Below are 71,218 nucleotides of genomic sequence, written 5' to 3'. Positions count from 1 at the left end.
CTCGAGGGCACTTTTTCTACCTAACACATCAGGAAGTGAGAAACCTTCTAAATTTCTGTCATCACACGCCCAGACCTCGGAATTGGGAGATACTGAACTAGTGCTTGGAGTGGCTGGAAGTGATTCCAGTTGCTTAGACAGCCAGTGTGGCTTCCACTTCACTTAGTTTTCACTTAAAATTAAGACAAAGCTTTCCCCCTAGAGCTGCATGCAAGCTCCCCGGAGGCACAGTGTGGAGTAGTGGACAGCACTCTCAGACAGCAATTCCAGCCTCACTTTTGACCTCTTCTTTGACTGTCTCCTCATTTGTCTGAGGAAGGTCCAACATGAAAAGGTCACTCCCTGGAGTTTCAGGGACTGGGAGTTCTCTGTTCTGCAACCAGCCAGACTGAGTTCAGTCCTGGGGGGAGCCTGGCCTTCTAGGAATGAGAGCATGATTAGGTGCCGCTTTTCACCCTCCCGAAACCCTGACCCTGAAGCCCTGGGACAGATCACTTACAGCTAAGGTTATGGTGCCCAGCTAAGGTTTCACCAAAAAGAGGGGAATGAAGAAGGTCTTCAATGTACAGTATAGATCAGGTATAGGACATGGAACTTATTCCTGTGCACAAAAGGAAGGCTGATCACAAGACAAACACTAGAGCCCATTCGCCAAAACTGAAAACAGGATTCAGTTACAACTTAGAATGACTGTTACAACTTGCTGGCAGACTGATACTGAAATCTCAACAGTGCATGGCATTTCACCCTGGCTCTGAACTGTACAGACAACTCTGGGCACAGGTTTGCTGGTAAAAGGGGCCAGGCTGGGACCACTACTCTTGCTGGTGGGTGTCTTCCACTAAGAGCCTTGAGGTTGCTGGAGACCCCCGCTCCTGTTGCTGTTGGGATCTAGGACCTCAGGATCTCTCAAATTCACAAGGTCACCTCCACGCCTGTACTCATCTGTGTCAGGAGATATATGTGTTCCCCTGAGACCAGGAAAGAAGAAATACAAGGCTGGAAGAGGCAGCCAGGGGTCCAAGCTTGTTTAGTTCAATCCTGTACTAGCTGTCCCATGGGGGAGACCACCAGGATGCTGGGGGTGGGGGAGAGGGGTCAACCCTGCTACAGCCCTCAATGGAAGTCTTCTGGGCACCTGATGCCCTTGGATAATTGGAGAGAGTATCAGTCAGAATCTGTCTCTTAGCTGCCCCTGCCCTGCCCCCTGCCCCTGCTCCAAAGCATTTGGGGCCAGATATTTCTAAGACTTTTCCTAATATTCAAAGTCGGCGACTCTGTTGGGGGAAGTTTGCCAAAAAATAATGAGACTGATTCAAAACTGAAATAAACACGCTTTTGGATGAGTGTTGCCCCATGCCGGGAGTCCCCTTGGGAAGTTATTACTGCAACAACGCTGGGATTGTTCCAGTGACTCCCCTCAGGGTCTGCTTTTCAGAGCCACTCCATAAGCTGGGCAAGAAGCCTTTCCTCAGAGTCACATGGGATTATCTTCCCCCAAAGTTAGTGTCCCCCAGCCCTATCACTCCCCTTATTCATGGCCCCAGTTTCTGTCCTGTGACAAAGGACCTGATGTGCCAGCACTGGACAAGGGAAGGCACATCCTCCAGCCTCCGGCCAATGTTAGGCAAACAGCTGTATGAATAGACACACAGGATGGTCATTAAAAAATCCATCAAACCTGGTCTCATTCATTTGTTTCTGTGTATTCTTCTATGATGTTTTTATGGAGGGGAATGATATTTGCTTTAGTTCACATCACTATTATCTCTGCATAACCTCTGGCCTGTTTGAGATTGAGACAAAATTCAAGTTCCCAGCACCAGTTAGGGCAAGGAAGTGTCATGGCACGTTCTAGGGTCTGTTACAGGACTGAGCCTGGACACAGAACTTGCTGTCAAATCCCACCTCGGAGGCTTCTTAGCTAGGAGACCTTGGGCCAGTCACTCCCTCTCTGTCTCAGTCTTCTTATCTGTTAAGTGGGGATAACAGCATGAGCTGCCCCACCCTCCCAATGAGATTATCTTTGTAAAATGCTCTCTGAATCTTCAAATTCTCTGTCAGTGACGGCTATTATGGACAAGTCTTCTTTCTCTTGCTGCTTGCTGCAATGTAATACAAAGGGGGACTTTGGGGAAAGGTCTTTCTTCTCACTGGCTCCCTCACTGGGCGTGCGGGTGCAGCTATGGGTTCCTCCAGAGCCCATGGTCCCCTGGGATTTCTCTGCTCTTCCCAGCTTGGTGCTCCTCATTCTCTCTCCTCTTTGCCAGTTGCCCCCTGGGGGCTGCTGATTTTTTCTGGCACCACAGCTGGAAATCTCTCATGTACTAGTAGCTCCATGGTGGACCATGTCCCTTTACCAATCTGAACAGTCTTGGGAAACAAACACCCCTAGTGAACAGATGAAATGTGGTCTCCCCAGAGCACTGTATCAGTGCCCAAAGGGGAACATCTTTACAGTGAGTCAGTTGTATGATTGTAACACAAGGACATGGGCTGCTGGAGAGAATCGTCCACAAAAAATGTCCTCTTCCCTCACCCCTGGACCCCTCTTCTCCTGATTAGCTAGTATTATGTGAGCTGTGTTTCTTTACCCCTCCACCATGCCATATCTGTAGAGCTTCTAAGTCCTGGAAGAGTCTTTGAACATTGGTGGTCCTGCTTGCCTCCGTGCCATGACCAGAGACCAGAGGAAGACAAGCTCAGTGGGGAGTCAGGGAGACCTGAGGCCTCTGGCCTCACTCTCTGAGTGCTCCTGGGCCAGTCATGAGTCTCTGAGCAATGAAGGCACCCCATCTCCCTCCCAGGGCTGTCTGGGGCTTGCATGAGGCAGCACATGCAGACAGCTCTGTAGCTGTCCAGCTGGAGCAGCCAGGACTCAGGGTCTTAGACTTTCATAAGCTGTTACCGATCACACTGGTGCCCCTGACTCAGAGAGCACTTGAACCTTCCTTTGCAAATGAATCAGACTTGCAACTGACGTTGCACCTGAAGACCCAGCCCTGGGCATGAGCAGGGCCACAGAGAGGTCCTGGGCTCGTGCTGCCTGTGATCTCACATGAGTCTAGCTCAGAGAAAGGTGCTTGGCCTGCTCTGGCCCCAGCCCAGTCCCAGTTGGCATCAGTTCCAAAGTGACCTGAGAGGCTGGGAAGGTCTTTGCATAATTTTGGACGATCCATCCCTCAGACCCTCCCATGGGAGGCTGGGGGTCCTGGGCTTTAGCACCTTTCTTGAACAGGCCACCTCTGAAACAGACAGACTCGGGCACCTCCTTCTAGAGCACCTTTTGGTGGTGTCCTGGGTGGTCTGGGAAAGCCTAGGGATGCTTGACCCTTGGGTTTTGTTGCCTACATTTATAATAGAATAAAATGCCAAATTTCAGGTGAGTGACAGACAGACATCATTTGGTCCCCACCCCAATGAATTCACAGGCCCCTGAAGCCTCTGAAGAGGCTCGTGGGCACCAGGGTATGACTCCCTGATGCCAAGGCTTGCTTTGGTCCCGTCGTGCCTATCCTTTCTTTAAGCTCTCCTTGCTCTCACATTTTCATTGTGTGTTTTCTAGCATGGAGAAACCTTTTTCTCCGATAGGTGGTGCTGTTTTTCAGGGTTGGCTCATGCGCACGCTTCCTACTTTGAAATGCCAGAAGTGGTGGTGCAGACTCTGAAGTCAGAGCCCTGTAACGGGCCAGTGGAAATTTCTCCTCCTCAAACTTTCTTTAGCTGCTTCAAGATCTAATTAACACACATCCACTACACAAATACACTCACACATATACACACATGCATACATCCTCACATACTCTCATATATATTTCCACATACACGTACTCTTTCATACACATCCACACATACACTCACACACATCCGTACACATGCTCATACACACTCACAAATACACACATACTCACACACATCCACACACACATCCACACTCACACACATGCTGACACACACTCATATACTCTTACACATACACTCACAATACATTCACACACATTCTCACACACACACACACACACACACACACACACACAGAGTCACCAACACCAACACTCCTGGGAGCCTGGGAAAGTAGGTCATACTTCTCAGGCGGAAGCTGCTCCCTCCCTCCCTTCCTCTTCCCCACCCCCCCCCATCCCCTGCTCCACTCCCCCCCTCCCCATCCCCTCGGCTGCGGGGGCAGCAGCAGCAAACATTTCCCACATCTCCTGCAGTCTCTGAGTGCAGAAATGTCAGCAAAAGTCTGGAATTGAAATTGGTGAGTTAATTTCTTGGCCTGTCTGACTAAAGCTCAGGAAATTAAATGAAGGCAGGAGATTTAAAATGCTTCTTTCTACAGCTAGGCTGCTCGAGTCTGAGCTCCCAAGTAAAATTCCAGAAAGGCTCCTCTCCTTTTATTAACTGCAGAGTAAATCGCTTCCACATCCCTCTCCTCCTCATCTTGCCCTGGAATCAGCAGCAGACGCCGGGGAGATAACAAAGACCCCAGCAGCCCGGGGTTGGGGACATTCAGGGTGTGCTCTGGAGTAGGGGAAAAGGAGGTAGCCCCCAACGCCGCTCCCCCAAAGCACCACCCTCCCCCCAAGCTTGACCTTCTCTTCATGACCTCAGTGCTGTCCCTTTGGGTCACGGCCAGAGGGAGACAGGTGATGCTTCCAACCATCCTCTTCCCTAGATGGGCCTCGTCTGAACCACATTGCCTCAGTCCTGGGTCCTGCCTTTTAGAAAGGACATGCTCTGGAGAGTGTCCTTGGAGGACCACCCACACAGCAGTATCTGGAGGTCACTGCCATTGTGACCACAGAGAAGGGGAAGGCTAGCAAAGCCCTTTACATTTGTCATCCCATTTGAGCCTCACAACATCCCCTGACAGGGAGCTGCTATCATGTTCTCCATTTTACAGAGGAGGAAACTGAGGCAGGCAGTGCAGTGACTGGGTCAGGGTCGCCCAGCAGTAGAGGTCAAAGATGGGGCTTTTTGACTCAGGTCTGGTTCTCCGTTCCCTGTAGAGCCTCCAAGACCAGCTCTTTGGGGATCAGTGCATGGAACTGGGCATTTTTAGTCTGGAAACAAGAAAGGTCAGGAAGCCAGGAGGGACTCAATGGTTTCTGAAGGGCTGTCATGGCAGAAGGGATTTGCCTGGTCCTGCTCAGGCTAGGGTGAGGGAAAGGTGAGTAATCCTAATGGGAGCTGACCCAGGCTGACAAAGCTCCAACAAAATGCTTTCCCTACAGGACTTCATTGGAACCCTGGGGTGCTTGTGAGGGCAAAAGGGGGTTCAGAAGGGGGGAAGAGCTTCTGATGTGGGCACTTGCCTGCTACGGCCAGTCTTGGAGAACCACCTGGGACCCCAAATCGGCAGATGCCCTGCTCAACACCCCGCAGCTGGTCAGAGGTTGGACTGGGAGAAGAGGGTGGTAGACCACTTATTAAGGCTGGAAAGGCAATGGGATTCCTGCCCAGGTACAGGCTAGCCCAGTCCCAAGGAGTGCCAGCATCTTGGGGGCAGGGACTGGCTTTGCCTTTCTTTGGATCCCCAGGTTTAGTGAAAAGCTTGGTACACAGTAGGTGCTTAAGAGGCACAGGTTGATTGATTGACGTGTGTACTGTTCCTGTCCCTCCCCCATTAAAATGGAAGCCCCTTGAAGGCAGGTGCTGATTCACTATTGCGTTTGTTTCCCTAATGCTCAGTACAGTCCCTGGCATATAGTAAGGGCTTCATAAACGTTTGTTGATTGATTGACTGATTAATGACATTTGAGTTCCTTCCAACTCTATGAATTTTCTGTTTACAAGCTCATTAGCTAGTCTTCAGACAGGGACCCTCCTTGAATGTGGACAGTGTATGGCCATTGTAGATACTGTAGACCAGGTTGACCCAACAGAGCTTAGGTAGCCTTCTCCTGGTTTCATGAGCTGTTGTGGCCCTGCCCACCATGAAGAGGTACCTCACAGTGCTGAGCTCTGCTGACCCCAAGCTGCTCCCCATCACAAAGGATCTGTTATAGACCACAGTCCTGCTAGTGTCTCCCAAGGCTCCAAGACCTGGACCATCACAGCCCCTGAGGAACCAAGGACAAGCATTACCCAGAGGCAATAGGGAGACCCATGGAACATGGGGGCACTGCAGTGGACCACCAAGGAGAGAATACCAAAGAAGCACACGTATGATGACTGGTGGATGCCCGAAGGCAGGGCTCTGGTATTTGGGGACCACATGGGAACACAGACCAGAGTCCCAGAGGATGGCCTGGGGAACTGAACCTTTAAGCCTGTAGGAATTTAGTGCTGTCTCCCTGCTTCCCAGCCTCCCTCCCCCCAAGATTTTCCTTCTTTAAGGGTCTTTGAGGGTAGGTGGAGCTCTTCCTGGGGACTCAGTCCAGTTGGAGGAATGGTCTGAAGATCAGCTGCAAAGAGAGTAGTGACAACAACTGACTGTCCCTATATCTCTGGGGAAGGGGCAGGGTCTGGTGAGACCCTGTCTCTGTTCGGAGAGTAGTCTGTTTCCCTCCCTTCCTCTCTCTCTCTCTCTCTCTCTCTCTCTCTCTCTCTCTCTCTCTCTCTCTCTCTCTCTCTCTCTCTCTCCTCCCTCTCTCTCTCTCACACACACACACACAGCTAGAGCCAATCTCTTCCTCCTTCCTCCCTCCCTCCCCCCTTTCTGATTCTCTGATCTCTCTGTCTCTGTGTGTCTGTGTGTGTGTCTCTCTCTCACACACACACCCTCCCAATAAGTGAGTCCAGGTTCCAAAGACAGGAGCAAACTATGGTTTAGGCTGGAGGGGAAGAGAGAGCCAACAGGATTTCAGCCCTTCACCAAAGAAACACTCAATGGTGGATACTGAAAAGCAGTCCAATTCCCTGAGTCCCAAGGTCACTTTTTAGCTTTTCCTTCATGAGTCACCCCCAAAGTCTTGGCTTTGAGGTCTTGGGTCACTTTCCTGTCCCCCAACTTTGCTCTCTCTCCCCAGCCTTCCTGAAATGCCTTTTCTCTTACACTTTGCCCTCCCTTGTCCCCATTCCTCTGAGTTCACGTCTGCTTCATCCTGAGCCTCCTGCAGCTAACATGACAAAGAACCTCCCCCTTACCCCTCCCCTCCAGTCAGAGGATTCTGTAAGCTCAGTTCCTGGCCATGCTGCATCTGAAGTCTTATCACAGAGCCCATGATGGCCCTCAGACCCACCCAAATCCAAGAACCAGGTTTTTAATGGATGTTGCTGTGCCAGGCACACAAACACTACATAATGTTAAATGTAAACATGGAAATCATGTGGGAGTGTGAAGAAGTCAGACTGCCCCCATCCCAGCTAAGATCAGCAGAGGGAATTAGCTCCAACCTGAAGGGAGACCCCCAAGTATCATGAAGTGACAAAGAAAATTGATGCAGAGGGAAGGGCAAAGGGGGCTTCCTGTTATCTCATGATTCTCCAAGCTGAAGTCACTTAGCTTTGAGTCCCCTCCTTCTAGGGTTGTGGTGAGGTCATAGAGCAGCGCTTTAAAAACTAGAAAGTACTGTGGAAATGCTGTCCCAGAGAGTCCAAGTGACTTGCCCAAGTGACAGCTAGGGGGTATCTGAAGTGGGATTGGAACTTTGGTCTTCCTGACTCCCAGTTCAGGGTTCTAGCCACTAAGTCCCAAAGAGCTGATTGTCCCAACTCCCTCCTGCTGGCAGATGGAGACCCCAGCAGGGTTCAGGGGCATTCTTGGGGGAATTGGTGGCATCTGTCTGAAGTTTTGGCTCAGATGTGCACTTCTACACACAATTGGCAGTAGATAGCAATTAATTAGTCAGACTTAGTTTTTTGAAATGGGTATTTACTAAGTCACTATAGTTGGCCCCCAAGTCCAGAGATCTCACCAACACTCAGTGTCTGGGGAAACCGGCTTTAAATTTAGCCAGCATATGCGACAATTGGAAGCCCTGCACTTGGTTGATTAAGGGAGTCATGTGCTTGAAAATGGCAGAAGTGTGCACAATGGAATGGAGGCACGAGAGACCAATTAGGGGGCTGTTAAATGATCTAGATGAAAGAGGACAACATCCTGGATGAAAGTAGGAGCAGAGGAGGAGAGGAGAGAGTAGACATTGTGAAGATAGGAGCATCAGGACCTGGCAGATGATTGGATATGTGGGGGAAAGGCAAGGTTATGAAGCAGGCAGCCTGGGAGGACAGCCATACCTGACTTTGGAAGAGAGGAGCATTTTGTTGAAAGAGATCAAGTTCAACTTTAGACCTCTGGAATTTAAGATGAATTGTCCAAAGGATAATGACCAATGTGGGACTGAGGCTTGGGGGAGAGCTGAGGCTGGATATATAGGTCTGGGAGTCTGGGCAAAGAGATGGAGCTGATGAGATTACCAAGGGAAAAAGCATAAAGGGAAAAAAGCCCACATTGAGGGGGAGCAAGATGAAGGATGAGCCAGCTAAAGAGACTGAGGAGTGGTCAGACCTGAGGTAAAGGAGCAGAGGGCAGGGGAAGGAAAACCCAAGGAGGAGAGAGTGCTTAGGATACAAGAAGGGCCAGCAGAGAGACCAAGAAGGATGGAGACTGAGGACCAGGCATCTGATGGCATGGCAGAGATCAGTGACTTGGGAGAAGGGATTTCAGCTGAATGATGAGGCCGTTGATAAAATCACATCTCTAGAGGGCCAAGTGTGGAGCCTTGGTCCTCTCTCCTAGAAGGGAGGACATTAAACTGGGAATGAATTCTCTTTGGGTCTAGCCTTTCAGTCAGTTCTAAACCTCCTCATCCATCCTATTGATGATCCCATCTTTTCTATCCCATCTTTTCATCTAGATCATTTCTACCAGAATAGAGGGAGAAGACTAAATTCTCTGAAATATTTCACTGGAATCTAGACAAATTGCAGCAAAATTCTCTAAGACACTGCCCACGTGAGCCCACCTGAATGGAAGTCTCTGTGATTTTGTTGACACAGGGAATTCTTCATATGGAACCACCCTCCCCCTACACAAGTCACAGATTGCAGCCCACCTCCCTCCCACTTAGTAGAGAAGGTCTAAGAGGTTAAGAGACTTGGGTGGGTTTCCACAATAAAGTCTCAATTAGGATGTGAGCTCAAGCATAGCTTGTACCAGAATGAGCAGCCACACACTACTCTCTGAACGCAAAGACTCTACCTGACAAATTGTCTGATGGAACCTGGAGGGACTCACTGGCTGAAGGGTTCAGCCTCAAAGCCAAGGACAGCGATGTAGTGGGACATACCTCCCCTCCTGGCCTCAGACCACCCTCTTCTGCATTTGTGCTGTGCAAAGCTGACAGATTTCATTTCCTAGTCCTTTGGCTGTGGCCAGAAATAGTCAAGGTCACAGACTTACCAGGAACAGAAGGATAAAGGGTCTCCTTATCCCACCAACTGGTACCCTCCATCATAGATACAGAGCTGGGCTAGGGTGAGAGGCCTTTTAGTAATATGATTTTCCTTCTTCCTCATTCCTTCCCCCTTTCTTCCTTCCTTTGTTCCCTCCTTCCTTCCTTCCCTCCCTCCCATCCTTCCTTCGTTCCTTCCTTCCTATCCTCATGCCTTTAACCTTTCCATAGGAGCATCACAGGAGACCTTGGCTAGGAGTCCAGAGGGCTAGATTTGAGGGCCAGGTCTGTTTCTAGCTGTGTGTCATGTGACCTTGGGTGAGTCACTTCCCCTCCTCTGGTTCTCATACAAAGGTTGGATGAGATTCTCTCTGGGTTCTTCTTTGCTCTAACAATTCATGAGTCTATAAAGTCTATCTCCCCCTATTCTCACAGGGGGAGATGATCACATTAGTGGAGGGAGTACCCTGATCTGTGTGGAGAAAGGCATCCACCACCAGGGTATCAGGCAGTGTTCTGGGACCTACCCTGTGGATGCCTTTGCTCTCAGAAGACAGGCTTCTCATTCCCTTTCTCCCCCCTCCCACGGACTTTGCCACTTTGTTTATTCAAACCCATATTTTTTAGTAAACCTCAAAGAATTGCTCAGTGATGGTTCATTCAGGTCAAAGCTGTCAACTTCTAATGTTCTCGAACTTGGCAAAAAAAAAAATCTTTCCTGCAGGAGAACAGTGCCCATGTGCATATAGTTGGTGTGTCTAAGGACCCCAAGGATCACTGATTTCAGAAGGCTCATGGGAAACAGTCACTGTTGATTTCAGAACAGGCACAAACCCACCCAGCCTTGAGAAAACCCAGTGGCTACAGAAACTTGGATTTCCAAACAGGTACATTAGGAGAGGGACTGTTAGCTTGACATTGGGATTCTTAGAGTTATGGGAGTATTTGATGACCCCCAACATATCAGTGAATCTGAGATGGCATTGTGATGGCATCTGCACTATCCAGCCCCTTTCCGTGCCCAGAATCCCGTTCAGCCTCCCTGGAAGCCCAGGTTCCTGGGAGTCTTTGGGACAGGAGCAGCAGGCAGGTATCCCACTCACTGGCCATCCCTACCTCCACGATTTCCTTCCATGATCTCCCCAATGCTGTTTTTGGAGCATGTATTGGTATGTTTGCCAGTGTACTGGTGATCTCACCAGAGTGTGTAGATTCTCTAGAATCACAGAATCTTGGAAATGAAAATACCCATGGTGTCAGAATGGGGAAGATTAGACTTCAAATTCAACCGCTGGCACTTACTGGCTAGGTAACAATAGGCAAGTCTTTCATCTCTGCCAGCCTCAGTTTCCTCAACTGTAAAATGAAGGCACTAATCCACACTTACCTTTCCAGATTATTGTAAAGATCAAATGAGATAATATTTGTAAAACACTTAGGCGCCTTACATACAGTAAGCATACAGTAGGTGCTTAATAAATGCTTGCTCTCTTCCCTTCCCCCTTCCAACTCCTTATTTGGACAGGAGTCCCCTCAGGGTCCACCTGATGATAGAATGGCTGCAATCTCTCTTCTACTTGACAGTCTTCCAGACACCAGGTGAGGGAGATGGGAGCCTGCTGAGATCGAGTACTGTCTGGTCTCCCTGAGAGGCTGGTGGTACTGAAGACACCTGGGAGCATTCCCATCCCTGCATCCTTTCCCGAATCCAACCCCTTTGCTGTCTTCCTGCTGTGTAGTCCTAGTTCTGGTCACCATCTGTGCTCAATGCCTCATCTTTGCAAGCTGGCTGGTGCCCCGAGAGAAGAGCCTGGTCTCCTCCTGCTTGTCCTGACCTGGGCCACCCACAGGGCCATCCATGGGGCTCCCTTTCATTCGTGTTTGGGCAGTCTCTTTCACAGAGCCCATTGTTGGGGTCTGGATGGGATGTGTCTGTAGTCATACTGTGTGTGTTAATCTGTGTATAAATATTCTTGTTCTCTCCCCATTAGCAGATCAGCACCTTGGAGACATCATCTTCTTTGACCTTTATCCCCAGGGCCAAACTCAGGACTTGGTACTTTGAGGGGGCTTAATAAAGCCTCCATGATTGTTCAAGTGACTGCAAAGAGCAGCCTCCAGAAGATCCTGACCTATGAAGGGGATCCCTCTTCCATGTGAAAGAGAAAGTAGGTGTGAAGATCTGCAGTTATTGAGACTCTTTTTCTCAGTCCCCCTTTTTTGGGGAGCATGCTATGAGCTAGGATTTTTTTTATTCCTTTGATATTTCCCTACCCTGAGATATCCTATAAAATGACCCATCAATTGTTCATCATGGATTTGGAGTTGGAAGTCCAAGCCCCTATGTAGTAGAGAAGGAACTATGGTCCAGAGTTGAAGTGACTTGTCTAAGGCCATCCAGGACTTTAAAGGCAGAGACAGGTTTCAAACCCAGGCTCTTAGATTCCAAACTAGGCCCACTTCCGCTGCCTTCTTATCACCTCACCTGCATCACAGTCTGGCCCCTCAGCTTTTCCCACCCTGGTCATCTCCAGTGGCATTTCAGCTCCCTCCTGGGGCAGTCTGGTAATAGAGACCAAATCTGATGTTCCCCTGTTATTTAGGGTAGAAACAGCCTGTTACAGAAATGTGATGGATCTGTTCCTTTTCTCACCCATTTGTTCCCCTCCTGACAGTTTCATCTGAGAATCAAGCTGAGATAATGTGGCTTAGTTGCATATCATACAAGGATTTTTGCAGGATTGTTTCATCTGTAGTATTTTTTACTGCTTATAATCATCTATCATCTTCCTCTATAATAATAAAGAAACATCTTATTAACTTCTAGAAAAGGAATTTCCTGAAAAGGTGCACAGGAAGAGTTGGTACCAAACATTCCCCCAGACTGTGAGCACAGTCTCTCCTTTCACACACAAGGTGCCCCTGGGAAAGTGGACTCCAGCCTAGAATAATTGTGGGACAAGAGCACCTCACACTCCTAACCCTAGAAATCCTTTTTCTCCATTTTTGGAATGTTCATAGCCCACAGCTGCACATCTTTCCATCATAAAAGTCACAGTTCCTGAAGGTGCTACTATTTTCAGGGGGGTGTCTGTGCACATCTGTCTGCAGACTCTTCTATTGCCACTGGCCACTCCCATTCTGGTGGATCCTGCTGTTAGTTAGCTGGTAGGATTTCTCATGGAACCTCTCGATGTCCCATACTTGGAAGGTTCCTTGTACACTTCCATCTTAATAATACTTGTTTTTCTAAGATGTAGAAGGAATAATTACAAAGAGATGGTGGCTATGTGTTTATAGATGCCATGGTAGTAGATAGGGTAACTCCCTTGCCACTCACCCAGCTCTCAGAGGAATCTTGAAGTAATTCTGCCTCTTTGCAGGCACACAATAAAGAAAGCAACTTGCTTTTATTGCATATACGCTCAGTTTTAACTCAGCAACCCTTGAGTCATCAGCTCTTCTGGCCTTGCAGCTAACTAGGAGACTTTATCACCACACAGTACCAACCCCGGTGCCAGCATGACTGTCCTCAAGTTTCCACACAGTTACATGGACTGAAAACCAGTGGAGAAATATCTGTTCATGCTCTAAGGCCTGACTACTCATCTACAGGCTAGGTTCACACTCTCATGCCTTCTAGGCCATTAACTATTTTCTGTCCTCAGTCAATAGGTGAGGGTCCATTTTGAACTCAGTGTTCATTTCTCTGATCCAGAAAGCTCTCTGAGGTCTGGGGAGGTTTCACCTTTGTCCTTTCAAGTGCCTTCCACTTGTATTCAAACATCTCTGTCAAGTCTAAGCAGCATAGATTTTACACTGTGTCACATTGACAGGTAGAAATCACAATTACCCTCCAATGTAGAGTTAGATTCAACACAGAACATTTTACAAAGCTCAGCAAAGCTTACTACTTGCCTAGTACTTAGACAACTCCTTCTGTGATGCTTGCAAAGGTCTTTCTCAACCTGAAAGCAATCAATAAAAGAAAAAAAAATAGAAAAGAAAACCAATCCTCCCTTCTCAGAGGGAAAAACTGACTTCTCTAAAGCTTCCAGAACATGTGGTCTCTTCCCATGAGGTTAAGGACTTGGGGTCAACACATCTTTCAGGCGAGAAAACAAATTTATTTGGCTTGGTGTTTGTAAAGCAAAAGGGATTTATTGGCATGGGGGTGGATAGGGTACTCACCCTCTCTTTCTTCCTTTGGGAGGCTCCTCTGCTCTGGATACAGTCAGGTATAAAGTATCACAACAAACCAGCATTTAGTTTCTACCTCCCTCTTTCACCAATGCCCCTTCCACTTCTGTTCTGGATCTATCTCTGTAACAGCAACCATAGTGGCATACCCAGGATGGCTGCTAGCACAGGTTCTTAGATCTGTTTTACTAGGGAAGATAGCTGTTTAAGGGGTCGATAATCTTTTTTAATTACGTTCACTAGTTTAGGGGAAAAGTTAGCTCCCTGAACTTCAGAGAAAATATGAACAGAGAAAATACAGAGAAAATATAAGCAGAGAAATAAAGACCACCAGACAGGGCTCTGACTGCCTGAATCAAAGCAATATTGTTATACACTTTACATACATCCCTGGATTGAGAGCGTCTTTACATTTGAACAGTGGGGGATGGGGGAGGCATCTGAACATATGGCCACTCAGAGTCTCCACCAGGGAATCACAAGATCCTTTTCATAAATGAGCTCCCAAAACAAAACCTCACCTCAGAGTATATATACACTTCTCAGAGCCAGAATGCAGCACAACTCTCATGACTCAGCGCCTAATTAGAAATTAGCAAAAGGTACAAAAGCCTTCCTATAAGCAAGCTTTCCCTAAGCAAGCTTCCCTTAATGGGCTCCACATGAGACTTATTAATGGCAGGGAAGATCTTAAATCCCATTAACATTACAATCTCACAAACTGGGTTTAATTCTGGAAAATTTCTCTGCGTCCCTGCAACAACATTGGGCACCCCAAATCACTCCAAAGGATCCCTATCAAGGCCCAGAGAAATCCAAACCCATCTAACAACAGGACAAACAGGTTCAGTTCAAAAAGAAAGAAGACAGAGTCAGGTAAACCCCAAACTTGTGTGTGTTGTGTGGCTCCCAAAGGGTTAAGCCCTTGTAGCTGATTACTCTGCTGGCAGAAAACCCTATGCTATGGGCCTGTAGTCCAAAAATTCTCTCACAGTAAGGAAAGCAATCTAAGTCTTCTTAAAAGAATGAATCACCTTTAGGAGCAATCAGAATGTGCTCTAGGTTAAATGCCAGCCACCTGCAATCCGGTAATGCAAAATTCACACTACTCATTTTGGCTGAAATGTGTGAGAAATTGTTGGGTAATCTTGACCAAATGGGTGCAATAATACGACAAATGTGGAAACCTAAGCCTTCATACAAACATAAGGGATCTCAAAGGAACTGATCTGGCGTGTGAAGGAAATGCACCAGTGAACCACTGTCCAATGGCAATGTGAAAACAAAGAGAACAAAATGCTGATTTTTTTCTCAACCATGTCCCTGCAAATTAGGGCAGCTAGGAATGGGAGTTCCAGGTGGAGAGTCTCTCTGGGTTGTCACAGAGACTATTCTGAGAACACCCTGATCAATCCCAGATAAAGCTCCCAAGTGGAGTCCTCCTCTCCAGAGACATGTCCCCAAATCTTTGTAATGTTTTACAAAGAAGTTGGCATGCTGAGCTGACCTTACTGTCTTGGTTGCTGGTTGAGGCAGTTTCTGGGTCATTTGGCTTCCTCACTGTGGCAACTGTCTTTCATCACCTGATGTTTTGCAAGAAGTGGTGATAATCACGGTCTATCAAGATCTTTGCCTTTTTCCATTTCTCATTTTCTATCATTGATGGTTTGATCAGGTTGACATATGAGGCTTGGCTGAAGGAAGTGACAAAGCTGACCTGAAGCAGAACAGGCTGCTTAGAAGGTGGTGGGTTCCCCTCCATCCTCCAGAGTCTTCAAGCAGAGGCTGGATAATCGTTTGCTGGTGTGATCTGGTGGGATTCCTTTGTGTATGAGTTGGACCAGATGGGCACTGATATCCCACCCAACTCTCAAATTCTGTCATTTGGTGAAGCTCTTGTCACTGCATTGTCATCCCAGCTTTGCCATTATTCCAATTTGATGTCCGTTTTGACCTTTGCTTTAATTAGTGGGAAGTCTTAGAGAGATGATTCTGTGATGATTCTTATATTAGTAACCTGATACTTGTTACTATATAGTCAGACTCGGTTTCTCTGATGTGTAGCACCTTCTTTCCAACTCTCTCCTTAAAGAAAATATTTGTCTTCTATTCTGTATAGTAGATTAAATGCAGAGCTTTTGAGTGATCTACAAGTGGTCTCGTCTGTTTTTTATACTTGAAACATTTTTCCAACAGACTTTCTGGTCATCCTCCCTGTGCCCAGGTCACCAAATATCAGAGAATAATCAGAGAATCAGAGTTGAATTGGAGGATCTTGAGGTCTTTGTAGGATTGATTTGCCTCCTCATCTTCAGTGTTGAAGCAGAGGCTGCAATGAGCTTCATGGTGGTCAGTTTCTTTAAGGTCATCCTTTAAGGGTATAGCAAGAACTGGCCAAGGATTCATGAAGCCATGTGGTGTCTTGTATTTGGGCTCCCAATAAAAGCAACTTTGCCAAGTTGAACTACCTCTCCAAGAGGGACCTGGAAGCCATGTGTCTATTTAGATGGAATTTCTTGATATCTTCAAGTTGTTACTTTAGAGTTAAAATTGATATTGCTCAGTTCATCCAAGAGTGTTTTAATTCTTTGGTTGTGGAACAAAGAGCTTCTGCTATATTAGAAGAACAACAATTAAACTAATGTTGTTAAATGGTACAACATTATATGGGGAAGTGGTAAATGGAATCCAGGTGCCATAACTAAACTAAGAGTGGTCATGTTAGGAAGGGTGGTCCTGGAAGCCTCACCACTGCCATAGCAGTCTTTTGGGTGTCAGCAAGCTGGGGTCATGAGGTCTACTACTAACAGAACTGAACCTATGTAGAATCACCTCAGGGAATCTTCCACTAGGTGCTTTTGCTCCAAAAGGTTGATGATTCTTCTCTGAAGCAACAGCGGTCCCGACCTTGCTTTGGTGGATGGCAGCTTGAACATATAGTGAAGTGGTGGTGGCCTCAGGTCAGTGAGCTTCCAAGCCTCAACAAGGGAAGATATAGGATCATTGGCTGGGGAATTCCTGGACTATGCCAGGGAGCCTCAGGAGCGGAGCGGGCAAACAACGAGCCTCAGTCAGACGCAGGTACCTGGAGACAGAAAGTAAATAGCCCTTAAGCCTGAGTTCTCCCTCTCTTTGGACCATTGAAGGAGGGTAGAATACACATCCCACACCACATACACACACACACACACACACACACACACACCACACAGAGCACATACACACAGAGAACACACATACTACACATCACACACTGAGCACACTCCCCCTCCCCCACTCCTATTGAGTACAGAAATACAGTTAACCCAGCAGGAAGCAGGAGGAAATGAGGAGAGGAGAGAGCACAATGACTGTGGGAGACTGCACTCATTTGTGCTCGGGGGCTGAGTGATTTTGAATGGGAAGTGATAATTCCATTATCTGATTTTCCCCTGTCATTTCCTTTGCTGTTTCCTCTCAGTTATAGCCATTGCCAGAGGGCTTATGGCTGTGGCTGGACTTGATGGAGGCTTGAGCTCTGTGTGGCTTTTCCACATAACTAAGTAACCGATGAGAATTCCAGAGAGAAAGGGACACACAGAGTATATGTCATAAAGACGAGGCAGAGTTGAACAAGCAGTGGACAGAGTCTGGAAAACTGAGTTGGAACCTGACTCTGTGGGACCCTGGACTAATCACTTAATGTCCCTGAGGTTCAGTTTCTCATTGTAAAATAGACATAATAACGTTCCTTCCTTCCAGAGTGGAAAAAAGTTTGAAAGGTGCTTCGGGGGCTTAAAGCCCAGTGTCGGTCAGCTGTTATGATGGTCATTTTTTTGGGTGACTCTTTCTTTAGAAAAGTTGTCCCCATCAGTGAGAGAAGCACAGAAGCACCATGACCTTTCTGGGGACTTGGTTAACTCCAGACAAGATGTCTCTCTTCTGCTGAGGCAATTCCCTGACCTGGGCCAGCCTCCATGCTCTCTCTCATCTACTAGACAATTAGAGTGGGAACTTGCTTTCCATCTTGCTCTCTCCCTCAACTTTTCAGCAGAATGGAGAGCTTAAGAATAGCAGTCTTCCATCAATGCCTGTCAGTGCCTGCCTGCCTTTCTCAGAAGCAGCCTTGACTGACATTTGGTAGGGAAACCTTCCTCAGGGCTAGCAGGGATTGAGCAGGGATTTGCTCGTCTGGTGGGGCATCACAGAAGGGGAGCTCCCTTGCCAAGAGCTGAAGGTCATGAGATTCTCTGGCTGCCCTGAGCATCTTCTCACAGGTCCTTTAAAGTACAAGGAATTGGCAGATGCCTTGAAAATGATGTCTCCTCTTGAGGAGGCTGGTGGCTCAGAGCAAAGGTGGCCAGTCTGAACACACTCTGAACACCTGCCTGGAGGTGGCCTCGGTTTGTGGGCCTGAGATCCCCTGCTGCTCTCAATGGATGCCTGACTTTATGTCTTGGTTCCTGTGAGTAGCCCCCCATGGAATCTCAGCCAGGCCAGGAGGGTGGGTGGGTGGGGGTCTGCATGCCCTTGGGCCTGATGGCTCAGTGGCTGACCATCGTATAAAGGGGCCACACCCTCTTCTGCATCCTGAGGGCCATCATCTTCTGAAAGAGGTCACACTAGATGCAGTTTTGAGCTTAGTCTGGGCTAAGGATCACCTGGGCCTGGACAAAGAGCCAGAGGCTGTGGAGATGAGCTGTAGGATGGAGGCCTTGGGTGTTCAGGTCCCTTCCTGGACAGCCTGGGTGTCCAGGGCCCAGGAGATGTTTTCTACAGCTGACCACACATGTGATGGACAAGGCCTAGAATAACAAGGCATCTCACAGGGGCTGCTGCCTGTTGATACTGGGCTGCTACCAGGGAGGTGACTTTGGAGAGCCCACCATGGCCAGATTGAGGGAGGCAGCTGGCCCCTCATGCCAGGGGCTCCCCAGGTTGTCATCTTTACAGGGTTAGATGATTTGTTCTTCTAATTGTGCTCCATCACCCGGCTTTGGCACAGAAGACAGAAATGAGTTCCAATCCTGCCTTTGAGGCTGACTTGCTGTGGGACCCTAAGTAAATCCTTTCATGTCTCTGAGCTGCAGTTTCCTAACCTGTAAAATGGGGTCTAGACTCAATGTCCTTTTAGGTCCCATCCACCTTTAATACATACATTGCGGGGAATCAGCCACCTCCTGAAGCAGCCCATTCCTCTCTTGGAAAGCCCAAAGGGTTAGGAAATTGTTCCTGAGGCTGAGCCTAACTTGACCTTGGCATGGTCCCTCCTTCAGGGGGCAACCACTCCAGGCCTGTTCGCATGTTGTCTTCCTCATTAGTCTGTGAGGTCCTCCAGGGAGGGCACTGTCTTTGCCTCTTTTGTATCCTCTGCAGTTGGCATAGGGTCTGCCACATGGAAGGCACTTACCTCGGGATACTCTCTCTTTCTATGTCTTTAAACAGTGGCCCTCAAAAAAGAGCTCAAGGCACCGGATGGGGTTGGAGGAGGCAGAGTGCTCCCTCCCCACAGGGTCTGCCTCACTCACTTTCTAGTTGGTATCGATGGGTAGGCCAATGGGACTTTCCCTTCCTGGGCCCTGGGGTGCCACCTGGGACAGGTCTTGTTCCAAAGCTTGTTCCCTGGTTTGCCTTCTGGCTCTCCCCCCTTTCTCCATCCCAACTCCTACCTACCCACCTTCTGCCTCCTGTCTCCCCTTGCCCCTCTCTTGCTGCTAGCTCCCTTCTTTTCTTCCCCTTCCTTTCATTTTCTCCTCCAGCTCTTTCCTCTCTGACACCTTACCGTGGTCTCTTGGTCCTGTTCCTTTACTTTCCCTCCCTCCACTGCCTCTACTACCTCTTCCATCACCTTCCTGGAGCCTTTTCTCTCTCCCACTGCAGATGAGGGAAACTGTCCTGCTGTGCCTCCCAGGGTGGTTCAGGAGCAGGCCATGCCCAAAGTACAGAAGCCAGGGCAGACTTTGGGCAGCTGCCAGGGCCACTGGGCTCTGTGCCCTTCCTTTCCTCAACTACAAGAAGATTTTGCCTTCTGGGGTTCCCATAAATCCTGAATTTCCTCCCTGGAAAGGATCCCCCGAATAGTTCCTTCAACTCATCCCCCCAAAGACTCATTACTGAGAACCTTTCTACCCAGGGCCAGGCCGGCCCAGACAGGCCCAGCTCAGCCTGGTCCAGCCCACTTTTGTTGCCAGGGCCAAGAAGGTTTTCCTTACATCCAGCCTAAGCGCTACTCCCTCCCCCTCTCCCAAATAGACATTTGGCTGCAGAAACTAAAGGAGAAGGTCCAGGAGGAGGCCAAGGACTGGCGGCGCCTCGGGGCCGTTCTCCGGGGATTGAGGGGGATCGGGCCTTGTGCTTCTGGGGTCACTCATCTGGACAACCCCAGGAAGGGTCCCCAGAGCTTTGTCCTTGTCATTCTCCAGGACCCAGCCCAGCGCTCCCTCGCTAGCCGCCGGCCCGCCCGGTCACTCCATCCCCGCAGCCGGCCGGTCGGGGCGCAGGAACCGGGCGAGCTCTCCCTCCTAAGCCCTTCCTTCCACACAGTGATGGGCGAAGTGGGGAGACAGGCAGGAGGAGCGGGGCGCCAGCACCCTCTGCCCACTTCTGTTCCTCCCCCAGGCTGCAGCCTCTTGTCGCGGAGCAGAGCGAAAGTGAAAGGGAAACTGCGTTCGGGCGGGCGAGGGAGAGCTGCCTGCGGAGAGGGCCGCAGCAGGGGGCCGCGGGCCGGACACGGACGGACGAGAGGCCGATGCGCAGACCCAGAGGGCTAAGGACCGATCGGCCACACTGCTAGACATCCGGGGTCTGCCTGCCAGGAGCCGACCCCCCCCGGAACCCATGGGCGCCCCGGGCCTGCGCGCCCTTCTCCTCTGCTGGGCGGTGGCCACCTGGGCGGGTGAGCTCCGCTACTGGGAGTTGGTGGGGAAGGGCAGGGGAGGACAGGGGCGCGGGAGGCTGTGCTAGGCAGTGTGCGGGACACGCGTGTGTGTGCGTGAGTGTGAGTGCCTGTGTGTGTCTGTGTGCGTGGCTGCGCACGCGAGCTCCTGGGAGGTTGGGTGCGATGCGGGGCAGGCGAGGGGGGGGCCGCCTTCAGGTGCCTGGGGCCTAGGGCAGGGCTGGGTGAATTGGCTCCAGCGGGGCGGAGGGGCCGGGGAGGCAGCAAGGCCACAGGTACTGGTGGAAATGGCTGCGCGCAGCTGGAGGGTGAATGGCGGAGGAGAGCCTCCAGGTCCCAAGCCTTGGCAAGGACCCTTTCTCCAAGCTCCCCCTTTCCTCAGCCCTGTGACCCCCCACTCCGAAGTCTGGATCTGCCCCTAGTGATGAACCCCAACGCTGGATGGGAGTTAGGGGTGTGCCCTGGGAGCACAGAGACAAAAGCGAACCAGGGCCTACCCTGAAGGAATGCCCATTTCACTTTGGGAGCCAACACGAGTTGTACATATGTGATCAATTCGAGATGATGGGGGTGGTCTGCGGGCACCAGCGGCTAGGTTAGAAAAGACCTCAGGTAGCAGTCGCGATTCAGGCTGTTTTGTAGGAAAAAGACGGAGATGAGAAGGGATGTGAGCCGGTGGGAGACGAGTGACTATGCACAGGTAGAGAAGCCTAGTCAATAGAGTGAAGAAGCTGAGTAAAATGGGAGACTGAGAAGACGGGAAGGGGTGAGAGGGGGCAGGGCTTCAGATGCCCTGCATCTGACCCTAGAGGTGATAGGGAACCACTAGAGTTTGTGGAGCTGGGGAGCAGCCCTCTAGACACTTAATGGGGGCCGGCGGTCTGGTTTGGGGAGCCCTGGGACAGCTTGGAGGATACTCACCTTTTCTTTTCCTCTGCAGAGCGGGATGAGTCTGGAGGGCCCCGCAGAGGAGTTGATCTGATCCTGGACTGTGTCTTGGCCAAAGAGGATGGGCATGGCTGGGGCATCACTGCCAAGCCACTGAATGTGGCTCAGGCCACCCTGGTGCTGAAGCAAGTGCCGGTTCTGGATGATGGCACACTGGACAGCTTCACAGACTTCCCAGGGGTTCCTGAGGGCAAGGAAGACAACCCCATTGCTTTTGAGGCGGCTGGTGAGAACTTGGGGACTGCGGACCCACTCTGCCCCATTCCTAAATGCCTACCAGCCTGCCTCCTTAGCCCCTGTCTGTGCCTCAGCCAAGTCCTGCTCAGGCTCCCAGCCCAGGCCTGCTCCAGTAACCGCATCTTGTTCTTCCTCCCTCGCAGTGGACCAGGTGCAGCTTCCTCACGCTGAGGTCTTGCTTCACGCCACCTGCCAAGACAAGGTGGTGACCTGTGAGCTCACTCCCCTCAACCAGGCTGGAGAGGAGGCCAGTTCCCAGGACGTGGCCTATTTCATCAGCACTGTTCAGGTGTCTGGGGGAGGCTTCAGTGTCTCCATGGTGATAAAGACCCTTGGAGGGACAGAGAAGGGAGCTCCCTTGCATCCACAGCTGAATCTGCCCCTGACGCCCCGGGGGACAATGCTGGCATCAGGTGAGGAAGCTTTAGTTTGTACTGGATTTCACTTGTCACCTCCCTCAGGGGCATGGCGACTTCCCCTCCCCTCATGGGATCCAGTGTAGGCTGGGCCTTGGCTTACCCAGATGCTGTTCTGAAAACCTCCAACTCAGCACCCATGTTGGTCCTGTCTCAGGTGGACTCTGTGCCTTTTTAGGCCTTCACTGTGGGCATTTGATTAGCAGAATCTCAAGCTTCCCTTGGTCAATGATCCAGGACAAAACACCCCAAGGGCCAGTGTGCACCTCGTCAGGCCCCTGCCTCCACACCAGAAATCCCCTAGGTCAGACTGGACCAGCAGGCCACTGTCCCCAGCAGGTCCACAGCGGGAGGCCAGGGTCTCCTTCAGGCCTCCTTGACTTTATTCTTCTGCAGTACCTGCTCATTTCCTCCCTTTGGTGCTGAATTTGAGACCCTCCTCACCCTCACTGACAGGGACCCCAGCTTCCCCTCCCCCTCCCCACCCCCAGGCTCCCCAGACAGGGATCCAGGCCCCCCTTCCCACCCACCCTTATAGGCAAACCTAGACAGGGCCTCCCCTCCCCCCAGCCCTCTGGAGGTTGTGGCCCATAGACACTCATAGATCCCTTTTTCTCCTCCCACAGTGGAGTTCCAGGTGATGACACAGACTCCAGATGTGCAGTCTTCCCTCGGTGCCTCTGTCTCCTTGCTCTGTGGCTTCTCCATCGCCCCTGGATTGGGCCCATTTCACCTAGAATGGAGGCGGCAGCACCAAGGCCAGGGCCAGAGGGTGTATGCCTGGGCTGAAGGGCAGGGCCAGGCTCTGAGGCAGGGGGCCTGGCTGGAGTCCAGGGAGCTACTGGAGGCTGGGAATGCCTCCCTCACCTTACCAGGCCTGACCTTGAGGGATGAAGGAACCTACATTTGCCAGATCTCCACTCGCCAACACCAAGCTCAGCAGATCATTCACCTCAGCATCCTGGGTGAGGTTGGAAACCTCGAGACAGGGGTTGGGCTTGAGGTTCCCCTGTCTCCCAACAGCAGATTGGGAAATGTCCTTAGAATGTGCAGGTTATCAGCCCTCCCTCACTTCAGTCCAATTCACTTGCAAGTCATGGCATCACCTCCCTGATACCGTGGTCCTCTTCCACTACCAACGACAGATAACCACAATAACACCTGGGCACCAGGTAGACCACACCCACACCTTCCTGGTTGGTTTTCCTGTTTCCTGGCCTCATGGTTTCCCTGCATCCCATCCTAACAGGGAGAAGGCAGTACAGTTCCATGTCCTCAAACCCCTTCCAGCCTGGGGAGGGTGAATTCAGCCTCCTCAGACCAGTCTCCCCTTGGCTTCTTCCCTTCAGAGACCCCTAAAGTTCGGCTGAACTTGGTGAATGATGAGGCCCTGGCCCTCACCCTCTTCTGCAACATCGCTGGCTACTACCCTTTGGATGTGGCTGTGACTTGGAGCCGGGAGGAGCCAGGGGGTGCCCCTGTCCCAGCCTCTGGAGCCTACTTCTCCAGCCACCGGCAGAGCAGTGTGGGCACCTACAGTCTCTCCTCCTCTCTAAGGGCGGACCCTGGCCCCGAGGGGGCCACCTACAGATGTCATGTCTCCCACGTCTCCCTGACTGAGCCAATCATTCTGGAGATCTGGGTTGCCCCTCCAGGTACAAGAATCTTCCAGTCTTCTTCTCTCCCTTCTCCCATGGTGCCTTTGGCCATCCCGGGGGCTCTCCTCAGCTCTGATATCTTGGTTTCATTCCTGTCCTGGGACTCTCCTGTCTCACCTGCCATTGTTTTCCCTTCAAAGCCCAGGAGTACACTTCATAAAGACTAGGCTTGGGGGACCAGGACACTCTGAAGCCTTCTTTCCACAGCTCCTTGCAGAGATGATGGGACAAGGGGGTACTCCAAGAGGGCTCTGCCCAACCCACTTTCTTCTCGTCTACAGAAAAAGGAACATCTATTGGGTTCTTCATTGCCACTGGCCTCTTCCTTCTCACCCTTTTGTTCCTGGTCCTCAGGAGGGGAAGAACCAGAACCTCCCATTCTGTGTCCCGGTAAGCCTTCAATGGATCCCCCTCCAGTGACCAAATCCTTTCTCTCAGCAGCCCCCACCACTTGTGCTTGGCCCTCCAGGACAAGAGGAGCCTCCTCCAGTAGATGTCCAATCCCAGAGTGAGCTCAACCCCACTCCTCTCACTGTGTTTTCTCTTCCTAGCCACCCATCTGGACCCAGGGTCATGGATTTCAGAACCAAAGCTGCCTAGTCCAAGCTAAACCTGAAGAGATTTCCTCCACAATAGAACCAATCTTTGCTTAGAGACCTCCAGTGAGAGGGAACTCACTGCCTTCCAAGACCTAGAGTGCTCTGCACTGGGACAGCTCTCACCATCTGTAAATTCTTCCTCATGTCCAGCTTTGACATTTTGTGCCTTCCAGGACCATGCAGAATGGTCCTACTCCCCCTTCCACCTCATAGTCCTTTAGATACTTGAAAGCAGCACTCATGTCTCCTCCCCCCAAGTTAGCTTCTCAGGTACTGAATGGGCAAGACCTGGCTAAAAGGTAGGTGTCAGATTCAGTGGCTTCCAAATCTTCACTTCTCTGATCTTCAGGCTTCCTCTCCTCCTGGCTGCCCTCCTCTGGCTACTCTCTAGTTCATCAAAGGCCTTCCTAAGACATGGTGCCCAGAATGACCCAAAATGCTGGCACCTTCACCATCCTGGATATTGCCCAGCCCTTAGCGAGTGTAGTCCAAGATGATTGCCATTCTTTGGCCGCCATTTCACACTGTTGACTCATATTGAGTTTTTAATCCACTAAAAAACTCAGATATTTTTTCAGAGAAACATCTCTTCTCCTCCTATACTTGTAAAGTTTATTTCTTGGACTCAACTGTAAGATTTTACATGGATGCTCATTAGGTTTCATTCAATTAATTTGGATTCTGTGCACTATTAGGGAATGTTCTCTCCATCCTATTTTTAGTACTTACAAAAAACTGATTAGGGAAGGGTCCTGAAGGAGGGGCAGAGAAAAACCACCCTAGAGAGATTCTGAAATTCTTCTTGACATCTGCACTGCCAGTGGCAAGGAGAAGGACAGAAAAGTGCCAAGGACAGGGAGAAGTGGCGGGAGCAGATCCTGGGGAGAGGATGGGGAACATGAGGGATAGATCAGAGAGTGGAGGAAAAGACTGGAAACCTCCTCTCCCCCAACTCCACTCTATCTCAATAAAAATGGCGTTCTACTCCAACTTTCTTGGTGTCCCTGTCACTGGTCATCTCATCCGGGTCTTCAGAGGGAAGGTTTCAGGGAAAAGCCCTTGTTTTTACCTCCTTTATTCTGATTTTCTGATGATCTCAATGCTCCCAAGTGAAGCTTGAATCACAGCTGCCTTGCAAGTGGTTTAACTACGTCTTGCAACGAAGCCCCAGATGGCATGAGATTGTTTTGGGGCCTGTAACACAATGGAGATGCATGCTGAACTTGTAGTCCACTAAAATCCCCAGATCTTTTTCAAGTTGAAGCCTCTCAGTGCCTCCCCATTTTATAGCTGTGAAGCTGGACATTTAAACCCAATTGTAAGACTTTGCCTTTCTTTGCATCTAGTTTCATCTGGGCATCAGGATATTCTGAGTTTCAGAACACTGTGCTCGCTTAGCTCTCTGCCTTTACTTTCTGTCTTCTGAAAGTCACTGCCAAATAGGTCGGGTCAAGTGTAGATCCCTGGGCTATTGTTAAGCACTGACATGACCACAAAGCCTTCCCGAAGCTTATATTCAAATGGCAAAGCCTGCACATAGGGAGGAGGAGTGGCAGGGTGGGGGGTGTTTGGGCTCAGAAACCACAGAAATAGGAGCCAGGCTGGACCTCTCTGTTCCAGAAGCAATGGCAGGGTTGATTTCATGATTGTTCCTAGAGGAGGAGGTTGGGGGGGGGCAGGCGAGGTGGGTGGTGAGATGGCTGCAGTGAAACATGTCCAGGGTCTGGAGCTAGCTAGACACGTTGGCCTATTCCCATCAGGACAGCATGTCTCTCCCCCCCACCCCCTCCAGGGAGGCATTCCAACTTGGATGTCTCAGTTCGGTCAGGACTTGATCTTGGAGAGAATGCCTGAGAACTCCCCTCCATTGGTGGCTATGAACCACTCATGAAAACTTTTGGGGTCCAGTCGTTCAGTCAGATACAGTTTTCCCATCACATCCAGACTTTATTCTCTTGTCTTTTCTGAAAACCAGAGAAGTAGGTGCTCTTTCCCAGTCCTTCCACACCTCTCTAATTCTCCACAACCCTTCAAGGCCACATGATGGCCTGGTAATTCCATTGGCTAGTTCCTTCAGCTCATTCAGTCCAGGGTGTTCAGTCCATCTGACTCAGACTCCATAAAAATAGATGCTTTCGTACCATCTCTCTATTTCTAGGGCTTCCCAGATGACTTAGAACAAGCAACAGCAATGATATGGGGTCAGTTTATGGCAGCTGTGGTGATATGTATCTGCTTCTACCACTCCAAGCTGACTCAGACCAAATGAAACTGGATTGAGTTGCCTCTGCACCCATAGGTGACTCTTCTTCATGCCATACACATGTACTTTTCATTTCTGTTGTGCTTTTAATCCTGTGATTTTTAAAGCTCAGGTATTACTTTAGGGAAACGTAGAAATGTTCTAGCTTTCAAAGAGCACAGTTTATTTGTTATGCTCAGATTGAAATGATTAAGGATATCTCAGTGCTGGTTGGTGTGTCAGTGTGTGAGGACAAGCATTTCATGGATCATTAATGTCCACAATCAAACAGGATGAGCCACATCACAACACAAAGGAACACGAGGCTGAAAATGAAAAAACTACAGGAACAGGTACATGATTCTTTCCAACCAGGCCAATTAATGCTAACTTAAACAAAAGCCTTCAGACAGAACCAGCAATGGGAGAGGTTGGTGCTAATGCCTTCACAGTGTGGTACAAGCTTTTGGGAGCTGGAAAAATATTGAGAAGACAAACAGCTACTAACTGTGGCTTAACTGTTGCTAGGAAGAATGTCTTGGGGAGATAATATAAAGACTGGAGTACTGAAGATTGGACAAAGATAATTTTACTGAAGAAATGTGCACCAAAACTGGTGTCTGGACCTATAGTATCAAAACCATCCTCTGCTATGTGTTTCAGGCAGTGAGGTGATCCAGGACAGAGAGTCAGGAAAACCTGAGTTCATGTCCCACCTTAAGTCCTTACTAGCAGTATGACCTTGGGCAAGTCACCTCACCTTTTCAGCTTCAATTCCCTATAAAACAGGATAATAATAGAAATTGCCTAGTGAAGTTGTTGTAAGCATCAAATAACTTAACATGTAAGATGGCTGTCTTTGCATATCTTAAAGAGATTTATAAATGCTAGTTGTTTACTATGCTTATGGTGATCATTTTCAGAAGTTTGAGTGAGCCTAGGAGATCTGGACATTTTCCTAAGAATAAAACATCCATTTCCAAAAACATTTAGGGGGACATTTTTTATTTTCAGTGAACTTAAAAGTCTTGTTTCCATTGAGAAAATTATGATTTCTGATAAATATACGAATATACTGAGAAGCAGACTTTGGAAATGGAATTCTGTAACATAGACTTGTATCATGATGCCCACCTCATGCGAGGTTAAGAAATTCATAGAGGTAGACATGCCTCAGTGGTCTGAGAACTTGCCTGCTTAAGCCCCTTTGAAAACCTGTGAGCTCTAGTGAGAGGTACACCTGGAAAATAGACTTATTGTCCAACCAACATGTTATAAAAGTTTGGTTTCATGATGAAGAATGAGGGACCCTGTGGCAGTACTGTAGATCTTCCATGCCACATCTGTGAAACAAGTGACTCACTGCGTATGAGAAGCTCTTTAGATATGTTTGAAGTTGAAAGAATGAAGTCAATCTACTTAATCAATTTTACTTTGTCCCAGCTCATTTCTACACCACTCTGTTGGGATGTCTATTTCCAGCTAGCCATTCTGTTCTGTTTTTTCCTCAGCTGGCAGCTCCTTCTTTTTAGAATAGCAATGAAAAGCAAAGTCATTGAGTGGTTCCATCTTTTTACTTTTAACTGATTCCATCTCTTGATTCCAGGTATTGTCTCTGACCATCTTCCATGTCCAGAACATTCTTCCTCCTATGTTCTGACTTCTGACCTCCTGGCTTTCTCTACATCCCAAGTAAAATTCCACCTTCTACAGGAAACCTTTCCCAATCCCTTTTAATGCCATTGTATCCTCTCTGCTAATTATTTCCTATTTACCCTGCAGATAGGTGTGTTTGTAAATATTTGTTTGTATGTTGTCTTCTCCATTACGTTGTCAGCTTCTTGAGGGCAGGGCAGTGTCTTTTGTCACTTTTTGTATCCCCAGTAATTAACATAGTGTTTGGCACACAGTAGGTGCTTAATAAATGTTTATTAATTGAACTCTTACTATGCTTCCATGCACACCTTGATCAGAGTCCTGTCCCATATTCGATCTCTCTCTCTGTCTCTCTCTCCTTTTCTTTTTTCTCCAACATAATTAAAAACATGAGTATTTCTTGTCCACAGCTTTCTTCACCAGATTCAACTCATTTTGAGCTTTAGCACTGTTGACACGGTCAGTCAATAAACATTTATTAAGTGCCCACTAAGTACCAGTACCAGGGACTCTGCTTTCAAAATGGTGCCACATTGCCAGTGTGTGTGTGAGTGTGCACACTCATGCTATGTGTGTCTTTCCTTGCATGGACTTACTTCCATCATCTGCATGGATCTTCAGACCTATGTTAGTTGATGATGGCCCTGTGGATGCACATCCATTTTTTAGGTGACTTCATTCCTTTCCCTCAGCCTTTGAAAATGACTCTTCTAAAATCCAGGGAGCATAAAAACTATGTTTAGCTTTTCTCTCCTTCTCTTTCACAAATTTTAAAGGGGAATCATCATTTCCCCGCAAAGTTCTTACCATTTCCACCCTGGAAATCACTTCCTTCTTGTGAGTTAGACTGTACCATAATCAAGAGTTTCTTTGGTTGGAAGGAACCATTTAAATGGGCACTGTTCAAAGGATGAAATCATTAACTCTCTATGCAGAAAACTATTCTTTGCTCTACTTTGGGCAAGTTCTAGAATTCTACCATTGCTTCAAGTTGGACTGTGGCTTGTTTCACAAATTCCTCATCTCTTTCTTCTCTCTGATCAGGTGGACTGTAAAATATTCTGATGACAGCATCTCTTCGATTTCTTTCTCCCTTGATTTTTCCCTAAATTCTTTCCACTCTGTTCCTTCTCTCTGTCTCCTGGACTTGCTCACATGAGTACACCTTCTTAATATACAGTGTTGTCCCTTCAGCACTCAGTCCTCCTGGCCTTTTCATACCCTTCCAAAGCCACACTCTATCCATGCTCTCATTCCATCAAACACAGTGCTATCTATTGGATGAAGTCCCAACTGGATATCTGACACACTCATGCTCTGCACATTTCTAGACTCAGTTCCTGTTTTAGACTTTGCCCCCTATAACTTCTGGGTGTCCCTACCACTTTTCTTGCTACCTTGCAGCCCTTCTCTGTGGTATTTAGATAGGTGTGTGGTATGTATCCCCATAGGTAAATTCCTGTTCAGTTAAAGGCTTTTAGATTAGTTAAAAGCAAGATGCTAAACACATCTATTCTTACCCACCCTCGTGAGGTGCCCTCTTTCCCTGGCCAGGAGGCTGCCATGCCTATATTTTAAGCAGTGACCTCCCCCGACAGCAAAAGCCAGTTCTCAGACACTCACTTCTGAAATGAACCTTTCCCTTTTGAATTTCTTCCCTTTGATTGGCCACAGTAACAAAAACATCACCTCTAAGATCTTTAGTTTCTTGCCTAGCCTGAGGGAATGTTTAGCAATGCTTCCTGGATTCCTTCTGGGAGTTATCATTTGTGGTCTTTGAAGTAGGAGGATGTCAGTTTGAATCCTAGCTCTCCTCTTGTGTATTGGTGGGTGAGTCCCTTCCCCTCTCTGGGTCTCAGTTTCCTCATCTGCAAAAATGTCCTATCTAGTTCCCCAAACTGTATACGCTCCTGCCAACCTAGTGAAGTAGATGGAAGAGATATGACCGCCTTCAGTGTGCTGATGAGACAATGAAGTGCACTGTATCAGCCAAAATCGAATGATTCCCCTGACTAAGACGGGCTGTGTATTCACACAGAACGCTTGGGGCTCTTAGAAAGACATTGCTGGTGTTGCTTCCTGCTGTGCTCCTTAGATGGGAGGAAATAGATACAGTGTTACCTTTCGAGCTGGTTGCTAATGTGGCTCAGCTTCCATGAAGTCGTAAAACACCAGAGCATCTTGAGTTGACTCCTGAACAAGTCTAGGAGTGATTAAGTGCCTGGCACTCTCCACAGGAAACTGTCTCATTCATCCCCCGCCTCTCAGGAAAGAAGGTCAAGGATCTATTCCTGCTGCCAGTACAGCACCTCACGGCTGGGCTGCTGAGCCCCCAATGCCAATGACATGCCAAGGGAAACTTGTCTAGAAAAGCCCATTGGCAATGGTTAATGTCTCTGACTGTGAAACACCCTTGGGGTCCTGGAGCTCCCCAAAGTGTAGCTGCCTCTCAGAAGGAAAGGAGTTGGTGCTTGATGATCGCCCTGCAGGAATGAAGAAGTCAAGGGCCTGATGACTGGTCTTCTTTTCTATTTGCATATTTAATGGGATTCTAGAGGCTGGAACATAGGTCCAACCCCAGAGACTATGACAGTTATTCTTGAGGGATGGGGTATACAGGGTAACCCCTAAGGTACCTTCTAGCTTGAGAAAGCTGTAATCCTGGGGACCCCCCCATTTGAAAAGCAGGGAAACTGAGGCCCAGAGAGAGGGAGTGACTTGACCCAGTTCACTCAGATAGTAGAACCTGGGTTTCCTGTGCCTTGGTCTGTGTTTGTCCTACTGTACTTTGGGATTCCCCAATTTTGGTGGCATGGGCTTTTTCAGAGGGCACTACATGGCCTGTTCTTTTGCACTGCGCCTGAGCCCACTTTGCTAGCCCTGCTAAGCTGGAGAGACCAGCTCCAACTCAACTTCTTAGGAGGGTGGGGGGTGGGCTAAAGATGTGTGGTCAGGGGGCAGAGGAGGGCCCGACTGGGAAAAATCACATTTGGCTCATTTAAAGTCTCTTACAGTTTATTAAATTCCACAAACACTTATTAAGAGTCTTCTCATACAAGGCTTTGTGCTAGCTACTAGTTAGTGATAGAGAAGCAAAAAAGAAGCAAGCCCTGCTTAATAAATGTCTGTTGTTTGCATGGCAAGGACAAGGGAACCAAGCAGGAGTTGATGAGATCAGGAAGGCAGAGGGTAGAGAGAGAGAAGGGGAGAGAGCCCCTGGGGAATGCTCACAGTCCTAAACCATGGTGGCATGGAGAAAGACCCAGCAAAGGATAATGAGGAGTGGCTAGATAAGGAGGAAAACCAAAGAGAGAACTGTCCCAGGAGAGAGTGGTCAATGGAGCTGACACCTTCCTGAGGATATTCATAGAGGATGAAGACTGAGAGGAAAGACACGGAATGTATCAATGAAGAAGCCACCCATCATCTTGGGGAGAGAAGCCTTAGTCCCATTATGGGGTCAGAACTCCAAGAGCAGCTAAGGGGAGTGAAGGGAAGACATGAAGGCAAGTGTAGACAGACCTTTCTTGGAGTCTGTCAGTGATGGTGGGAAAGGATTTATGAGATAAATAATAATTTGAGATAATGACTGGGTCAAGAGTAGGTCCAAGTATTGGGGGAGACCTGGTTGGTTAGTTGTTAGTGTTGGTTAGTACATGTAAATGTATGTATATATGTTGTATGTTTATGTGCCTGTACATATATATGTGTATGTGTGAAAGAGCCAGTGATTAGAAACTGAAGAGGAAAGAAGAGAATGGCTGAGCAATGGGGGTTTCCTTGAGAAGATTGGAAGGAAATGGAATCAGAATCACAAGTCGATCCCAAGCCTTTCCTGCATCTAATGTATTCTGATTTTAAGTAGGAATTAGGTCCTGATCCAGAATGGAGGGGAAGAGTTGTTTTCTAGTTGGATAGGGAGACAAGTGCAGCCAAATTTCAGGTACCTGGGGACTTGGCCATCCGAGGACACCAAGAAAGTCAGTTTCCTGTGCTGGCCACTAGTAGCAATTGTGAAATCTCCTATGATCTCATGGGTGAGGGTTTGGCCAGGGGAATGGTAGAACCATGGAACCCACCCATGCAGCCTGCCTGTGGAGCCCTCTTGGTTTCTCTGACTGCTGACTTGAGTTACTAGAGGTCATTGATTCCTCCCTGACTATGGATGAGCCAGGCTCCCCTGAAGGGAGACCACTCAATCTTGTCTTAGACCAAATCTCCACATTTCTCTCTCTTTTCTAGGGTGAAATTTCAGCTAGATTGTGGCTCAGAGAACATCTTTTAAGACACTGTGCTAAAAAATCCTAGAGCCCTATTATTTCACATAGGAAAAACCTTTAGGGATCACTCAAAGATCTAAATTGTTGAGATTGCTTGGTTTACTTGGGGTTTGTTTTTCTTCACAGAAAGGAAGCTGGCTCAGTCATCCACTTGAAGTAAGTCAGATCTAAATATCCTTAGACAGAGGCTGAACTGGCTGAAAAGCAGTTTTGTCCTTCAGGCAGTTGTACCGGCCACCCCCGCAGAAGGCTTCAGGACCTTGCCTGGTAATTTAGAGCATCCCCGGTGGGGCTGTTGTATTGTCCCCATTAAGCCCCTCATTGGCCACCAGTAGTGAAGCACCATTAAAACAACATGGAAACAGAAAGGTAGATGAACGGGATAGACTAGAAGTGCAATTTACAGCAGCAAATAAGCATAAGAACCTTGTATTTGACAAGTGTAAAGACTTCAGCTTTGGGGAGAAGAATTCATTATTTGGCAAAAATTGTTTGGAAAACTGGAAAGCAGTATGGCAGAAACTGGGCATGGACCAACATCTCACACCATTTACCAAGATAAGGTCAACATGGATACATGGCCTAGATGTAAAGAGAGATTTTACAAGAAAATTAGAAGAACATGGAACAAATCGCTTATCAGATTTATGAATAGGTGAACACTTTATGAATAAACAGGAGAGGGAGAAAAGTTAGGTGTAAAACAGATGATTTCAATTACATTAAATTGAAAAGCTTTTGTACAAATAAAGAAAATGCAACGGGTAAGTAAGTAGGCATCCCTGTGAGGGTGGCCTTCGGGGAGTCAGTCAGGCCAACTGGTCCAAAGCCAGGTGTGTAGAGTGTGAAAAAACAAGCAATGGGAATTCTCAAAGAAATGAAGAATATGTTGCTTTTTCCTTCTGCTTTCCTTTGAACCAGTTTCCATGGGGATAGAGGTCTAAGAAAGAACCCTGGTTCCCTGCTGCAGTCCCTGATGAGGGGAGTTGAGAGACACTGATGCCATCTGTTTTCCCCCTCATCCATACGAAGGTATACGCGAGTGCTAAATTCATCCTGCCTCTACCCCAAGTACTCCCAGTGATGTTTACTTTTTCCAATCTCTTTTTCAATCGAATTTTCTGTTGTGTCATTCATTTTTGCCCCTTCCTTCCACCAAGCAAGTCTTCCCTTGTAACACAGATTTAAAAATTAAAATACATAAGCCTAAAATTTAGAAAAACCAACCAACACGTTACCTGGGTTTGGCAGGGCTGTCATAGTCCCCTACCTCCTCAGGGAAGGGAAGATGGTAGATTTCCCAAGCTTGGTTTTTGTAATAATGCAATGTTTGGTTAGGGTTAGAGTTGGAGGGTCAGAGTCAGATCCTCAGGAGGAGTTTTTCAAATTCAAATTCAAATTTGTCATTTCTTAAAGTCCAGGAATATTCCATTACACTCATGCACCACAGCTTGTTTGGTCATTCCCCAATGGATGGGCAGTTCTCTGCTATCACAAAAAGTTACCAATATTTTGGTGTCTGTGGAGACTTTCTGCCTTTTCCTACCTTGAAGCACAAATTCTGGCGTGGGTGCTTTGAATCAAAAGGCGTGGACTTTTGTTTTTAGGCCTCATTTCAAATGACTTTTCAGAATGTTTGGTTCATATTCATAGCTGTCCTGATGGCAGATTAGTGTCTGTCTCTCTGCAGACTTGTGAGTAGGCCCAACTTTTGCCAATGTACTGAGTGGGAGGTAGAATGTAGCATCACCACAGCCCCCTTCTCCCTCCCGCCTTCCCCCCCCACCCGCAGCCTCCCCCCCCCCACTCCTGCCCCTGCTGTCTTCTCGCAGATGGACTAGCCACGACCCCGCTATCACGTACTTGTGAAAATGACTTTTGAATGCAAATGGGAGACTTCCCATTGACTGAATCATTAGAAAATCCCTCCTGATTTCATATTAGATTCAACCCAATCTTCCAGCTTATGAATCCTGACTTTTTTGAATAGTGTGTCAGCTTTCTTTCTCAGCTTTGTTGCTAATTTCCTTAGTATGTCATCCAAATCACTGATAGAAATTTTAAAGAGCTGGTCAAATATAGGTCTCTGAGACACACTCCACTATTAACCAACCATCATTTCCAAACTGGCACTGAATTATTAGCAGATATTCTTTGGTCCAGCTATCCATAATTTTGTTATCTTTTAATTTACCTATACCTTTTCCACAGAAATAACATGAAATACTTTATCAAAAATTTTGCTAAACATCTAGATAATTTAGATGTACAAGCTTTTTCTGTTCTCTCTCTCCTAATTCTCTCTCCCCATTCTTTTTCTGTCGCTCATCTTCAATCTTTTCCTACTGACCTGAAACATTCCTAACTCTCCTCTATGCCTAAAAAACCAATTTCACTAAGACCCTGCCATCTGTTTAAACTATAATCATAATTTCTCTCTTCCCTTTCTTAGAAAAAAATCTTGGAAAAAAGCTGCTTGCACTCATTGCCTTTACTTCCCCTCCTCTTTTTTACCACTATACTCATAGCAGTTTGGCTTCTAGCCTCACCACACAACTGAATTGCCCTCAGCAGTTACCAATGATCCCTTATTTGTCAAATTTGATAGCCTTTTTGGTTTTTTGGCAGTTCTTGTCCTTTTTAACCCATCTGCAGAATCGAACATGATTGGTCATCTTTCCTACTGGATGGCTTCTTCTTTTCTGAGTTGTTATGACCTCTCCAGCTTTGTCTCTTTTCTTTCCACCCTATCCTCAGTTTGCTTTTCTGGCTCATTATCCACTTCATGCCCCCTAATTATGGATGTTCTCCAAGGCTCTATCCTGGGCCCTCTTCCCTTTTCCCTTTACACTCTCTCTCATGATGGCATTATTTCCCATAGTTTGAACTTTTATCTTTTTGCAATTAACTCCCAGATTTATATGTCTCTGGTCTGTCCCCTAAGCTTTCATGCTGCCTGTTGGAAAATGAAAACCAGATTTCCTGGATTTCCCTCTCAAAGTTAATGTGTCCAAAAGTGAACTCATTATCTCCCACTGAAATCCACCCCTGTTCCATACTTGCCAAATTTTGTAGAAGGCATGCCATCCTTCCAGTCCCCAAGGCTCATAAGCTGGCATTATTCTTTTTTAAAAATAGAATATTTTATTCCCCCCCCCATTACAAGTTAAAACAATTTTTAACTTTTTTAAAGTTTTGAGTTCCAAATTCTGTCTCTCCCTGTATTCCTCCCCTCCCCACTCTGAGACAGTATGCAATCTGATACAGATTATCTATGTGCAATTATGTAAAAAATTTCCATAATAGTTATTTTGTACAAGAAGACTAGACAAAAAATGAAACAAAGACAGTGACAGCCTGCTTCAGTCTGCATTCAGACAATATCAGTTCTTTCTCTGGAGTCAGACAATATGGTTCATCATGAGTCCTTTGGAACTATCTTGGATCATTGTATTGCTGAGAATGGCTAAGTCACTCACAGTTGTTCATCACACAGTACTGCTGTTTCTGTGTACAATGTTCTCCTGGTTCTGTTCTCTTCACTTTGCATCAGTTCACGCAAATCTTCCCAGGTTTTTCTGAAATCATCCTGCTTGTCATTTCTTACAGCACACCTATCTTCCATTACAATAATATACCACAGCTCATTTAGCAAATCCCCTTTTGATGGGCATCGCTTTGAATTCCAGTTCTGAGGTTTGGTACCATTCTTGACTCCTCATTCAGACTCATCTCATGTTTCTGATCTGCTGCCATATCTTGTTGTTTCTGCATTCACAAGAGCACCACTAGTCTGTGTCCCCTTCTCCTCATTCCCACAACCATCACTCTAGGTCAGTCTGACCAAAGAAAGAACTTCAGAGTAGTTCTTTCTATCTTGGGGGTAAATATGCTTAAGTCATTCTTGCGCCCTCTCCCGAGAGTCTGGGCACTTTAAACCTATGTCTAACTGGTATGAAAGGTCACATCCCATATTTGGAAACAAGCCCAAGGGTGACAGGGACTTTTCTCATGCCCCTTAAATCCCATCCCATAGGAAGGTTAGTGAGTACTTCCTATGGTCAGGGCTAGATGGGGCTGTGAATAGAATAGACTGTGCAAGAAATGCTGGGTGAATGAATGAATCAACAGGAGTGGATACTTCAACTAGATATGACAGTGAGAAAATGTCTGTCCCCAAGAGTCAAAGGAAAGGGTGTCAGACTTGGACACAAGCTTCACCTCTGTCATTGATTATCCATATGACCTTGGAGAAATCCTGGCCCTCTCAGACCTTAGTTTTCCTATCTATAAATTGAGGGGGTTGAACTTAGCCTCCAAAGCCTCTTTCAGCTGCAGTGGTCTAGGAGCCTCATCATTTGAAAGAAGGCAGGGGAGTGTGATAGCGAGGGAGAAATGGATATGTCTCTGTAGTGCCTCTGGTAAGCATGCCCATCTTGGTATCAGTCTTGCAGCTCCACCCAGCCCTTGGGCACAAAATGGTGCAGGGAGTCCTCAGAATGATGAGGTGCACCCACCTTCTGCATTTGGGTAAACTCAAAGATCCTCCTGCCCTGGAAGAAGTGGCATCACCGGCACTGGGGGAATCAGTGTTCCTTCTTAACTCTGCCTTTCATTCAAAGAAACAGGTTTCCCTGTGATGGCACCTGTGGGAGCCCCCCCCCTTCTCCTTTCCTTTGCTGCCCTCACCTATCATCAGCTCTACTGAGATGGGGCCAGTAAGTCCCTTGCAAATCTTTCCAGGCTTTCCTGAAATTATCCTGCTTGTCATTGTTTCTACCATCCCACTGCCATGGACCACAGTTAGCAATGACCTCAGAGAATTGGGTGCCCCAGAGAAGGGCTGCTCTCACACCCCACTTATGGCAGAAACTAGTTGTTGAGCTGCTCATTATTGAGTGAAGTGTAGCATAAGCCAGGATCCTGCCCTGGACTGTTAGATGTACTTCAGGCAATCAATTGACTCCCAAGGACTTATTAAGAACCTTCTATGTAGAGGCACTGAGCTACGTTCTGAGGTTGCACAGACTACCCTTAGGTGCTTACCTCCTCATGGTGGGGTGGGTGGGTGGGAAAGAGAGAGAGAGGGAGGGGAGACGGACAGACAGAGAGAGAAAAGACAGAGGCAGAGAAGAGATCAAGAGCACATGTTCAAAACTAAATCCATACAGTAGCTATGAAATAAAAATAAAGTGATGGGGGGGGGGGGGTGGGGGAAGACACTAACCACTGGAGGCATCAGGAGAAGCCCCTCGAGGGTAGTGTCTGGGCTGCCTGGGGTGAGGGGTCTATAGGCAGGATTGCCTAGCAGACATTTTCCATTTTCCATGTGTCATTCCCTACCTCAGGAGGGCATCAGCACCACTGGGGCCATCTCATCTCTCAGGCTCCTGGTGCCCACCCTTTGGAACCTTGGGAACTTCTGTGTCTGGTCATCCCCAACAAGCCACCACTACCTTCCCTTAGCATAACTCCCAAATTCAAAAGCCTTTTGTTCTTCTAATAATCCTAATAAATAATAAATCTTGACATCGCACTTTCTGGTCAGCAAAGCTCTTTCTTCGCAGTAGCCCTGTGAGAGAAGTGTTGAAAGTCTCATCATTGCCCTTTTATTGATGAGGAAGCTGGGTTTCAGAGAGGTGATGTGATATAGCTAATGCCATCCACATCGCCAGTGTCAGAGCCAGCATTTAAGCAGAGGCAGGACTCTTCTGACCTAAAATCTGGTGCTCCTTCCTCTTTATGTTATGTTTCTAGGGTAAAGAATACAGAAAGGACTCCTATCTGAGGCCAGAGAGACAGGAAATGAGTTGGCCACCTACCAGAGACCAGTAGAGTCTCTTGACTTGGAGTACTAACCCGTGCAGGGCCTCTTTTGTGTGTGTGTGTGTGTGTGTGTGTGTGTGTGTGTGTGTGTGTGTGTGTGTGTGTGTGGGTTATGTGTAGGGTGTTCAGGGAGGACCAGTACCTTTGGTGTGATGGCCACTGTACCTTTCTACCAGTCCCACCTAACTCTCACCTGTGGCTCTAAGAAGTTGCAGCATGCACAGAGGCCACACCCTGGTAAACCATTTCAGCAGATGGGCCAAACCAGGTTGAGTGAGTTCTCAAACCCACTGATGAGTTAGGGGGGGTGTATACCCCAAGCATGTGAAGACTTCTTCTGGTGGAATGGGCGGATGGGAACAACTTATTCCAACAGCCATGAAGGCAGATGAAGCACGTGATGTGGAGCTCTTAGAGTTTGATTAGACACCCGAAGACGCCAAGGTCATCCACTGCATCCTGAGCCTTTGCCAGTCATCTTGATTCTGTCCTGCCACTTGACTACAATGACTCTGGAGGAGAGAGTGAGGCTGATGACTTTGTGCAACTCTGCCTCACTTAAATCCAATTTACGCACGAATCAAAAGACATCACCCATACCATTTCACTATTATGCCTCAAAGTCCTGTGGTGACAGGAAGGTGATGAAACAGCAGGTGAGGATACATTGGGAGCTGTAGTCACAACCCTGCACACAGGTGGCCCAGACCATAGGGTTATTTCTCACTGGAAGTAGCAGTGGGACTCGGCAGCCCCCTAGGTGTCTGAGCAGCCTTTTAAGGATGGCACTGCTCACCTCCTGGTGTGAGGAAGGGGACTAGAGAAAGTGCCCTAAATATTGTCTGCTTACCTAACCCTGGCCTGATTACCATGGCAGGCAGGGTATTCCACTAGGCGATCAAAACACAAAAAAAACGTACAAAATGTACGAAAACATCTGCAAAGATAATTCCACTCACCATCAGCACATGGAACGTGCACACACTAACAGACAACACAAAATCCAGTAGACCTGAAAGAAGAACTGCTCTTGTTGTCAGAGAACTCAAAGGTATTGCATTCAAATAGCAGCCCTGAGTGAAACAAGGTTGGCAAATGAAGACCAGCTTACTGAAGCTGGAGCTGGATACACCTTTTTCTGGAGTGGGCTCAGTGAATGGGAGTGCCAGGAAGCTGGCATGGGTTTTGCAATAAAAACTAATCTAGTCAGCAAGCTGGTATGCCTGCCAAAAGGAGTGAATAACAGGTTCATGACAATGTGATTGCCACTTACAGGAAAATGCCATGTCACTATCATCAGTGCCTATACTCCCACCTTGACAAACCCTGATGAAGTCAAAGAAAAAGACCTAGAGACCCTTATCATCAATGTGCTAAAAGAGCTTATAATTCTGGGTAACTTTAATGCTAGAGTAGGCTCAGACTACCAGACTTGGCAGGGAGTCTTAGGGAGGAATGGAGTTGGAAACAGCAACAGCAATGGTCATTTACTGCTGAAGACGTGCATCTCATGACCTTCTCATCACCAACATTGTCTTCCATTTACTTAAACGCAATAAAACTGCATGGATGCGCCCTTGCAGCAAACATTGCCATCTAATAGACTATGTGATTGTAAGGAGAAGAGACAGACAATATGTGAGAGTGACCAAGGCAATGTGTGGTGCAGAGTGCTGGAATGATCGTAGACTTATCCTTTCCAAGATAAATATTCGCACTCATCAAAAGTGCCACAAACAAGGCAAAATGACTACTGGAAGAATTAATGTCAACAAATTAGAGCTCTTCTCTGAGCGTGAACAGTTTGTTGCTCACTTAGAGGGAAAATTGAGCCAACACACAGGTGGAAACAGTGGAGTAGAAAAAGAGTGGGCAGCTTCAGAGATTTGGTGTACATCACTGCATTTGCTCATCTGAGTCAGAACACTCTCAAACAACAGGACTAGTTTGATGAAAATGATGGGGGAATTCAGAAGCTGCTAAATGAAAAAAGAGAACTCCACAGGATTTACCAGCAAGATAGCTCATCCACCTCTAAGAAGGCAGCATTTAATTCCATCAAAAGCAAAGTACAAGCAAAGCTTAGAGAGATGCAGGACTCCTGGCTCAATAAAAAAGCAGATGAAATTCAGTTTTATGCTGATAGTAACAATCCAAAGTGCTTTTATGATTTCCTGAAAGCTATTTATGGACTAAAAACCTATGGTGCATCACAATTACTCAGTGCTTATGGAGCCACATTGATTGGTGATAAGGACATGATCCTAGAGAGGTGGGCTGAACACTTCCATAGTGTTTTCAACAGACCATCATCAATCAATGCTGAGGCCACTGACCATTTACCTCAGGTTGAAGTCAATCCCTCCCTAACTGGACTTTTAACTGAAGAAGAGGTTTTGAGGACCATTAGACTCCTTTCATATGGCAAAGCACCTGGTGCTGATTCTCTTCCAGCTGAGATTTACAAGGTAGGGGGGACCATTGCTCGTACAAAAGCAGACTGGAATCTTCCAGGTTACATGGCAAGAGGAAGTTATCCCCCAGGAGTTCAAGGATGCCTCCACTGTCCATCTCTATAAGGGTAAAGAGATTAGATTGTCCTTCAACAATCACAGGGGCATCTCTCTCTTAGTCATTGCTGGCAAAGTTCTTGCTAGAGTCCTCCTTAATAGACTGATCCTTCACCTGGAAGATAGTCATATACCTGAGAGCCAATGTGGCTTCATAAAGGGTTAAGAAACAGTTGATACGGTGTTTGCTAGCTGACAACTCCAGGAGAAATGCCAGGAGCAGAATTGGTCTGTACCCAACATTTGTAGATATGTTCAAGGTCTTTGACACTGTTAGTTGCGAGGGTTTATGGAAAATTATGTCAAAATTTGGTTGCCTGGAGAAATTCATTAATATTGTACATCAATTTCATGATGGCACGTTTGCCCAGGTTCTGGGTAATGGACAATGCTCTCATGCCTTCTCAGTCACCAATGGAGTGAAACAGGGCTGTGTGCTTGCTCCCATGCTTTTCAGTATGATGTTTTCAGCCATGTTGACAAATTCTTTCAGTGAGGATGAACATGGCATTAAGGTCAACTACCATACTAATGGTAAATTCTTCAATTTGAAAAGGCTACAAGCCAAGACCAAAGTGGAGGGAGTGTTGGTGCATGATTTTCTGTTTGCAGATGATTGTGCACTCAATGCAGCCTCTGAAGCTGAGATGCAACAGAGTATGGATCAATTCTCTGCTGCCTGTGCTAATTTTGACCTAATAATTAACACCAAAAAAACACAGGTGCTCCATGAGCCATCACCACACCATCCATATGTGGATCCATTAATTACAAGAAATGGAGAAGTTTTGAATGCTGTGGATACGTTCATTTACCTTGGTAGTGTACTTTCTGGGGATGTTCACATTGACAATGAGGTTGATATATGCATTGCCAAAGCTAGCTCAGTGTTTGTGAGGCTCTGAAAAAAAGTTTTGGAGAGAAGAGATATTAGACTGACTACCAAACTGAAGGTCTACAGAGTTGCTGTGCTGACCTCATTGTTATATGCTTGTGAAACATGGACAGTCTACCAGCACCATGAGAAGAAACTGGATTGATTCCATTTGAACAGTCTTAGGAAGATTCTGAGGATCACCTGGCAGGATAAGGTACCAGACCCTGAAAGTGCTTGCTCGAGCTGAACTGCCAAATATTCAAACTATGCTTCAGAGAGTGCAGTTCTGATGAATTGGCCACATTGTTCAAATGCAAAATGTACACTTGCCAAAAAGACTATTTTATGGAGAACTCACATGGGGCAGGTGATCACATGGTGGCCAGAAGAAATGATACAAGGACACTCTTAAGGTCACTGTCAAGAACTTTGGATTTGGTTGTGCATCATGGGAGACACTGGCACAGAACTGTTCAGCATGGAGTGCCCACATCAGAAAAGGTGCTGTGCTCTATGAGCAAAGCAGAATTGAGACAATACAAAGTAAACCCAGGGTGCGCAAATTTGGGATATTCACTCCAAATATTCATATGGACTATCTGTGCTCAACCTCTGGTAGAGCATTCTGAGCTCGTATTGGTCTGATTGGCCACAGTCGGACACACTGAAATTTCACTTTATCATGGTAATGTCATTTTTGGTCCTCTTTGAAGATGAAGGACAACAACCAACAACCAACTGACCCACGCAGGGCCTCTCTGGTGTGTGTGTGTGTGTGTGTGTGTGCGTGTGTGCGTGTGTGTCCACCTTCCCTCCTCTGGATTCCTCTCCCAGGGTTTCGTTCTTTAGTTCGGGGCTCTCCTCTCTTCCAGCGGGGTATGCCACTCAGTTCCTCAGCTCCTCTGCCCTTGATCCTCTGGGGGACACAGCATCTTCCTTCCAGACAACAGCCCCTTTAGGGGCTTGGCCTGAAAGAGGCTTGGGATGTTGGGTCTCTTCAAACCCGCTGCTCCTCCTCAGGTCCCATCCTCCTCCGTTCCTCTAGGGCCCCTTCCATGGGCCCCCTACTATCCTCTCTTTGGTCCCCACCTTTCTTGTGTAGCTGGTGCTATGTCAAGCCATTCTCTTGGCCTTTCCCCTCTGGTTGTCCTCTGGGGCAGCGCTGGAGGGGGAGGATCGTTCATGCTACCTCACTGCAGGCCCACATCAACCCTGTAAAGGAGGGGTGAAGCCTTAGCCCCATTTTATAGGTGAGGAGACTGAGGCCCAGGGAGAGAAACGCATTGGCCTGGTTCCCACTCAGCCTGGTGTGCCCTCCCCCTTCTCTGTTGCAGCACGTGGGGGCTGAGGCTTTGGTGCAGAGAGGCCTGTGGTCTCAGGGGCTTCCCACTGAGTGCTTGTAACCAGCAATGAAATCAGTGCTAATAAATCCTCGGCACTTAAAAGAGAAAATTAAAACAAAGATAATCACAGTATTAGGAACAGAGAACCCAGGGGCTCGGAAACATCCGGCAGAACAGCTTTCTGAGGCATTTTGGTCTTGGGCAAAACACCTTTTATTCCTCTTGTAGCTAAACCCTTGTGAATTGGAAGGGAAATTTAATTAAAATCATGTGGGTTTAGATGCGTTTCTGGTAAGATGGAAATGGGAGCAGGATTAGCAGGAAGAAAGCCCAGGAAAGGCAAGGCTTTGACTCGGTGACAACTGTAGCCATCAACTCTGGCCTTGACTGCGGGATCTTCGGGAATGGGGAAGGAGGGGCTGGAGAGCTCAGGCCATCTGTGCTTGAATGTGTTCGGGAAGCTTGTGATGGTCAGAGACAAACCCGGTAACTTCTGAAGGACGCATCGGGGCAGGGGCTGGATTCTAGGTTCTTGGGGAGGCAACGCACATTCCCAAATCTCATTTCCTCCGCGTGTGGAGCCCCCAGTAATTGACACAATGTAACGGGGCAGGCTGTGATACACAGGCCTGGAGGCAGTGAGTAACTTTCAAGCTGGGGGAGGGAGGGATCTTCTTTCCTTTCGTAGGTGTGACTGTCTTCTAGCCCTTCCTCCTCCAGAAGCATGGACCTTCTTTTCCAGTCCAGCTGGCCAAGAGTGGTGGCCTCTGGTGAGGCTCCCTGGGGACCTGGCATTCTCAAGGGCTTGCATTTATCTCTAGCAATAACTGAATCCCTAATTCATACGGCAGGTTTGTGCCACTTAGTACCAGTCTTCTACTTTTTCCTCAGTAGCTCCAAGCCCCCAGATCAGCTCCCCCACAGCAAACCTTTCATCTCTCTAGAATAAGGAATGCTCTTTCCCTTTTCTTCCTTTTGTTTGTGAGCTATAAATAACACACACACACACACACACACACACACACACACACACACACACACACACACACCGCTTAGCATTTCTTCTGCCACTCTGGGGTGAGGAAGCTTTGAGTCCAGTTCTTCCATCGGGCGTTTATGAGGGCTTGGGCAAGTCACTTAACTTTCCTCAGCCTCAGTTCCCTACAGTACCTGTAAAAATAGGGATAAGAACAGCACCTCCCTTACAGGGAGAATCACATGAGATAATACATGGGAATAGCTTTGCAAACTCCAAGGCATCATAAAAATGTGTCACTTATTTTTTGTTATTTATTATTATTGTAGTAGTAGGTAAATTGATTCATATTAGTATGTATCTATTAAGTAGCAGTTCAATTCCAGGCATGGTAATAAGAGTGGAAGACACAAAGAATAGGGAGACACACGCATAAACAGAAAACACGCATAAATCTAAAGTAGTTCATGATAAGGTAGTTTGGGAGGAAGGACAACTAGCCGTTGACAGGCTGAAAAAGGTTTCATATAGGATGGGGTCCTTAAGCTGCCTCTTGAAGGACTAGTAAGACCTAAATTGGAGCAACTAAAGATAGTGAACAAAGGCTCACACTCTGAGCTGACCAAAATGAACAGAGCTGATTGGCTAGAATAGTACCCTGTTACAATAATTAACTTATTTTGAGTCTAGGTGCCAAGTAGTGACCCCTGAGGTCTATTGGATTCCCTTCTCTTCAGCTTTAGGAAATTAATTTTAGTTATAAAGTTCCAAGTCCAGTCAAAAGTGTTCCAAGCACTCAGTTAAGAAATAGTCCTCACACTTAGGCAGGGGTGTGCTCTCTGCTTACCTTTCCTGTCTGTTTCTAGTTAATTCAATGCTTTGTGGTTTAGGCAAAATTCAGTTTCCTGAAAATAATATGCATAACAAAATGGAAGATTTCCTTACAATATCTAGGAATGGATAGACCCTGGAAGGAGAAGTTGGGGAAAGATCTGCCTCTTTTGGGGCTGTCTCTCAGACCTGGTCCCCACTCTCTGTCCCTTCTCTTTCACTCCTTGATCCTCTCTGGGTTTCATGCTTGCTCCAATCTCAAATCCAGATGCCCAGAATCTGTCCCTCTTCTTACTCCATTCTGAAATAGCTTTTCTTTTTTTGTTTATAAAAATTGCTTAGGGTGTGACCTAGCCTTTGACGTGATGGATTTGATTGATTTGAGGAAGTGTACAGGCCATGATTACACTCAGCTTTGATGGTCTGATGCAATCCAAAAGGATCTTTATCACCACAGTCAGATAGGAAGTGGCAGCTTTACATCCACCTTAATACCCTGAATGGGACCCACACTCAGCACTGAGTGGGGCTGGTCTCAGTACCCCTGTTGTTCCCTCTCTATCTCCCACTGTACTCCAACATGGGCTCAGTCCAGATCTTCTGACAGGCTCTATTCTAGTTTATCTCAGCATGTTCCACGTTGGCTTTCCAGTCTCTTGTTCCTACTTGGGATTCAAGGTCAAGACCCTATGCCTGTTTATTCATCCATGTGCAAATGCACTTATTTCAGGAAATAGGCTTGAAGACAGATGAAGAGGCTGAACCCAAGAGCACACAGCTTGATTCAAGGATGGAAAAAGGCATGTTAATACAAAAACAAAGGCACAAAAATGCTCCAGAAAAGCCTAAGTCTGATGCTTCTGTTGAGCTGGAAAGGTTTTTGGGATAGTCGCAGCAGTTTGGCCACAAGTAAGGAATTCCTTAACTGCAGTGACCCATGTAACCCAGAGGTACAGATGGATGACCACGCTTCTGTGGGACTCTGCCCCTTCATCAGCCACCTGATGGAAAGGGGGCAGGGTAGACAAAGGATCCCTAATTTTTGGACTTGTACAAATGTATTGATAATCAGGAAAGGAACTGACAGCCATGGAGAAGGCAGGACAACAGATGATTGTAGAGAGTGGCACCTGCATCCACATAATGAAGAAAAGGCCTCTGAGCTTTAGAAGAGCCTGTAGAGATGATATTGTTGGAAGATACAGCAAGACTAGCCCAGGATGAGAACATGTGGAAGGGTCCTAGTCTGCACAGGTGGAGGACATGTCCACACTATCCACGTGTGATCTATCAAAACATCACAGCAAAACACTTTAAGGAGGTGATTACAGAAAGGTCAGAACAATTTAGAAATTCATTAAATTAACATTGGGTTCACAAAATGACCTTTCCGGTACAAAATGGGAATCTTAGCATCATTGATTTAGAGATAGGAGGAACCTAGAACCATTGAGTCCAACCCTCTTATTTGACAGATGAGGAAACTGAGGCAGAGGAGAAATGACTTACTCAGGACCACACAACTAATAAATCTCTGAGGTGGAATTTGAACCCAAATTTTCCTGATTCCAAGTCTACTGTGCCACATTGCCTCTCACTAGAGAATAGTTTGGAAATGATGTGCGTTTCAGTGAACGAATGAAGAGCATTTATTAAGTGCGTACCATAGATAACAATGGATAACAATCCAAAGTGCTTTTATGATTTTATGATTCTCTGAAAGCTATTTATGAACCAAAAACCTATGATACATCACAACTACTCAGTGCTGATGGATGATTAGTGATAAGGACATGATCCTAGAGAGATGGGCTGAACACTTCCATAGTGTTTTCAACAGACCATCATCAATCAATGTTGAGGCCATTGACTGTTTACCTCAGGCTGAAGTCAATCCCTCCCTAGCTGGACTTCCAAGTGAAGAAGAGGTTTTGAGGGCCATTGGGCTCCTTTCATGTGGCACCTGGTGCTGATTCTCTTCCAGCTGAGATTTACAAGGTAGGGGGACCATTGCTCACACAAAAGCTGACTGAAATTTTCCAGGTTACATGGCAAGAGGAGGTTATCCCCCAGGAGTTCAAGGATGCCTCCATTGTCCATCTCTATAAGGGTAAACAGAATAGATTGTCCTGCAACAATCACTGGGGCATCTCTCTCTTAGTCATTGCTGGCAAAATTCTTGCTAGAGTCCTCCTTAATAAACTGATCCTTCACCTGGAAGATGGTCATATACCTGAGAGGTTGATCCATGCATTTCCAGAGCTAGCTCAGTGTTTGTGAGGCTCTGAAGAAAAGTTTTGGCGAGAAGAGATGTTAGACTGATTACCAAACTGAAGGTCTACAGAGCCATTGTGCTGACTTCATTGATGTATGCCTGTGAAACATGGAGAGTTTACCAGCGCCATGCCAGGAAACTGAATCACTTCCATTTGAACTGTCTTAGGAAGATTCTGAGGATCACCTGGCAGGATAAGATACCAGACACTGAAGTCCTTGTTGGAGCTGGACTGCCAAGTATTCAAACTATGCTACAGAGAGTGCAACTCCAATGGATTGGCCACGTTATTAGAATGCAAAATGTACACTTGCCAAAAAGACTATTTTGTGGAGAACTTACATGGGGCAGGCAGGCAATTTCACATGGTGGCCAGAAGAAACGATACAAGGACACTCTCAAGGTCTCTCTCAAGAACTTTGGATTTGATTGTGCAACATGGAAGACACTGGCACAGGACTGCTCAGCATGGCATGCCCACATCAGAAAGGGTGTTGTGCTCTTTGAGCAAAGTAGAATTGAGACAGCACAAAGTAAATTCAGGATGAGAAAATTTGGGATATCCACCCTTGGGATAGTCCACAGACTATCTGTGCCCAACCTGTGGTAGAGCATTCTGAGCTCATATTAGTCTGATCAGCCACAGTTGGACACCCTGAAATTTCACTTTACAATGGTGATTTCATTTTAGTCTTTTTTGAAGATGAAGGGCAACAAGCAACCATCTACAAACATTGTGGTAAGTGCTGGGAGTACAAATACAAGAGTGAGACAGCCTCTACCCTTAAGGAGTTTCTAATCTAACAGGGGGAGCCAGCTTTTCCAAGAGAATGGACAAGTGGAGTCATGGTCTGGCAGTTGCTGAGATGGTGGGTGGAACAACAAGTTCTCAAGACATACCTTTTCTAGAGGCAATGATGATGGTTTGATTACAGTTCTCAGAGCAGAGGAAGGGAGGGAGAAAACTTCTTTTGTGGTGGCCAGACAGAAATTGGCTGGGGTGAAGATGCGGACTCTGGATCCCAGGAGTGCAGAGCCTGTGGCCTGAAGGCTCATTTGGAGTCAGCAGGATGGTTGCCAAAAAAGCATATGTAACGTTGGGCTAGATTAGAGGAAGGCAGTTTCCAGGAAGGTGGAGGGGACAGTCCCAGCACTCCCTGCCCTGCTCAAACTACAGAGGGAGCCCCACTGAGTTCAGTTCTGGGCACCTTTATTTAAGGACATATGTATTCTGGAGAGTGTTCAGAGGATGGCAGGAGCCTTGAGTCCATGATACGTGAAGATCCTTTGATGGAATCAGGCCTGTTTTGGGAGAAGAGAATGCTCAAGAGGGACAATAGAGTTTTCTTCTCTTTGGCCCCTGAACAATTGATAGAAATTGAAGAGGGGAAGGAAAACTTAAGACCAAAAATCTTACCCAGCTTTGATGCTGTCCAAGGTGGAAGACCTGTCTAGGGAGGTGGGGACTCCTTTCCCCAGGGTGCTTCAATCAGAGGCTGAGCCCATATTGAGGTGTGCTGTGGAAGGGATTCATTTCTAGGGATGAGTTGGCCCAAATGACTGCTGAGGTCCTTTCTAATTCTGAGGAAAAAAGAAAGAAAAAGAATTCAATATAGTTCAAAGGAAAAAAATGTCATTATTTGAGCTGCTCTTGTTATCTGTGGAGCTGGGCAGGTCCTTCTGCCTCCTTGGCTGGTTCCCTTCTCCTTTCACGGGAGCTGTGATTCCCCAAGGCTTCCAACTCAGCCATCTGTTTGCTTTCATCGTCAGAGAGCTGATCCTGCCTTGCATGCTCTGCTCTCGCTTCCGTGTTCACGACGCTTACGGCGGCATTTCCGCTGAGCTCCTTCCCCTTCCTAGTCTACTTTCTCGCATGCATGGCCCCCATCTCCTCCGATCTCCCCTGTCCCAAGCTGCAGTCTTCTCTCTACAGTCCCATCCAAAGGGGCCCCTCCAGGGTTTTCGCCCTCCCATAAATAAGTCTTTAGAGTCGTGCCTCACTGTCCCTCCCTTCCACCCAGCCATTCACAAAGGTCTATTGATCTGTGCCTGTGATGTTCTTGCTGTCTTCACTCTGCCATCCTGTACTCATAACCTTCTGGAATGGACATGATCAGTTCTTTGACCATGGCGAGGTCTCCATGTCTCCAGTCTTGCCCTTCTAACAGTAATGGTAATTGCACAATGGTAAAATGGTAAAAAAAAATAGTAATGGTAAAATTACAGCAGCCTCTGTAGATTGGTGCTCTTGTCATCCTCATTTTTACAAAGAAAGAAACTGAGGCAGGCATTGGTTAAGTGACTTGCCGAGGGTCACACAGCTCATGAGAGTCTGAGGTGGAATTTGAACTTTGGCTTTTTTGACCCCAGGGCCCATGTTCTATCCATTGCTGCACATGGCTGCCTTCTCCCCATTGTGTTCACTTTTCCATGCTTTCTAAACTCTCCCTGAAGCTCAGCTTGAGGCCTTGAGCCTCCTGACATTGTTGGTCTCTGAACCTGCTCAGTTTCCTGGGCTTAGAGTCCAGCTCTGGCCAGTCCCCTGAGATGGGACTCAGGTAACCGGAGCTTTTCCCCAGGGTGCTATATCTTGGAGGGTGCTGGTCATACTTACACATCCAACAGCTCGAAACCCCTAAGTGTCCCAGGTAAGTAGTCAGATGGTAGCATATCCTCATTAGCTTCCATCTCACTCCCACCCCCATTTTACAGATGAGGACCCTGGGTTTAGGGAAGGCTCTCACGTCAGTACTCTTCCTACTGGGCTGCACTATCTTTGTGGGTTGTTTTTCCAGAATAGATATTCATCTAACCTGAGCTGAGCCCTCATCTGACTCTTGTCTAATTTCTTATGTGGCACAAAGTATGCATTTGAAAAGTGACTCTCTGGGGAAATGGCTCGTGGCTGACAATCAGGAGAATGGGCACCTGGTTTCCCCAGGGATGCCATCCCCCTCACCCCAGGCTGTGTGTCTACTGATGGCCCCACATGGCACCAAATCAGGCATGTGAGCCATGGAGCTCTTGGGGCTGGGGGTGAATGAGGATCAAGGCTCTTTGCAGTGGCTTGGAATCTGGGGGAGGTGGTCTCCAGAGTCAATGCTCTCAGAGAATCTAATGTGGAAATGTTGGCATTTCTGCCTGTCTTGTTGTCCCCAGCACTCTGTATAGGGTCTGGTGCACAGTAGGTGCTTAAGAAAGGCTTGTTGACTGACTAGGCTGTGTCCCAGGAGCCCTAGCCACTCATGGGCATCCCTCCCTGGGACCTGTGGGCCTAGTCTGATGTAAAGTCTGAAGCAAAGGCTCTTCTTTCCTGTAGGGCCTTTCCTGTGAATTTTCCTCTCCAACAGCATTAGCTAAACCTGTCACAAGGTTTTTAACTTTGACACACTTCCAGATCCTCTCCATATTTTTAGGGACTGATGACATCAAGCATAGCTCTACAGAATTATGCATATGTTCCACATGGAAATCTTTCACTGGGATTCAGCCTGGCTGGGGATGCTCAGCACAGGACATGGATGGTCCATGGAGATCAGCCACCATTTTTCACTGGGATGATTTTTGCCTTATCAAAACCCACCCTCCACTCTGTTGAGCTCCTGTCCCTGGGCCTGGGTTCCTCTTCTGCCGTTGCCTCTATCTTTCTTTCTGGGGGAGGCCAGGCAGACCCTGGGGGTTGTCTTTCTGAGATCATGTAGGGAACCTGGGTGCTTGTTGACCATGTGACCAGTGGATCTGGCTGCAACCCTGGCTGAGCAGAGATGGGAGCCAGGCAACTTCCTTGCCCAGAGCTCAGCAGAGATGACTGAGGCTCTGTTCTAGCCAGACAGAGTCTCTGCCACATTTTGCAGCACCAACTGTGAAAGCCTATACACCATATGCTTGATCACGTCTTTGTCCATAACCCTCACTCAGAAATATGAGGGAACCAAGGTCTGCCTCTAGTGACTTCCTAAATTCCAATTAGAGAGACACCTGGAGGTCATAACTGGGTGTGGCATGTGGTGAGAGTGGGCATAGCTGACTGTGCTAGGTACCTTCCTGGCCAGCCCTTGGGAATATAATTGTGGTGGAGAGCAGGCAGCTTTTGGGGGGGACTGGGAAGCAAGGGGCTTCAGGAACTGATATGATCCCTAATATTCCTCAGGAGGAAGGTACTTCTGGAGGAGGAAGGTAGGCACCACACATGGAGGTAGGGGCCAGTCTAGGCAACAGAACAGAGCTGGGTGATAGCGATGAAGGGGAAAGGGCTGATTTGAGCCCCATGAGAGGGAGGTCTGCCATTTCTGGGCACTATGGTTGTGTGTCTGGAATCTCATACTGAGGCTGCCATGCAGGCAGTGAAGATAGGCTTAGGCAAAGCTGCTTCTCTGCATCTCCGTGGCTCAGAGCCAGAGGATCAGGGTCTCGCCGTAGCTCTGCTATTAATTAGCTGGGTGACCCAACCAAAAACTCTGGGTGAAGACAGACTCATCCTCGCCCATGCTGCCCAACATTCATCTTGAGAGACAATGCCCACACTTTCCTCCATTTATGTTCAAGCTTAAAAAATGTTTATGAACTAACTGTCATCCAAATAGATTAAAATATACTCCTGGTCTTCTTACTAGATACCCTTTCAGGACATCAGACTCATTCAATTTGTCAATAAGCACTTATGAAGCCCCTACTATGTGCCAGGAAGTGTGCTAAGTGCTGAGGATGCTAAAAGAGGCCAAAGACAGTCCCTGCCTTTGAGGAGCTCAGTCTAATGCAAGCTAGTTTGTACAAACAAGCCGTAGGCAGTGAAGAACAGGAATGGAAGGGGATCTCAGAGGGAAGGTACCAGAGGAGGTGGGAGGGGAATAGGAAAGGCCACTTCTAGAAGGTGGGGCTCCAGCTGAGTCTTGAAGGGAACCATGGAAGCCAAGAGGTGGAGGTAAGGCTCTTTTTGGAGTCCCAAGTTCATGCCTGCTTTCTGCTGGGCACTTCATAGCTCTTGGCTGGGTCTGCTGTCAGATCTGGAGTGTGGTGGCCAAGTCTACGGTTATCTGCCAAGTTGTCTTTTTCCTGTGTTATCTAAATGATTCCCCTCCAACAGCTGACCTTGTCAATCATGTTCCAGTCCAGTGACTATTCAGGGAACCAAGACAGCTGGTGGAGACGCTTGCTTCAGCCTGTGATAGTCCACATTGTTTGGTGAGTGGCCCCAAACTGACAAGTTCCCTACACATCTCCCTTGGCTGAGACCTCCTGGAGGAGAGTATTTTGGAGGTAATGGATGGATGACTGCCAGGGTCCCTTCCCACTCAGAGGTTCTGTCACTCTGTAACTAAAGGAGAACAGGGCAGTGCGCTGAAGGGTTGAGGACAGGATGGTGACTTTGCCGTTGTTGATTCAGGCCATCTCCGCAGGCCAGTGAGGTTAGCTCCTCATGCCTCCCCAGGGCTTCCCAGTGATTGAAAGGGGTTGAGATACCTAAGCAAAGGACTCCAGCCTTCACTAATGGTGTTCTTTAATTGTCGAGGTGAGTGCCTTGCACATGAGTTCTGGTTGGTCACCAAGAGCCAAATAAGTTTGTACAAAGGAATATGTATTTCTAAAAGTCTGATCACAAATACACAAGCTTACTCCCCCAATAAATGAGAGACCTTATCCATCCAAATCCCTTCTTTGCACCAACTCAGTCTCTAACGAGGGGGAGGAGATTAGTTTCACAGATTGACTCCATTTCTGTAGACCACACTGCATGTTCCATTTCCAAGACTCAAATCCTTGTGGGGTTTAAGTCCTAGGCACCCTGGCTTGTTATGCTTCCCTGCCAGACTAACTGACTGTGCCACCTCACTTGCAGTTCTGGTTCCAAGGGTGACATATCTTGATTCCCAGGTCTGGTGGGGATCACTGTCCCTGGAACCTGGAACTGAGAAGGATAAATGACACAGAACAGACATTAGTCCACTTCTTTGGTTAGGGTAAAAGTGGGGTGAGGTGTCCTCCCCTCTGGCTCAATTCATGGCACCTGAGCAGTGGGATCTTCACTCTCTGGACACGGAAGGAAGGAAAAGAATCCAGAAAGAGAATGACAATTTTGGCCTGGCCGATTTTAAAGCAGAAGACTTTGTGGCACCAGATGCGAGGGGGCCACAGAGGAGCAAGGTGCTTCGATGTTAATTCATTTGTTGCACACAGCCCTGGGGATCTGGGTTTAAATCCTGGCTCAGGGTCCTTCTAACTGGGCGACTTTGGAAAGTCCCTTCCCCTGTAAATGATGATATTGAACTGGGTGATCTTTGAGGCTTCTTCCAGCTCAAGGTGGGTGCTTGGGACTATACTACAGGGTTCTCAAGGACAGATGAGTAGTATCCCTACCCTTGGAGAGCTTTCAGGGCAGTGAAGCCAAGAAGACAAGTCCATGGAAATGGATCTCGTGGGAGCCACCAACCCCCTGGACTCTTCTTTTTCTCCAGGTGTGATCTTGCATGGTCTATGAGTAGCAGCCAAGGCTGTAGTTTCCTGGGGCACAAATGTTGATTTATGATATTTGCTGCTGTGCTTTATGCTGTTATTTGTGGTGGAAATGATAAAGGCATCGTTTTTCTTTGCCTAGACCCTGAAGCTGTTCAAACGTTGATCCTTTGACATTTATAGACCTCATCTTTAAAGAAGGCAGTTGCCTCAGATAGTCAAGTCTTGGCAAACAGGGACCAGCATCTCTCCTCGTTCTGTCTCCTGGGTCAGATTAGTACTTCTATGGGGCTTTTGCCACCAATAAGGGGTCTGTCTGCACCTGTCTTCTGAGGGCCCCACTCACATTTCCACCGTTTTCTCACATTCAGCATGTCTAAAACCCATATCATCATCTGGTTAGTCAATTAGTCAATCAAAAAGCACTCATTAAGCTTTTGGTATACAAGGCACTGGGTTTGGACCTGGAAATGCAAAGACAAAAGGAAGCAAAACCTGTCCTCAGAGAACCTACATTCTATCAGAATGTCCTTCGGACCAACTTCTCCTGTCTTATTTCTCTATATTAATGATTTTCCCTAACGTTCTCTACTAAAAATTTCAATATTATCTTTGATCTCTCTCTCTCTCTCTCTCTCTCTCTCTCTCTCTCTCTCTCCCCCTGGTTCTCCATGTCTAGTTGGGCTAACATTTTTTCTTGACCATGACTCTGGCATTTATCCCTTCCTCTGCCATCATACTCAGTGTTCACCTTCCCCCCACCTCCTGCCCCACTTTGCTAGAGAGAGACTGGCCAGCTGTGCATTGGGTGGATCAAGAACACAGATTTGGAGCTGGAAGGAACCTCAGAGAACATCAAGGTTGCCCTGCTAACTCTTATGGAAGAGGAATCAGAGAGGTTGGCTTGTACAAGTTGTCAGGGGCAGAATTTGAATCCAGGTTCTCTAACTCCAAATCCAGGTTCTTTCACCTGTACTTTGGTGGTGGAACTATTTGCAGTCTAGAGGCTGGCCTAGGACTTGGCAGCTTCAAGAGACCTACATTTTCCAATCCATCAATTAAACTCTGGAGGAGCTTAATTGTGCTATTTTTTAAATTAAATAATTATTTATTTTTATGTGCATGTATTATCTCTCCCTCCTACAGTCCTCCAATTAAGTTTTTTTTAAAGGAAAAGAAAATGCTCCTAACAAATATTCTTAGTCAAACAAAACAAATTCCCACATGGACCATTTCCAAGAATATATTTTTCATTTGAAGTTCATCACTTACCAGCAGGAGATGGAGATTATGCTTAATCTTCAGTCCCTGAGAATCATGGCTTAACAGCACATTGAGTGGTTTTCTGACGTCTTTCATGGTTGCTTTTCTTTAAAATGTTGTTGTCATTTGATATATTGTTTTCCTAGCTCTGCTTACCTTACTCTGCCTCGGTTCATAGAGGTTTCCCAGCTTCTTCTGAAACTATCCACTTCGTCATTTCTTATGGCATAATAATATTCCTTTACATTCATGTAGTGTTCTTTGTTTAGCAATGCCCTAACTGGTGGGCGCCCTTGAGTTCCCTGTTTTTGCCAGCTAGGCAAAGTCTTGCTATCTTTTTGCATATATGGGTTACCTATTCTTCTTTCCTTGATCCCTTTGGAGGATAGGCATGACTCTACCAACAAGACATTCACATATCTGTTTTCCCTCCAACACTTGTCATCTGCCAGTCTGATGGCATCAGTTCTATTGATGCCAGTAGAATGGCAGAGTGGCATTTTTCTAATTATTGGTGATTAGAAGCATGTTTGGTATGGTTCTCAGCATGGATTTTTTCCTTGGACAAAAGTTTATTCACATAGCTCTTAGTCTTAGAAATTTGAACTAGTTCTTTAGATTTTGGATGTGAGACATTTATGAGAGAAACCTGCAGCAAAGAAATCTCCCAAGGTGCCTGTTTCCCTATTAAGTTTAACTATATTCGTTTTGTTTGTGCAGAACCTTTTACATTTCATATGATCAAAATTGTCTATTTTATCTTCTGTGGTCATCTCCATCTCCTAATATCTTTTCTATGCCTCAGTTGCCTATAACATCAACTTTTATGTATAAGTGTATATTGCAATTTATTTTAGCAGTCAGTGTTGAGATGTTGGTCTGCACCCCAACCATTGCTGGTCCTCTTGACTTTTGCTACTGGACTGTGGTGACTCTGGAAGAGATAGTGAGGTTGATGGCTTGTGCAGCTCTGCCTCATTTAAATCCAATTCACCCATGAGTTAAGACATCACCCCATGATGTCATTGGTCCTCTTTGAAAATATAAATCCCAAATTATGTAATTCCAACTCTGTTGCTTTTGTTGTTGTTTAGGTAACAAAAGTGTATTTGCGTCATGGAAAGAATTTGGTAGGTCTCCTGCTTTAACCACGTCTAAAGAAATAATTTATGTAGTATTGGAAGTAATCGTTCTTGATATGTTTGGTAGAATTCATTTGTAAACCCATTTGTTCCTGTTTTTTTCCTTAGGGAGATTATTTATTTCCTGGCTTTCTTGCTTGTCTGATCACCCCTCTATCCCCTCTCCTGGATCCATTTCCATGCTCACTAAGAATAGGTGACCTCTGGAGCTCAGTCCTGGGTCCTCCATGGATTCAAAGATCATTGTCATGCAGATGATTTCTGCATCTATTCATTCAGCCTGAATCTTTCTTCTGATCAAGATCTCCAATCTTGCATCTTCAACTGCCTATCAGACATCTTGAGCTGGATGTCTAGTAGACATCTTAAACTCAATGTGCCCCAAACAGAGCTCATTACCTTCTTCTCTAATACTCCCCTCCAAACTTCTCTGTTATTGTAGAAGGTAACATGTTTCTCCTAGTCCCTCAGGCTCCCAATCTAGGAATCATCCTGGATTCCTCACCATTTCTCATCCTCCATCCCCACATCCAAGCTGTTGTCAAGTCTTGTCATTTCTACCTTATCAACATCTCTAGTTTATGGCCCTTTCTCTGTATAGATACAATATCCACTACGATGCTTGCCCTCATCATATCACTCCTCAATTATTGAGGTAGCCTGCTATTTGGTCTACTTGCCTCAAGGTTCTGTCCACTTCAGTTTTACCCTTCACTTAACTTCCAAATTAATTTATCTAAAGCACAAATTTTATTAGGTTTTCTCCCATCAGTGGCTCCCTATTACTTCCAGGATTACTTCCAGCTGGCTATGCCATCCCACTTGCAGTCATGGCTCCAAGGGCCGCATGGCTTTACTCCCAGGTCTGATGGGAATCACTGTCCCTGAAACCTGGAACTGAGAAGGGTGAATGACACAGAACAGATACTAACACCCCCAAATCCACATCTTGGAGTTAGGGTGAAAGTGGGGTGAGATGTCTCCCCTTCTGGCTCAGTTCATGGCAGCTGAGCTGCAGGATCTTTACCCTCTGTACACAGAAGGAAGGAGCAGAATCTAGAAAAAGAAAACCCTGTGTTTGGCTTTTAAAACCCTCTGGAGACAACTTGCCCCCTTCCTGTAAGTGCAGGTGGTTACCTGCATTAGAGTGTGAACTCCTTTGCATTCCTGATACTAAGCACAGTGCCTGGCATATAGTAAGTCCTTAATAACTGCTTGTTGATTGACTGAGGAAATGTAGCAAAATTAGAATTGAGCAATTCTGTCTTTTCTTGGTCATTATTCAGCATTGCTTTACCCACCCACAACAAAAGCTCTGGGTCTTCTTTGAGCCTCCTTTTGCTCTGAATTGAAGTAAACAAGCAAAGAAACCAAGCCAAACCTCTGTGGCCTTAGCTTTCATCAGTCTTACCTCATTACAAGACATAGCATCCAATGTGATTTTGACAGGATTGTGCAGCATTCTGACAGTCATCTTCTGGTGCCTGGCCTTGTCTCCATCTGCTGTAAATATCTTCAGAAATCTAGATGGGTTGGGGAGTTTCCTGGCCATCCATATCAGTCTCTTCAGACAGACCCCAATTGTTGGGGTTGAAAATGTTTGCCTTCAGAACTTCCTTCTGGAGCATCTCCAGTCCTTCCTGGCTGACTTTCTCCAGAGGATTGTCATTTATTGTATATGGCCTCTTTTTCTTCTGAACCTTTTAAAACTTGCCTTCTCCAAACCTGGGGTGCATAGCTGACTATGTCCAGACTTCCTTTTCTCTATCAGATGCCAAGAGAATCATTCTATTCCTCCAAGCTTCCTGTCATCACCACATCAGTAACAAGTCCCTACCTGATAGCTGGAATCACATCCAGAAGACAATGATTGCTTCCACTTTTTGAAGTGTGAAATTATCACTAAGAAAAGTCAAGAGGTCATGCTGTGTGTGTGTGTGTGTGTGTATTTGTGAGAGAGAGAGAGAGACAGACAGACAGAGAGAGAGCTATTGCACTTGGTGAGATCAAATTTGCCTCCTTCCCTTAAGACTTAGAGTTCTTTCCTGTTGCCTAAACTTTGGGGCTTTACGTATAGACATTGGAGGTCATGGATTTTGGCTATAGGCTCTTTTCTTGGATTTTGTCTTCTATGAACTTTTGGATGTCTCAGCTATGATTTTCTTTACTGCAGCTATTCTCTATGGAATCTGACTTAGTGGATGTGCATTGTCAATCTTCTCCTTCCCCCACTCTTTTAAGTTTTAAGTTATTTTGATTGGATTATAAGGTACGAAACATGTACTTTCTCTGCTAGGTGACATTATCACTGAGCAAATTTAAAACAAGTAGAATGATTGTATCTAATTTGCAACCATCAACAGCTCTAGGAATGTGGAAGGAGGTCTTCCATAGAGTGCCTCAGTGCTCTGTACTTGACTCCCCCACTTTTAGAGAGGCAGTGTGGCCTAGTGTATAGAGAAATGGTCTAGCGGAGGTGTGAGAAATATGTGGATTCAAGTACCACTTTCAACACTTGCAAGCTCTTGATCAGGGTTAGGTATGACCATAGTTTAGTCACTTACCTTCTCTGTCCATGGTTTCTTTATCTGTAAAATTGGGAGAATGACATCCATCATTAGCTATCTCTAATTTTTTCATGAGACTCAAATGAGATCATTCATGCACAATACTTTGCAAACCGTGTAGTTCTATATAAAGGTCAGTTATTACATTTGTCATCTTTAATCAGTGGTTTGGATAAAAGCACAAATGTCCAGCTTTCCATATCTGTAGAAGAGCTAATCCTGTGTGTGTGTGTGTATGTGTGTGTGTGTGTTCATCCTTCACTACTGAAGAAGACCAAGCAATCAGAGAAATAATGACATGACTTGCACTTGACTTTTTTGAGTGAGGGAGGGCTGTGCAGGTCACCAGCCTCACTTCTCCTCCAGAGCCATCTGAATCCAATGACTAGATATCATCAGGATGACTGGAGATGACCCAGGATGAGGCAATTGGGGTTAAGTGATTTGCTTAAGGTCTCACAGCTAGTGAGTGTCAAGTGTCTGAGGTGAGATTTGAACTCAGGTCCTCCTGACTCCTGCACTGGTGCTCTATGCATTGTGCCACCTGGCTGCTCCAGAAGAGCTATTACAGTGGACAACAAAGTCTGCAACCAAAAAGATCTCAATAGTCAGGACACTAACTGAATCTAAGTAGATGAAAATTAATTGGGATGCTGTAGACTTACAAGAGCATTCAAATTGACTGAACAAATACAAACTTGGATAGCAGTTTGTCTGGAAAACATTTGGCAGTTTTAGAGGATTGCAAACTCAAACTGAATCAATGGTGTAATAGAGTAGCTAATTCCTTGGTCCTCTTTGAAGATGAAGGATAGACAACAACAATGATCCAGGCAACTCTGAATGAACAGCGCATTAGGACTGGGGAGAGAATGGTCTTATTGCAGCATGCCCTGGTCAGACCATATCTGCAGTGCTGCGTTCAGTCTTTGTCATCTCATTTTAGGGAGGACATTGAGAAAGCAGAATGCCTCCAGAGAAAGGTGGCTCACATATACAGTGCTCTTGAGAGCAAGCCTTTGTGAGGAACTGGAGCAGACTAAGAGGGGCTGGTCCTTAGGTCACAGGTCTAGAGCTGGAGGAGACCTCAGAAATCATCTAGAGTTGGATTGGTAGTGCCCATGCTGTCTGTTAGTAGAGTAGGCACTGGAGGGAGCTTGGGTTGTATATTATTGCTGCATCTAACCCAGGAGCCCATGGGAATGAAATGAGATGCCAAGATTCATTTCTAATTTCTGGAACATTTCAAGTAATCCTGTCTGTCTCTGATTTCTTTCAACAGGAAAGAGATCCCATTTCTCCCAATTCTTCCTCATTCCCATGCCATCCTTTAGCCTTTTGGTCCAATAGCAGTGCTCTGAGTGAAGATTCACTAAGTCTCCAACAGGTGTCTCCTCTATTCCGCGATCAGCTAGTGTCCTAGACTCATCTCATACAGCATAAATGTCAGTGACTTCTTCCGGAAGCTCTTTGACATTTGGTAAGCTACTATAAATTGGCTTGTTCAATAAACTCTAGATTTATCTGGGGATGTGAATGATGCATGTCTGAATAAGGAAACATCTCTCTCATGAGGGGACAGTTGATGTCACCCATCAATTGCTCAGAGCCCACAGAGGTCTCTTTGTGTTTGCTGGATCATGGGGATCAGAGAGCAGCTGAGATGAGGCCCAGGGAAGAGTTGGCCCCCACAGGATTAACCCAGTACATGTGTTGGACTGCATGAAGGCAGAAAAGAAGACAAGCTTTGCACTGAAAGATGTAACCATGAGTAATTCTGCCAGGATGGGTGAATCTTGGGCAAGAAGGGAGCCCTGTGGGGCTGAAAAGGAGAACTGCATTCAGACACCAATTGGCCCTGCTGGGGCTGGAATTGCTCTCTGCACCAAAAACCCTAGACTTGGTTTACATGGAATTTAAAAGACCTGCAGGAGCAACTGTAGTTTAGATGCACTGAGAAATTTCCCCAAGCAAATCAAACCAAAACAAAACAGTCACCCCCAGATCAGGTCTGCATATACCTTAGTAGACTATCATTGGGCCAGTGGTCATTCAGTCCTCATAAAGAACCTCAAACGAAGCCTTAGAAAGGGTCTGAATAAGGAATGTAATGATGCCAGCCCTACCCTGTGCTGGTGCCTGAGAACCACAGTCATGACTATCATGGTCCAATCCAAGGTTGGCCACCCATAGATGGCTCTCTGCTCTACTCTCTTAACTCTCTCCCCCATTCCATGACAGTCCTCCCCTCTCCTTCATGACTCCCCTCTCTTTCATGATTGCCTCCTTCATAAAATCACCTCTTTCCCGGAGTATTGCAAGGGACTCCTCATTGGTCCTCCTGCTTTGAGCCTCTCCATTGCTGCTGCCAAGGGGATATTCCTAAAGTAGAAGTCTAACTCCCAACACTGGCCTAAACCACCCTGATTAGTGACCAAGTGAGTAAGAAACGCACCATACCAGCAACTCCCTCGGTGGTTCTGCCCTGGTCCCATATTGAGGAAGACTGTGGTATTAAGGCAGCCAAGCCCATTCATGAGATTCAGATAACTGACTTCTTGTGTGGCCACAGGGTTCATGAAACTCAGCAAAGGGAAGAGCTGTTGCCTCTCATAAAAGGAGGCGCTCATGGACATCCTGTCTGTGAAGAGACTGATTCTCTGGATCCTCTCCTGTGTGCTCTGTAGCTCCTGGGTCACTCCTTGTCTGATTGCTCCTTAATCCCTGTTCCTGGAGAGTAATCCAGATCATGTGGATTATACATCTCCCTAGGGCTCTGTCCTGGGCTGCATTCTACTCCTTCCTCATACTCTCTCATTTGATGACTTCATCCATCCCCATGAACTTATGATCTGTATGATGAATGCATATCTTCAGGTCTAGCCTCCCTCCCAGACTTGATGCCCACATTGTCAATCACCTATTGTATATTTCAAACTAAATATCTGGGACTCATTTTAAACTTGCTTGGTCATTTTGAGTTAGTTCTGACTCTTTCTGTGACCCCCAAAGATACTGGTGTGGGTTGCTATTTCTAGTTCATTTTACAGATGAAGAAACTCAGGCAAACAAGGTTAAGTGACTTGCCCAGGGTCACACAGCTAGTAAGTATAAGTAAGGTCAAATTTGAACTCAGGTCTTCCTGACCTCAGGGCCAGCACTTTATCCACCATGCCACCTGGCTGCCCTCATCTTAAACTCAACAAATCCAAAATAGAATTCATTCTCTTTTCTCCTAACCCTCCTTTCTTCTCAGCTCCCCCCAAACCCCCATTACTCAGATTTACAAACTCAGAATCATCCTTAACTCTTCCCTTTCACACAACATGCCCCAACTCATCTAATCAAATCTGTCTCTTTAAAATTCCTCTTATCAGTTCCTTTCTTCTTCAGCCACTCCCTGCCCCCCCTCCCCCAGTTCAGATCCCATTCACCTCTTCCCTGGACTAGTTCAAGGGACTCCTCACTGGTCCTCCTGCTTTGAGTCTCTCAATTGGTGCTGCCAAGGGGATATTCCTAAAGTCTAAGCATGTTCCATCCTACTTTAGAACTCGCAGCACTGTTCCAAACCACCCTGATTGACTCTAGAGTTTTGACTTACCTATTTGTAACCTGGGCTGATTTGCCCCTCTTTAGTCAGCCTCTTTAGGTACCCTTTCCCCCTACTTTACTTCCAGGGACAAATCATATTCATGCAGACACCCAATAAGCATAGAGCATTACAACTTAGAATTCTCAGCCTCAAGAGATTCATTATGTTCAGCCTTCTCAGTAGGTGGGATCGCAAGAGTTGACCACCACACTAAGCATAGATCTTTTTTCTTGCTCATATTCATTTGCATGCCAATAAAAGAGGATTTGAGGAGTTTTATTGGCCCAGAATCTAAAAAGTGTGTGTGTGTGTGTGTGTGTGTGTGTGTGTGTGTGTATGTATGCTATGGCATAATCTTTGAAAAGGATTGTTTGGGTCACAGAATACCCATCAGTGGCTTCATCTGGAGTTAGAAGGAACATTCTAATCCTAAATTAGAACACTGTATGGGACAACAGTGAATCAGTATCAAAAAGATATAATTAATCGCAGCCTGTGGTTTTAATTATGTTCAGAAGCCCTTAACCAAGTGTAGAGATTCATAGTCCAAACATGTTAGAGAGAGGCTTTCTAGTCACAACCCTATTAACATGCAAGAGCTAAAATGACCTTGAAGAGATAAAGTCCCAAAGCAAAGCGTGGCAATCACAAGTCCAGAGGGGCTGACCAGGAGAGGTAAGATCAGAAGAGTGATACGCGGCAGACATGATGTATCTAGAGAAAAGCACAGACGAAATGCTCTGCAGACAGGATGCCTGGTACTAACACCAGAGGACATGAGCAGCTCTGGAGTACTAAGTTCTTTGCTTATTGCTTCATTTACCATGTTGTTTGATTAAACGTTTTTGTTTTAAACGACTATGTCTGCTAGCTTGCTGCTCCAACTAAACACAGCCCTGGGGACTCACGAGCCATGATTTTGAGTGAGTGCTATCCCACAAAACGCCTCAATCTTGGGTCGTCCACATGTGAGAGAGCCCTAGGGTAGATGAATCCTTTAGTTACAGATATTTTCTCTCGTTCTTTCATTTTTTGTTTCTTGAATGCAAATTAATTGGGAAATAGTTCTCTCCTCTGATGTCCTAGAGTGGAAAGTTTCTCTGTGTGGGTTAACCCCAGATATCTCTCTTCATGTACACTCAGAGGGATAATGATTAGATTCAAATTGATTCAATTAAGTATACTCTATTAATTGCCTACTATGTACAAGATCATGTGGCTGGTGCTAAAAGAGAACAGAAAGAAAGAAAAATTATCCAACATGCCAGATCATTACACAGAAGGCTTCAGGGCTCAGTGGGCCAGATGAGGGCCATCTGGGCCATCTCCTAGAACCCTACTGTTAGGATGAGCTCTGTAATGACCCCTTTGCCTGGTTCTATCATTCCTATAGGCTATCCATACCAGGCAGTGCCCAGATGTGACATGGCTCAGAATAAGACTCAGCAGGTCTGACCAAACAAAAGATGAACCTCGCAGAGATTGAGCACGAGACTTGAATGCTCAGCTTGAAAGGCAATTGTTTGCTGCTGTCAATCTTCCTCAGGATTCCTCTTCAGAAGCAACAGTGATGGAAAATATCCATCTCTTTAGAAGACGGTAACCCTTTCAGGGGAGAGAGAATGAACAACAGGAAGAACAGCTAAGGCAGCAGCGGTAGTCATGGTTCAGAGATGACCCTGTCTCTTATCAGGAATGTGGTTGGCTGGGAGATATGATAAACAGCAGAAAAGAGACAGGAGAATGTTATCAAAATAAGGCAACAGTGGTGTAAGACTCACAAGGAGGTCTGCACATGATTTGGACTGGGAGAGAGAAAGATGTGGGTTGGAATCCCAGATGGGACGCTCATTACATGTGTGAGCTGGATATTTCACTTGACCTTTCTGGGCCTTGGTTTCTTTATCCACAAAAAGGGACAATAATATCTGCATTTCCTACTAGACAGGGTAATTGAGAGATTCAGATGGGGAAATGCTTGTACAGGGACCATAGGAAAGCCTTCACCAAGAACACCTTGGCTTTATCCTCCCAAGTTGATAGGCATGACAAGTAGCTCTATCAAGCTTTTTTTATTTTTGGCAGTTTTTCTACAAGGAGACCCAGGATAACTTGAGGGGGACCTGGGCTAGGTGTCCAGGAGTATGACTGGAGTTAAATGGAATTTCAGAACATAGCTCCCTTGAAAATTTCGATTAAGAGATGCTAAGTGGCATCAGGAGAGTTTAGAATAGACTTTAAAATACCCAAGGTTTTCTTTAACTAGCTCACTGGGTGTGACTGACTGGAGGAACTAAAGATATCCCCCAGGCTATAAAGAGCTGACAGGGAGGAAGCTTCATTGCAGTTGGGTAACAGTTTGTAGGAGCAGTATAAAGAGCATGCCCAGCAGGGAACAGCACCATATGCAGGCTGGGGCAACCAGGGGACTCTGCTGCATGGGAAATGCAAATGCTCTTGCAGGTGTGTCCTTCTCAGCTGGTGAGGTGGTACTCTGTGGAAGGAGGAACTCTTGTGCACATGAAGCAACTTTTTGGTCACTTGTTTTATGAGGGTGTTCGATTAAATAGTTTTTGCTTTAAGCTAACGTGCCTTCTGCCTGGTCTAGTAAAAGGAAACACACAGATGGGGGCTTGGGATCTATGGCTTTGGGTGGATGATGACCAGTAATGTGCTTTGACTCTGACATAGATGTCCAACATCTTGCCAATGTTAAAGCAGTATGAAAGTTTCAGTTACTGTTATGGCAGCACCTCAGGCAGGCTCTGGTCCACATAGAGGAAGTCCAGTCAGCACTGTGCAGCAGGTTGGATTCTGAGAATTGGATCTTTGACCCACAAACAGAAAATGGGGGAAGAGAATGAAGAGGAAGCTATTGTGCTTTACAATCTCCCTGCGTCAGTGATTGGGTTTTCTGAGGGAACAGTGTATTGATAATGCAGTTTTGCTTGTTGTTAATGTAATTTTGCTTCTTAATGGGAAGATCTTTTCCATTCATTAATAAGTCCATGTGACCTGCTTAAGTCACCTGGAAGCTCATGTCACATGAGTCAAGTCACATGGAACAGGAAGGGGTGGAGCAGGAAGAGGCAGAGCTACAGCAAAGCTGAGAGGTAGTTAGTCAAAGAGCAGTCAGAGCTAGGAAAGGCAGCAGCTAGCTGAGTGGGAGCCTGTTTGAGATTTGCTTAAGGGAGCCTGTTTGTGGGTAGCCTCACAGGGGAAGGCTCTAGATGGGGCTACCCTCTTTTTGTTATCTTGTATGGATTTCTTTGTTGCTGCAGAGGATTTGGCTTTTTCATGTCTGCATAAATGTTTAGGTTCTGTCTTCCATGTGAAGAGTCTGTTGTGATTCAGAATTGCTCAGGGATCTTCATGGCTACCGTAGGCACCATGAATATTGCTTTGGTGCTACAGATAAGGTGCTAGGTGTGGAGTTAGGAAGACCTAAGTTCAAGTCAGGCCTCAGACACTAACACTATGATTCTGGACAAGTCATTTCACCTCTGTCTGCTAGCATTTCCTCAACTGTAAAATGGGCAGAATAATTACTTCTACTGGGTTGTCCTGAGGTTTCAATGAGGTAACTTTTGCAAAGTGTTTTATAAATGCCAGTCATGATAATTATTCTAGGATCTTGTTCCATTTTCTGTGGGATGAGTCCAGAGCTGATCTAATGCAGGCCAGCATGGCATGGCTAAGGACCTTCATTCAAAACCCATTCTGGGACTGTGTGGGAGCACCAGTCACAGAAGGATAAGATGATGAATTTCTGGGTCTCTGAATGAGCATGGGACCACTTGTCTGAAGGGTGAAGCAAAGTTTGCTGCCTGGTGCCCTGGGCTCCCTTTCCCCCACTTCAGTGGTGCCCCTTTCTTTCTCCCCCAGGATGTCTTTATGCTTTTAGGTTCCCTGACTCTTGGAGGCTGTGGGGGGAGGGTGCAGAATCGGGTAGCTGAACTTAGGAAACTTGGCTTGAATCCAGTCCTGAGATGTATTTGTGTGTATTTGTGGGCAGATCATTTAGTTACTCAGAGCCTCAGTTTCCTCAGCTGTAGCTGAAGCGTAATACTATTTTACCTCACTCAGGGAAAGTGCTCTGAAAGACTTCAGGCCTGTGTGGAGGCAAGTTATTATTTCAGGAAAGGATCAGATAAACATGAGGAGGAAATGACTCATGAGGTTGATAAGGAAAAGGCTGACATGTTCCCATCATCTAATTCAGAGGAGCTCAGGAGCAGGGTCTGAAAGCCATGGTAGATGTGACTGTGGAGCCAGAACCAGAGACGTGGAGAATGGGAGCTGTGCCTGTAGTTCTGGGAAAGGGAGGGACAGATACTCTGACTCTGAGAACAGACCTGGAGGCTGGTGGGCTTGTGGCCATGTGGGCATGCTGGGAAGTGTCCAAGGTGCTGAAGGGCCCAGAGTCCAGGCCTCATGAAGACCGGGTGAAGGAACCAGGCATGTTCCCAACTGTGGCTGGGGCTACTATGGGCTGACTCACACTGGGCTTGGCACCTCTGCCACTCCAACCCTGCCCCCCACCCCAGGGAGCAGGGGACTCATGCAAATCAGAGGAAAGGAAAAGGAAAAGGATTTGAGCCCAAAGAGGATGGCAAGATTCAGGTCTGTGAGGGGCCTTAGACGTTATCCTGTTCTCCTTGTGTAGAGGATCCACTGTCCTCTCACCTCAGGCCACAGCAGTGCTCCCTCTGCCCCCCTACCGAGGCTGGGGTGCCCTCCCCAACCATGAGGGTGCAGGGTCCTCTGCCCCATGTGCTGTCCTAGATGCCTGGCTAGCCAAAGTTTGAAAGGGAGACAGATGGCTTTGTCTTTGAAGGGCAGTGACTTCTTTGTTTTTGAAAGGCAATGAGAATTTATTCAGTGCCCTCTGAGAATTAAAGTTGAGTAAGTGGAGCCAAGGCCTGAGCACCTGAAAGGTACTAAAGCCTCCATGCCACAGTGAACAAAGGTAGGCTCCATGAAGAAGAGTTAGGGAGGGAATGACATTTTCCATTGGCCCCTCCTGTTGTGGAGAGGCTTGGCTGGTGGTGGGCATGTTGGCAGGTTCTATCATGAGACAAGATGACTGTCAGGCCTAGAGGCCTGTGTGGGCTACCCGAGTCTTTCTTACCTCACCTCCGAGGTCTTCGGCTGGCCACGCCGGATGCACATATGAGAGAAAGGACGTTCCAGAGTCGAACAAGGGTTGAGCTTTATTTCAGGGTCTAGGTTACAAGTGCAGGGGGGTCTTCCTTAGGAGGAAGAGGGGGAGATTTCCTAAGGAGGCTAGGATCTTAAAGGATTGGAAGTAGAAGTACAAGCGGGGAGAGAGGGGGAGGGGAGAGAGGAAAGAAGAGGAGCGGAGCCTACTGTCCTCTTGGCTCCACACGTGCTAAGAGAAGCTTTCAGGCTTCCTCAATCCTACTTAACTCTCCAGCAGCATAGTTTGCATCTAAATACCGTGCTGTTAGATAACAATAGTGTGCCCAGATCCGGGACTACCTCGAGGGCAGGGAGACTCCACCCATCACGTATCTCCTGGGGAGAGGCGGAAATACCCAAGCTAGCCGAGCTAGCTCAGTCTGACCTTCTTGAATCCCCGCTGTTCATGGAGGGCCTCGTAAGACTCTAAGATTTAGAAGTCCCACTTTTACCCGCCCGAGACCGTCCACACGGATTTGAACTTCCAATCCCAACAGATGACAAATGTCTTCTTGCTTTAGACTGGCTGATCTGTCAGATTCTGAGCTGGAGGCTGAAATAGGTGCCTGGGTCATAAGCCAGGTAGGCTGCCCCCACTGGTCACACATCCAGAGGAGAAGATAAGGCTGGCATGGCACCATGACAAATGGGACAGAAGAAACAAGAATAAATCACCCAAGGTAAGGAGCTGGGGAGAGAGATGGACTGTGCTCATGACTGCCAAAGCTGGACTGGCCTGAAGAACAGATGCCAAAAAGAGCAGCTGAGTCTGAGAGACTCAGTCCTGATGTCCTGGCTGCTTCTTCCACCACTACTTCCACTCCATCTCTGCTTTGGGGCTGAGAGGCCATAGCCCCTCATCCTTGGAAAACCCAAAGAAGAAGGAATCAGGGACCTTCACAGTCTTCTCTTCTCCTTTCCTTTTCAGGGAAGAAGCTTGAGACCCAGAGAGTCTGCTGCTGATGGGAGCTGAGTTTGAACCCATGTCTCTGTGTCCCCAGGTCCAGCGCTCCTTCCCAGTACCATCCCACTCCTTCCCCAATATTTTCCTTAAAACAAGCCCATGGGGAAGAGTGTGTAGGCATTCTTGTCACCCCTTCTCACAGATGAGGAAGCAGACTTCAATCAGGTAAACCCACACAGGTGAAACTGGGATGAGAATAGACTCTTTGACTCAGCATTCGAAGCTCCTATCCTCATATTGTACTGGATAACTTCACTCCTCTGGTGCTCGAGGGACATTCAGTCTTGCTGGCCAGTGACTCCCATGAGGTGTCCAGGGAGAGCACAGCCTAAGGGGGGCTCTGCACAGGGCCAATCTGCAGCCCATGTGGCTGAATTCTTAAGGGGAATTCCTGTCCTAGATTTGAACCCTTCGATTATGTCTTCTCTCTCTGTGTCCATCATCCTGGGCAGCAGCTGCCTTATCTAGTGCAGCAAGACCAGAGTGTGTGGGAGGAGAAAAACAGCCAGGAGATGGCTTTGTTCTTGGTCCATGGGCCACCATCCAGGAGCACCAGGCGAAAGATGGCACCAACCAGGCCTCAACCTACAGTCTCTGGGCCCTGGTGCTCTGGGAATGCTTTGCTCCTTTTCTGTTTTCTGTTCAGTTCTGTCAGGGCTACATGCTGAGGCTCTACACCAGGCCAGCCAGACCAGATGACTACATGCTCTTACCAAGGTGGCAAGGCCAGCAGGAAGCCCAGGCACCGTCTACCTGACAGCTAGGCTTGGAAAGAAGGGCCTCCACTGTGTTGCTGTCCATTCAGCACTGTGCAAAGAGAAGCTTTGTCCTTCCTCTCTGGAGCCCAAGTGTGACATTTCCTGCCTGGGAGAGGGGAAGATGAGCCTGTCTGGGCCAAGACCCAAGCCATCTTCTCCTGGAAAAGCATCAGCATCTCTGCCTCTTCTCTGTCTTTCCTATCCATGCCAGGGAAACGGCCCTGCAGAGAGAGATAACAGGCTGCCCTCAATTATCCTGATGTCTTTCTCTGGGTATTCTCCTGGTCCCTAGGCCTGTTTCTCTTTTCATACTCGAGTTTGCTGGAGCCAGAATCAGGTCAGATGGCCACCCCTCAGGCAGCACCTGTCTCCCTAGCACACCCATCTCTGTCCCAGGCAGCTAGTCCTGAAGCCTGCAGCCTGCCTCAGCCAGGCACAGAGTACCCTGAAGCTCCCACCTTACAGCCAGGCCTTTGGCTTTCAGCACCTTGAGGAAAGTCATGAAGCAGGGTCTGAGGTCAAGCTGCTCTGTTGGCAGCTTGTATGGAACTGGAGGATGCAGTTGTATGCAGCAGGACCCATCTGCCAGGGGTTTGTGAGAAGGGCAGAGGTTCTCTTCACTAGGGCTCTCACATGGAATGAGGACTGTTGCCTCCCTCTCTCAAGGCAAAGATCATGCATGGAATGGGTGCTAGCCAACCTCAACTTCATCAGTGTCCTTCCCTCAGACCTCCTGCTGCTGTTTCTTTTACAGAAACTTGTATCCATCATTCCATCTCTTTCCTCTTTGCCTTTGTATAGATTGTCCTTCAGGCTATCTGTGACTACCTGCTGACCACCTCCACTTGGATGTCATGTAGTCATCTCAAACTCAATATATCCAAAGAAAAAATCATTATATTCCTCCATCCCCCAACCCTCCCACCTATGCCTACTTTCCTTTCTAAGATAGGTACTTAAGTTCTTAAGTACTAAGGGACAGAGACCAGAGAACTGCCCAAGAACTCCTCATCTGGAGACACATGGAAATGGGAGTCAGCTAAGAAGGAGTAGTCCCCCAGTCCCTTCTAGAAGCACACAAATCTTCTGCTAGAGGTGGAGGATGGTGTGTTGACTTGTCCCCATTCCATGCATGGCCTTGAATGGCCTTATCAGACTTGTCCCAGTTCCATACAAGATCTTTGTCTTGAAAGAGGGAGACAACAATCCCCATTCCATGTAAGAGCCCTTCTCACAAACCCCTGGCAGGTGGGTGCTGCCAGTGGAGCAGCTTGGCCTCAGACCCTGCTGCATGCCTTTCCTCAAGGTGCTGAAGGCCAAAGACCTGGCTGTAAGGTGGGAGCATCAGGGCACTCTGTGTCTGGCTGGGGCAGGCTGCAAGCTTCAGGACTAGCTGCCTGGAACAGGACCAGCATATCCATCCCTGTCCTAGGGCCAGAATGGGGGACAGGCTGATGGAGTTATCCCTTGTGAGCCTGAGATGAGGGCCTCTGACCCAATCCCTGAGTGCTCTTTGGAGTCCATGTGAACATTCCGTAAGTGGTTCCAGTCAGCATCCCAGATGAGAAGACTGATTAGCGCACAGTGGGGGGTATTTCAAAGACCCAGCCTGACCAGTACTTCACTCTTCTCTTGGTCTGACCTTTCTGATAGTGTGAAGGGAGGCAGTGAGAAGAGAGAGAGAGAGCCCTCACCTGTGCTCTCCCTGTCCAGGGTCCACTCGGAGACCCTGAGGGAACTCAATTCTTTTGGTATTATTCCTGTGGTTTCAGTTGAAGGAGATTAGAGTTGGGGACTACAGACTCTTAGAGGTCACAAGAGTGAACAGCCCACGGTCCAGGTGATGTCCCACTGGATTTTGTGGCCAGCTGGTCCAGAGTTGAGGGGCCAAGACAAGGGCTCAACCAGGCACAATACTGCATCCAGAAATGATCGTGGTAGGACCAATGCTATATAGAAACTTTGGGAAGTCTGAGCTCCCTCTGCCCAGGGACTAAGATGGCATGGAGGGGAGGGTGCTCCCAAAGAGTTGGGGGGCTTGTTTCTACTTGTGTTCTTGTGGTATCTTCAATGAAAATCAATATTCCTTTGTAAAAGTTAACTGATGGTAATTGGGTAAATGAACATGCAG

General features: G+C 47.1%; 1 protein-coding gene across 3 annotated transcripts; it reads left to right on the top strand.

Annotated features, from left to right (window-relative positions):
- The first annotated feature begins 19,784 nt into the window (after window positions 1–19,784).
- TAPBPL (TAP binding protein like) lies at window positions 19,785–47,469 on the top strand. 3 transcript variants are annotated; one of them, XM_072599241.1, is made up of 8 exons: window positions 19,785–20,415; window positions 21,356–21,589; window positions 21,744–22,013; window positions 22,643–22,981; window positions 23,366–23,671; window positions 23,956–24,064; window positions 32,578–32,607; window positions 33,373–47,469. In XM_072599241.1, exons 1-8 carry the CDS (start codon window positions 20,358–20,360, stop codon window positions 33,449–33,451), a joined length of 1,425 nt encoding a protein of 474 aa, XP_072455342.1. In that variant the 5' UTR covers window positions 19,785–20,357; the 3' UTR covers window positions 33,452–47,469. The 3 variants fall into 3 exon arrangements, with proteins under 3 accessions (XP_072455342.1, XP_072455344.1, XP_072455343.1); XM_072599243.1 differs by lacking the exons at window positions 32,578–32,607; window positions 33,373–47,469 and adding an exon at window positions 26,432–27,501 and having other exon boundaries at window positions 19,786–20,415; XM_072599242.1 differs by lacking the exons at window positions 32,578–32,607; window positions 33,373–47,469 and adding an exon at window positions 24,226–25,263 and having other exon boundaries at window positions 19,789–20,415.
- Window positions 47,470–71,218: the final 23,749 nt, after the last annotated feature.

Source organism: Notamacropus eugenii, chromosome 3 (genome assembly GCF_028372415.1).
Source record: "Notamacropus eugenii isolate mMacEug1 chromosome 3, mMacEug1.pri_v2, whole genome shotgun sequence".
Lineage (NCBI taxonomy): Eukaryota > Metazoa > Chordata > Mammalia > Diprotodontia > Macropodidae > Notamacropus > Notamacropus eugenii.
This window is presented reverse-complemented; position numbering and strand designations above follow the sequence as displayed.

Coding starts and splice junctions, on each gene's coding strand:
- TAPBPL (XM_072599241.1), top strand. CDS start 20,358: ATGGGCGCCCCGGGCCTGCGCGCCCTTCTCCTCTGCTGGGCGGTGGCC. Junction 20,416..21,355: donor GGCGGTGGCCACCTGGGCGG/GTGAGCTCCGCT, acceptor TTTCCTCTGCAG/AGCGGGATGAGTCTGGAGGG. Junction 22,014..22,642: donor GGGGACAATGCTGGCATCAG/GTGAGGAAGCTT, acceptor CTCCTCCCACAG/TGGAGTTCCAGGTGATGACA.